At 39.4% G+C, this 70,334-nt stretch overlaps 6 protein-coding genes and 2 long non-coding RNA genes across 12 annotated transcripts; 3 read left to right on the forward strand and 5 right to left on the reverse strand.

Annotated features, from left to right (window-relative positions):
- Positions 1–3,149: 3,149 nt before the first annotated feature.
- On the reverse strand, positions 3,150–4,553 carry LOC117548269. Its single transcript, XR_004569312.1, has 3 exons — positions 4,513–4,553; positions 3,360–3,590; positions 3,150–3,247 (listed from the first exon to the last, which is right to left on the reverse strand). It is a non-coding gene; the product is annotated as an uncharacterized LOC117548269 (long non-coding RNA).
- A 9,774-nt stretch (positions 4,554–14,327) lies between these two features.
- On the reverse strand, positions 14,328–18,948 carry cenpx (centromere protein X). The gene is made up of 5 exons (XM_034219480.1): positions 18,860–18,948; positions 17,864–17,915; positions 17,724–17,777; positions 17,560–17,648; positions 14,328–16,995 (listed from the first exon to the last, which is right to left on the reverse strand). Exons 1-5 carry the CDS (start codon positions 18,941–18,943, stop codon positions 16,981–16,983), a joined length of 294 nt encoding a protein of 97 aa, XP_034075371.1. The 5' UTR covers positions 18,944–18,948; the 3' UTR covers positions 14,328–16,980.
- A 234-nt stretch (positions 18,949–19,182) lies between these two features.
- LOC117548267 (heterogeneous nuclear ribonucleoprotein A1) lies at positions 19,183–20,703 on the reverse strand. The gene is made up of 5 exons (XM_034219425.1): positions 20,570–20,703; positions 20,358–20,462; positions 20,164–20,259; positions 19,900–20,043; positions 19,183–19,745 (listed from the first exon to the last, which is right to left on the reverse strand). Exons 2-5 carry the CDS (start codon positions 20,430–20,432, stop codon positions 19,635–19,637), a joined length of 426 nt encoding a protein of 141 aa, XP_034075316.1. The 5' UTR covers positions 20,433–20,462; positions 20,570–20,703; the 3' UTR covers positions 19,183–19,634.
- A 366-nt stretch (positions 20,704–21,069) lies between these two features.
- LOC117548266 (transmembrane channel-like protein 6) lies at positions 21,070–30,281 on the reverse strand. 3 transcript variants are annotated; one of them, XM_034219423.1, is made up of 18 exons: positions 30,088–30,281; positions 29,302–29,564; positions 29,067–29,204; positions 28,886–28,985; positions 28,713–28,800; positions 28,381–28,638; positions 27,936–28,147; positions 27,715–27,859; positions 27,082–27,225; positions 24,968–25,122; positions 23,858–23,948; positions 23,594–23,691; positions 23,406–23,501; positions 23,234–23,309; positions 23,006–23,139; positions 22,229–22,405; positions 22,040–22,118; positions 21,070–21,584 (listed from the first exon to the last, which is right to left on the reverse strand). In XM_034219423.1, the coding sequence occupies exons 1-18, from the start codon at positions 30,147–30,149 to the stop codon at positions 21,504–21,506; spliced, it is 2,397 nt and encodes a 798-aa protein (XP_034075314.1). In that variant the 5' UTR covers positions 30,150–30,281; the 3' UTR covers positions 21,070–21,503. The 3 variants fall into 3 exon arrangements, 2 of the variants coding, with proteins under 2 accessions (XP_034075314.1, XP_034075315.1); XM_034219424.1 differs by lacking the exon at positions 22,040–22,118; XR_004569311.1 differs by lacking the exons at positions 21,070–21,584; positions 22,040–22,118 and having other exon boundaries at positions 22,235–22,405; positions 23,006–23,134.
- A 934-nt stretch (positions 30,282–31,215) lies between these two features.
- On the forward strand, positions 31,216–35,084 carry syngr2a (synaptogyrin 2a). Its single transcript, XM_034220419.1, has 4 exons — positions 31,216–31,453; positions 32,721–32,958; positions 33,474–33,613; positions 33,752–35,084. The coding sequence occupies exons 1-4, from the start codon at positions 31,355–31,357 to the stop codon at positions 33,950–33,952; spliced, it is 678 nt and encodes a 225-aa protein (XP_034076310.1). The 5' UTR covers positions 31,216–31,354; the 3' UTR covers positions 33,953–35,084.
- Positions 35,085–36,297: 1,213 nt separating this feature from the next.
- On the forward strand, positions 36,298–43,931 carry cant1a (calcium activated nucleotidase 1a). 3 transcript variants are annotated; one of them, XM_034220093.1, is made up of 4 exons: positions 36,298–36,449; positions 41,395–42,063; positions 42,738–42,941; positions 43,029–43,931. In XM_034220093.1, the coding sequence occupies exons 2-4, from the start codon at positions 41,418–41,420 to the stop codon at positions 43,397–43,399; spliced, it is 1,221 nt and encodes a 406-aa protein (XP_034075984.1). In that variant the 5' UTR covers positions 36,298–36,449; positions 41,395–41,417; the 3' UTR covers positions 43,400–43,931. The 3 variants fall into 3 exon arrangements, with proteins under 3 accessions (XP_034075984.1, XP_034075983.1, XP_034075985.1); XM_034220092.1 differs by lacking the exon at positions 36,298–36,449 and adding an exon at positions 37,728–37,879; XM_034220094.1 differs by lacking the exon at positions 36,298–36,449 and adding an exon at positions 38,789–38,946.
- A 34-nt stretch (positions 43,932–43,965) lies between these two features.
- Positions 43,966–48,052, forward strand: LOC117548688 (galectin-3-binding protein A-like). The gene is made up of 6 exons (XM_034220091.1): positions 43,966–44,220; positions 45,001–45,114; positions 45,327–45,533; positions 45,924–46,058; positions 46,403–46,694; positions 46,841–48,052. Exons 2-6 carry the CDS (start codon positions 45,024–45,026, stop codon positions 47,874–47,876), a joined length of 1,761 nt encoding a protein of 586 aa, XP_034075982.1. The 5' UTR covers positions 43,966–44,220; positions 45,001–45,023; the 3' UTR covers positions 47,877–48,052.
- A 6,123-nt stretch (positions 48,053–54,175) lies between these two features.
- LOC117548288 lies at positions 54,176–56,436 on the reverse strand. Its single transcript, XR_004569319.1, has 3 exons — positions 56,022–56,436; positions 54,662–54,800; positions 54,176–54,297 (listed from the first exon to the last, which is right to left on the reverse strand). It is a non-coding gene; the product is annotated as an uncharacterized LOC117548288 (long non-coding RNA).
- Positions 56,437–70,334: the final 13,898 nt, after the last annotated feature.

Here is a 70,334-nt window from a genome sequence, read left to right on the forward strand (position 1 = left end):
GTCATAGATTAAACCAACGCTGTTATTTTTTAAAGATTGCTTTCATATTTACATGATGTGGTTACACTTTGTATGGATTGGCACTATTTATAAGTTTCGTTATTTAACGATATTTTGAGGGGAAAGTGTGGTAGCACAAGCAGGCTATGTTGCTGTCACTGCCAGGACAGTCACGTCCGTAGTATAGTTGCGCTGCGCTGTCATGTTCTTCTATGGGACAGACAGAAAGCAGCGATTGCGTTATTGAATGGTAAATATATATATTAAAAAAACACACACACCCAAGTACTTTTTCAGCTGTAATTGCATTATTGCATACTTTTTATTGACAGTTTTGCATTTGGAGAGGCAGGGTGACAACGGAAAGCTTGGTAGCCTATTACTTAGATACGTTTTACATTTTTGGAGGGAAACGCTTGTGTTCATGTTAGCATGGGTAGCATGATCATGTTAAGACTATGAATATCATTTTACCACAACAGTGGATGAACAATTGATATATGTGTTTGAACAAGAACAACAGGAAGAACAAAGTAAAAGGGACGAACAAATGTGTGAACAAGTATTAAGAACAGTGTATGGAAAAAGTGATGTGATGTGGGATGTGTGTTAGAACAAAACAAAGTAAAATGAATGAGAAGGAGAACAAAGAGGGTTAGGGTTCAACAGAAAAAGATTAATTCAGCCAAAAAACACAATTTTGATTAATCTAAAGTGTAAAACAATCTTCAACACAGACCAAATTAGTGCCCTTGGACAACAAAACATATGGTGGGGCAAAGAAACAATAAATTAAATTGAGAGAGTGGGAGACTAAAAATGATTACTATGATAAATATTCAAACTATTTACAAAACTATTTACAGAAGCTCCTGTTGAACCAGCAACAAAAACAGGTTTGTCAACAATAACGAGGCCACTTTGCCAGGGGGAGGTGATCCAGCGACGAGACAATAAAGCAATTCATATTAGGTTCTGTTGAGACACTACAGAATATAAAACCTTCCAAGCCATGACCTCTGCCTGAAATCAGGACCACTCATGCCCCTTTCACACCAGCGCTTTTTGAGCTCCGGCTTGGAGCTTGCGGAAGTTTATGAAGAGTATTATGCGGAAGATGTGATGCAGCATATTTTTGGTATATTCATTTTAATCTCACCAATATATAAGAGGTGTATTGCATCATGTTATCCCTAAATATATGTGTGGGTATATACATTCCTGTGTATTAATAGTTGAAGGAACAAAATACATTTTTCCTCTTAAATATAGAGAGGTTTTTTATAGATTCCTGAAACAATGTTCCCTTTTTCTTTAAAGTAGATTAGCGCAATAGTCTTTTTCTTTCACTTTTACCCTTTTCATCAAAAGGGTGCTTTAGGCTATTTTTGAGGGGTAACATGCAGAATTACTTGTGAGTTCTGTTTTGAGTGAAAAGATTACCCTTTTGAGTGTTTTTCTTGGTTAACCATTAGATATAGTGGCTAAATTCTTCTTAAGTTAATTATGCGCATCCTGCAGGCCTTGAGAATTTAGTCACACAGTTAAGAGAGACAATGGTCCTTCTAGATTATGGGTGAGCTTACTTCGGGTGAATAAAAGTTCAGAGATGATTGGGGGGGTATGAAGACAGTTAGGCGTTGTTGGTGAGCTAGTTCTGAGGATGTCATGGGATAATGACTGTTATATTCCCAACAAGTATGGCTTTCATAAAGAAACACATGACTTGGGTGATAAGATGTGTTTTGTTGTAAAATGGGCCTGTTTGGTTTTCTGCTGGCCAGCGCTGGGTCACTGTGTCAAAGCATATTTTGCGTCTCCCAATGAGATGACCTGAAAAGATGACCAGCTGACCTAACCCCTCCTTCTTATTATTGTATATCTCCTGTCGATTCCTGGCGTTCGCTCTCTCTTCACATGCTGTCAGGACAGAAGGATCTCCGCAGCACGCGAACAGGGCAGAAGTGGGCCGGCTACTTCTTAAACATTACAATATAATTGTAGTATATTGTATTATATTGTATTGTAATGTATTATATTGCATTGCATTATTACCTTTGATAATTAAAACAGATTGTTTAAACTGGTATCTGGGTATTCTCTGTCTGATTTCCTTCCTGTTATGATTTTAAGCAGGACTCGTCAAAACGACACGCGGAGCCGAGTGGGGTTGTAAAAACCTCAAAACTCCTACAAGCTGGAGCCTGAAAAGCACCGGTTTTTCCTGTTCACACCGCAGCGGCGCCGGCTCTTAGCTCCGGAATCGGATTCACTTCCAGCTCCAAAAAATTGTCGGTCTAGAGGCAAGAGCTTCGGAGCTAAGAGGTGGCGTCGCTTACGTCTCTCTTACGTCGAGGCGTGCAGGAAACTAAACCCTCCTCCCCTGAACATGGGTCGACTGTCATGCCTGCCTACAAGCTGTAGTGCTTATAAACACACTTTATAAAGTCAGGCAACGCTTCGTGTGATTCTGTTTATTTGTACCTTACTTTGACCATCCGTTCACTGTTATTGATCATTGTGGAGAGAGGCAGACGTTTTGTATTATAGCAGCTATCGGATGGAATCAATACATGGGCTGCACAGGTTGTCGTGTCCGACTATCACAAGTAGAATCATAATAAAAATAGGCCGGTAAAATGTGCCTGTAGAAAACGGTTTATGCCACAATAGGATAGCAATAGCAAGTAGTCAGTTTAGCTTCGGTTGCTATGCTAACATCACCCATTTTATACCAGAGAAACTTTCATAACAGCGTTGTGATGCCAAACAGCGTCAATTCAGACTGACACACATTCAGGGGAACTGGGGATATATATCAGCTGCTTGTGTGAGTTGGACAGTGAATACTTTAGAGCGGCCGCTGCAGTGTGAGCTAACCGGGAGCTAACGGAGGAGAATAAACTCCCGTGGAAGAGCAGCCAACACTGCAGCGGTCGGTAAATGCTGCAGAAACACATTAATAAACAATGAACCACGGCACTCTGGAGCAAAGCATAAGGTTGGAGAAGTCGTTATTCAATTTAATCTGGCTTCGTGTGATTAAAAGCAACACGATCATCGACCCGACGCAGTTCCCCGTTGTTGTTGTTGTGAGCGCCGTAATGCCGTTGGGGAGCAAATCAGCGATGTAAACGATGACGTCATGACGCAGCAGCGGCAGCACCAGTCGGGTGCTGGGCGGTGTGAACAGAGCGGGAGCAGAAAAGGGAAACCGGAGCTGAACCAGAAAAGCTCCCGCTCGGAGCTAGAAAGGGAAAAGCGCTGGTGTGAAAGCCGCATCAGAGGAGAATGCAGCACATCAAACTGGAGTCAGGAGTGTGAATAACACATTTTGGCCAAAACAAATTGTTGCTTACCAATACAGTGACTGAACATTGGACACCAAAAAGTTTGACCTCATGTCGTCACGCAACACTGTTACTGCCCTACGTCATTTCAAGATGGAGGAGTATGATAAGGCCATCAGCTTCCTCCGGGACTCCATCCATCTGTTTCGGGGCCTGAAGATCGGTCCCAAGGGCAGCTGGAAACCAGTCCAGACAGGACTGGTGATGGCCACAACAACAATCCTAGAGGTCCAGCATGACCTGTTGAGACAAGGGCACACATTTGTTCTCACAAGCCGCTTCACTCAAGACTGCCTGGAAAACACATTTTCGTCCATTCGTCTGAGGAACTCTGTCCCAACACCTGTAGAGTTCCAATATGCTCTGCGTGCTGTCACTGTGGGTGAAAAAATAAAGTGCTAATTTTTTTTTTTTACGTGTTTATTTTGTTAAAAATAAACATTTTGGATGCATGAAGGAATGAAGGAAGGATGAGCCTAAAAGGCTCATCCTTCATTCACTGCTGTAGCCTATTCAGTAGGCTATTATTTGTTTAAGACTGAATAATACCTTTGAAGAACAATCATTAAACTAGTGTGTATATTACAATACAAAGGAATCTATCCTAGCATGCCATCAAGTATTAAAAAGTAGCGCTAGGCTAGTTGTACAGTACAGATGAGTTAACACGGAACAGTACCAAAAAAAACAAAGTACAGTCAACATGTCACATAATTAAATGTTAGTATATCCCAAAATTCAATGAAATATTAAATGAAATATTCATCACAAACGCCACCTCATTTCTACTAGTGCTAGCAGTTAAGTCATATCATACAGAAAAAGCCGACTAAGGATGGCTGACACGGTCAGGTTCAGCGGATAAAAACCAAAATAACAATAAAAACACATAATCAATCTAAATCCTGCTTGTTAGTTGCCCAGCATCATTGATATATAAGCTGCTAGCGATTCATTACTGAAATCTTACCTTCAAAGCTGACGAAGTCGCGCTAGCTAACTAGCAGGCAATGCTAGCTAAATTGGTTGTAACAACCAAGATAAAATATAGATAATTACGCTGTGCATATACAAATGAAGACCAGTATAAGCATCATAAAGGGCCTCTGATACAATATAGACAGTTGACAATTCAAAAGAGTTCGATATTTCAGCAACTTACCTCTGGAACTAATCGACGCGCCGTAATGTAAGTGAATGAGGTCCAACGCCCAAATGACAATATTTTGAACTATTTCGATGTCCATACCCCGGAAGTAGGCGCCGCCATTTTTTACAACGGAGGTCTATGGGAGTGTCGTAACTCTTATCTCTCTAGGGCTCTGGGTCAACCCATTACTTTAGTTAACATTTACTTGGTGCTATGATTTAAATGTACTTAACAAAATGAAGATACAAAATGACTCAAGTAACACATTAAATAATAGGAGAGATTTTGAGTAAAAGAACATTATTAGTAATTTCTTGTAGAATTTAAACATATAATCAAAGTATTATTTACTGAACCAAAAAGTCATTTTTTTCAGTGTACTTTTCCTCACTCACAGTGATACAACTCAAATTGTCCTATCTCCACTGAAACATAGCCCACGCAAGCCTCTGGGTTTTAGCCAAATACATAGAAATTGAAAGCCAACAAATGACAGAAAAATATGCATATTATTTAAAAGATAATGTATTTTCTAGTAGCATTTTGTTATCAAAACATGTCCCTCTTGTAAAAGCAGCAGAAGTAGGTTACATTTATATGTTTATTTTCCATTCTGTTTTATGTGCCCATTTGATAAAAAAGTTTAAAGGTAATCAGGGACGCGGGAAGTCAGTCAAAGGGGGGATGCTAGTAGCGGCGAAACTGTGACGCACTTACACTGTAGGTGCGCCACGTTTGGGGGTGAGGGTGCTAGTGGACCATCCATGAAGGTTATGGAATTAAAGAGTGTAAATTATTCAGGAACTGAGATTGTAGAGTTAATGCTTTAGATTCCATGCATGTTTACATCTTTCTAACCTGTTTGAGGTCTATAGCTCTTCCCGCTCTCTTACTCATAATGACTTCCAAGTTCCTCTGCAGTCTATGATGTCTCGAGTTTCCCTGTTTGTCTCAGAGACAGACAGGCGGGTTAGTTTGGGCTGGTCTGCCTTCTGAACAACAGCATCACTAGTCTGCGGCACTCTGCACAGAAGAAGCATCTTGTTTTTCCACTGGTGGTTTTTCCTAAGCCACAATGTTTGATGTGGGCTTCCCTTAATCACACAACATGCTCTCTAAACATGAACTACATTCATCTTCTGGACTCCTCCCCCCCTCCCTGGTTTGTCGCTGCTTTTGTTGGCTTATTGTGCAACAGAGTAGTGAGACAAGAGGAAGACAGTGGCCTTGATCTCAATGAAGTGATTTTGATCTGGCCAATCCAGCAATTAGGCTACTGAGGGAAGAGTGAACCTCTAATCCTGGATGGGACACACGTGTTCTTTGTAGTCCTAATGTCTCTCTTCCTCCTCTGTCCACATCACTATCTGATGGGATGCAGAGTAAGTATTAAACCAATGCCTCAGATGGAAGCCTACCATTAAGATAGAGATGCTGTGCTCTTTGAGGCTTAGGACTTTTAATTATAAGCTGTGGACCCGATGTAGTTGTGTTTCCTTCATTCTGCGGAATAGAGGCTTTGCTCTGCGCTGGCTGGAGACCTGGTGCCAGGCTCTGGAGTCAGCGTGTCACTGGCGAGTACTTTGTGGGTACGAGACAAGGCCTACTGACACTCTAAGCATGACTCTACAGGAGTCCCACATGGGGGCCAGGATAAAAGGCTTTTATCTTCCCTTCCCACCTTCCTCATGGATCTGACTGACATGGCAGTAGTTGGAAGATAGAACAAAAATATCCAGACCGGTTGTTAACATATCAGCCGTTGTTAAAGCTTCAAGGGCATCCAGTGAGATCAAAGCAAAGCATTCAGTCCAAAAGTGTTACATTGTCTTGGACAACAATCCATCAAGCCTCCAATTCAGCTGTCAGTGAATGAGGAAGTGGTCATGAACGCCAATGGAAGCCCTTTCACTGTCCCCTAATGGGCTTTGATGATCCAGCACAAAGAAAGTGTCATAATGGTCCCATACAATGTGTAATCTCATTTGTTTCCATTTGTTTATTATGGTCATTAAACAGAGAAAGACCAAACCCACACCTTTGTGTATTCAGTAAATGATGATGAATGTCTGACAAACGACTGCTACTAAGCAAGTTGGTGTGTTTTGTTTCTTTTCTGAGCCTTTTCTTTCTCCATCCTTCCCTGTTTCTTTATTTCCTCCTGTACATAGCAGCCCTTTTTCCTTTGCCTCTCCGGGGTACTGTTGTGAATATCTCCCATCCCCTCCAGGACTTCTTTATTTTTCAGTTTTGTTTTTCAGGCACTCTGCATTTACACCCAGCAGCCCTTTGATGTTGTTGCCTGGGTGCTTGTGGACAAAAGAGCCTCCATCAGCTGGATTTAAGGATGGGGCGTTGGGGGTTAAGGAGGGGGGTAGGGGGGGGATGAATAAAGAATCAAAGTAACTGGGATGGGGTTGGAGGCGGAGGACTCCATGTGAAACTGTGAACCATGTACCCCTCTTAAATATGGGCCAGGAGTTCACAGTTGTCATTGCTTTTCTTTCTTTGGTTCTGTTCCCTTTTGTGCTACATGTCATTGTCTTCACATGTCTATTTGTGGCCGTTTTGCCTTTGTTGGCACTGTATGTTTTTCATTCTGCAAGTCGACCAATGGAGCAAAAAGGCCCATATTTTACTCTTTCAAGTCGGGTGATAAACAAAAACCACTAGTTGCTGATGCACCTACTGAAATTGTACTTTGATCATCGCTGCGTGGCCTTTAGGTATCACACTGTTCAGTGGCACCTTGCTCTGTGGCAGTGTGTTTAAAACGTCTTCCACTATGTGCTTTCTGGCCGCCTAGCCATGGGCTGCTGATGTCACTGCAGCCCCTCACCCCCCCCCCCCCCCACAGTGGGGGAGAGACAGTCTGTGCTCCCTCAGCCCATCAAATCCCCGCAGGACCACTCTGGTCCACTGGAAGTGAATTCATGAAGCAGCCTTTGGTGGTGCCGACACAGCAGCCCTCTTTCAGCGAGGGCCTCATTAAACCTGACAACATCCCCTCAGCCCGGGCTTTATCCTTCAGCCAGCTTAATGCTAAATTGCAATTAAAGGCATCACCAAGGTGCAGGTATTAATGCGTTTGTGGAGCCCAAAAGCTTTGCATGATAAAATTACAGCTGAACAGCCATTGACAGTTTTCTTGGCTAATAGAGGAAACCCACACTTAAGCTCGGTCGCCCTGTGTAACCTTTAATCCACCATGTGAAAATTAACAGTGTCAAAGCCTATAGCCGATGTATAATATCTTTACAATAATAGAGTATCAAGAAAATGTGAAACAAATCCATGAACAACAACAGAAACACATGTTTTTTTAGAATAAACCCAAAGATTCATCTGAATCTGCAGCTCCTTTTGCCGCCTACTTTACTGTTTTGGTTCAATCTCATCTCTCTACATCCCACCTTTTTCAGCCTGAGCTGGCAGCTGTTTTCAATGGAAACATCTGTAAAAATACCAAACAGCAGACAGGCACATTTTGCAACTAGTTGGTGAACAATGTAGCAGCTTAAAATTCAGATATTAGCCTCAGCAGTTAGCAGAGAGTTAGTAATGGATTGGTAGTCTGAAACATAACTCCATATGAATGACAATGCTGCTCTAAAACTGCCGGAGGTTTAAATAAACACATTTGTGCATACAATTGTGCAATATAAACTCAATGTTAACCATGACAATATGTCAAAGTCGTGTTCACAACCTTTTCTCTTTTGGCGTGAGTTGCCAAAAAAGGTAAAGAGAATATCAAAGGATGTTTTCAGAAACTGTTGGAGATCTGTTTGTGATCTATACACACTTAAATTAAAACTCCTAGAATGGACCTCCTCATGTATGTCTTGGACAGTTTTAGTTGTTTGCAAGGTGGAAAATGCAGGTAATGCCGACAGACTGATCGCAGCCAGGTTGTTTTCCACTATAATTAACGGATCAAAGGATAATAATCTGTGTCACTTGTTTAACTCACTCCACATATACAGTGATCAGAGTCTGTTTAGATCACGTACCGGCCAGGCCTGCTCTCTGGATTACTTGTGGACATACATCTTCATTGTTATTTATTTGCTTGTGTGCAGTCACAAGCTGAGGGTAAAGAGCATGGGCTCCACATGCCGGAGAGGCTTCACTGTGTAAACCACCAGACTCAGGTTGCAAATGGATCCAATTGGGAATGGTCATAGCACAGATGAATGAAGACAGTGTAAACAGTCTGTGAACGATCAATATGGATGCAACTGTAACATCTGCCGCACTAGCTTCACTAGAGAGTGATTAGGCCATATGTATACTGTAGGCAGCACGGGAAACAGAGCCACAGCTTATTTTATTGCACACAGGTTTAACACAGCTGGTTTGAGAGGACAATAAGAGATTTCAGGGAAAGACAAGGCACAGGCTGCCTTTTACAGTATTTGGTAGTCGCGTAGTGTTTTGTCAAAGCGAACTCCTCTGTGAATCCCGTCCAGCAGATTTTATCATCAGCTTTTGATTCAGAGAAAGTGCAGAAACTGAAGACAGTTTGCTAGGATTTCACTCACTCTCTCAAGACTTCAAACACACAGTGAAATAACAAAGGAAGTCTGGCAATCAAACATGGGTTTGTTTGTCTATCTCTATCATTACCACATTTTGAGGTTTGTGCATTTTAAAAATCATGTCTACAGCCATATAATATAGACTTAAGTAGTTTACTCAGCTGTGGATGTACAAACTCCACTTCCCCTCCCAGCGTCTGAGATACAATGAAGAAGAAAAAATGCTCTGATGACTGGTGTTTTTACATTGTTGCGGAGTATCTGACCTTCCTTTTCTCATGTGACAATATTTCTTCAAATAAGAAAGATAAAGGAAGGGGATAGGGCCGCCGTCAGCATATACAAAGTTTCCTAACCTCAAAAGCAAAGTGCGTGTTACGTTCTGTCCTTCCTGTGCTTTCTCCACCTGGGTCAGCAGCTCAACACCCTGGGATACCCATTCATAAAATAGCCTGTGTGTAAACTTTTCCCATGACCTCAGTGGGATGGAAATGTATTTGATATTCGGCCTGAAACACCTGTATTAAAAACTGAACTATTATTTTATCCGGCTGTTCCTCACAAGCAGTTTTTACAGGCAAAGTTAGCAACAAAATATTAGATAATTTATGAATTAATAGGGAGTGCTTGTATATTTGCTCTATAGTATGGCAGTTTTGTTTAAAGGATTGATTTGTATACTTTTCATGTAATGTGCTATTTAGACATTATGGTGACTAAATAAGGAATTACTTAATTAAAAAACACACAATAAATCAGTCAACAAGTAGTGGCATGGCTAGGGTTTTTGACAAACGTGCGTCACACAGCTCAGGGAATTTTGTATTTGACAACTTTGACACCACTACTCTGAACCTTGTCTCTGTTGAATGGAATTTTTCTTGGAAAGAGAGTAAAGAAAATCAGCAGCTCACTTTAGAGACATATTTCAGCCAAATTGTCAATCCTACTGCTCCTATTTCTCTGCAGCTTTTTTTTGTGTGGATTATTTATGATTACTTTTCTTTTGTACATTTTAGTCTGTGTTCTGCTGTACCAATTGTAAATCAGTGTCCTCACCCCCACACAGCTCCACAGCTCAGCGATTGTGGTGTCAGTGCCAGGGGTGATAGCTCCCTGGTTAGCAGGATCAGTGGGTGGGGGGGAAATGGAAGAGGAACTAGAGGACACCTGGCCTTTTCTCTCTGGGCGCTCAGACATGTCATGGCTTTGCCTTTTGACCGAATCAGGATGCAGGATATTGCCCTCCCACTGATGAAGCTTTTCAGCCAGGATAGTGTATCAATACAACATCAAACAACACCCCCAGGATATCTGGTCGCAGTAGACTGTCCTGCTTCAACCCTGTGAGTCATTCTGATGCTTTTATATTTAACGGATGATTAGCTTTAAACCCAAATTAGGATCCTTCCCCCCAGGGTAATTTAACACCCTAAAGTGATTGATTTAAACCGTGATGAGAAGCATGGAGCTCTGTTAAAACATTGCTTTTGTAAAGTAATGTCACCATATTAAGACTACCTGAAAACCTTTAGATAACGTGAGAGTTAAAGATCAATATTAGGAGATGAAATGGAGGAACGGTTTAGCCATATAGTCAGACGTCATAAGTCAAATGAGTCTCTCTTTTCTTTGCCTGCTTCATGTCTCTCATTCTCTTTGTGTTATAGGCTGAACGATTGAGTGCTTTAAGAACATAGCGGTGATTTGTTTTATGTACAGAAAAGTAAGAGCACCGGCAGTCCCTTTGAATCCCCCTTCAAATTTATTGTTGTTTTTCCAGTAGAGGCGTTTTTTAAATTACGGCTCATTGTGAGTGGATCTGCTCCTTTGCTGTTTTTGGACAGGGGATTACATTTTATGTCTGGAAACAAGTATTAGAACATTTAAGGGAGAGATTTTATAGGGATAACGTATTTGTCTTGAAAGGTCAGAGATCATCTTGTGCCGGCACCTTGTTCTTCTGTATTTGATTATTATAAATTGTCCCAAAGCCAACTGTCCCCTACAGCAGTAACCATACATCATCCAAGCTTCTCCTGTGTGATGTGAAGCTTTGCATTAACTCTATCCCCGTGTTGCTCCTCCAGGCCATTGGTTTCCAACAGCTCTGGTTTATTTCCAGTTTTATGTTAAGGCAAGCTGGTAAATCACCTCTGCTGGTCGCCCTGTTTTCATGCCAGAGAAACAAAGAACCCAAATTGGCTCTTACAGAATAAGAGACACCTTGCAGCGAGGCACCCTGCCGTGTCTCCTATTGACCCTGAGGTTTTACCTTCCCTCCAGCAGAAACAGGTGCCCCTTCAAAGTCTGAGAGTGAGAAGCAGCATCGGTGCAACTCTTTTTCTTTTTTTTTAAATGAAACATTCATGTCAAAGATCAAATAAATTATAAAGGGCAGACCTCGAAATCTCAAAGGTTGTGGTTCAGGATTTGTTTGAAGTAAATCGCTGTCAAATAAATCGTACTAGTGGAGTTTGCTGCTAAAGATCTTGCATAATTCAAGCTGATTTCTTTAGAGTAGAGGACCAAAAAAACTACATCAACTGATCAATCATGTTTGCTATCCTCCTGCATAACGTTATTAAAGCCACTGGATCGAGTTAACAGCAGTAGTGTTGGAACTAGCTTCAAGGTTCAAGGTTCTTTATTTGTCATACGAACATAGCTACAGAGTAGTTATGTCGATGAAAATCTTAGGTCACAGGCTTCTCCAACAGTGCAACACAATAATACAGATAAACAGAAAAATAAAGTGCAAGTAAATATTAAAAAGTAAAACAATTTTTAAATAGTTTTAAAAAAGTGAAATAGTGCAATGAGAGTCTATATGCAAGCAGAATGATATATTAGATAAATAGATACATAATTACTAAGTAGCAGATGAATGTTATGGATGTTGTTTCAACAGTTCAGGTGTTTAACAGTCTTATTGCCTGTGGGATGAAACTGTCTCTGAATGTGGTGGTTTTTGCATTGCACATTTTAATGATTGCTCCTGATGTTTAGCATGGTACAATGTTTACAATGTAAACATTCATTACATTAGCTTGAACAAGATTGATGTTTTGGGATTTTATTGACATATTTGGATATTGATGATACATTCTAGATGGGTTGCTTATGTACATTTTGTACACATATTAATGTTTCCTAAAGGGGTTAATCCTACCCCTGATTTCCCCCATGGCCACCATAAGGTTCACATTTAAAGTTCTGAGTGAGATGTCTCTAAAAGTATTGGATGGATTGCTAAAATGTCTGGTACAAACGTTCATATTTGGAGAAACTTTAGTCCCTTCATTTTTTCAACTTGCCAATCACAATCACAAAAATGGATCGATTAAATTCTCGGACTTCTATTGACAATTCTATCAGCGTCAGTAGTTAGAAATGTACTAGACCATACATGTCTGTACAAAATTCCATGCCAATCCATCCCTTAGTTGAAGAGATATTTTGGTCTGGATCAAAGTTGTGAGCCGACCTAGTACAAGTGGAGTGATGAGTCCCATACCTGTAGCAGAGTGTGAGCCAATCCCTTTGCTTTGAACCTGTATCACAAGGGATTACCGTTTAGATTTGCACAACACAGCAGACAGGAAGCTGTTAAAGACGAAGACCAACACTGCATCCTGACCTCTGACCCCTACATCCTGACCTCTCCTTCAATCTGACATGAGCCCTTGTCTACATGAAAGTTGTCCTGTTGACTCACCAGGGCTAATTTAGAGTTCCGGTGCCCCCGACCACTGTGAGGGCAGACAGTCAACATGCCGGCCTTGTGGAGAACACTTGGAAGACAGACTTGTTTTCACCCAATACTCTTAACTCGTGTTTACTCTGGCACCTTGAGATTTGTGTTAATCAACAACAAACACAGAAAGAGACGATCAAATGCAAAGCTGTGCAGAAGCGAAAAACAAGCTTTTCCTCAATACTTCAAATTTGACATCAAAATGTAGTTGTAGTTTGCCCTTTTCACCAATTTTGTCCAAACAATATGTTTTGTGTTATTGCAGTTAATATTAGCCAGTTGCCAAGGGCTTCAAATCTCTGCTGATGAAGTCTTAAACCTAGTCTAACAAAAGCCAACCTCACACTGTGCCACCTGCCACAGCTAAAGTGATTTTGGTCATTACTTGCTCCTTTTTAAATATCACCAAACATCGGCCCTTTCATCGTTCTAAGTGCGTGACCTCCATGTTCACAGCTTCTCTAACCATGACTGACTGATCTTGTGAGGGTCAGTGCAGGACTAATTTTATACCACTGCTTTTAATGGGACCTAAAAATAGAGTGCTTCGCTGACCTCCTGTTCAGTCGGGTCTTGGCGGCTCATTTGAGGTCCACCTCCCCTCACACACACACACCCCTTTTGACGTCACCTTGAACAAACGGCTTCTTTATTTTTAGACGCTCCCGAAATTAATTGAATGGTCTTGTTTCGTTAAATTTGTGCAGTGTTACGTAAGGGGATTACTCGGTTGTTATCGCCTATGCCCTGACCATGGCCACCACACGGAGGAGGGAGGTAGAGACAGACTTGGGGTGGAAGAGGAGGGTAATGTAGTTAAGGTAGTAGGACAGGGCTCCAGAAATAACCCAGCTGCAGGCCTAATTGTACATCTCTCTCGCCCCCTCTTCAGCTGCATGCCAAGGTCTCTGACCTTATCATACACCTCACTGGTTCCGGAAGAATCCTTTCCGCCCCCTGCAGCTACCAAAGGCCCGGCCGATACACGGAGCACAGCAGCAGACCATCTCCAGCCTCAGACTAACAGCCAAGCGCCACAACCAGTTAGCAGTGATCCTAGCAGAGCGCCCAAGTGGCTCAAACTGCCAGGTATGTTCTAATCATCCCCGGTGTGGGCCCCGTGGCTCCTTAACAAAGCTTAGCCTTAGGACCTCAGGCCCCTCAGAGAGACCGGGGCCTCCAGGAAACCCTCATGTCACAGCAGTGTATACAGTCCACATGCTGCCTCTGTATTTGCATCCTCTCCACTCACGCAAGCTTTCTGTAAAAAAAAACATCACGCACACCAAACGCGACCATGCTTTGTTTGTGTTTTTCTGACAGCGCCATAAATGTTTGTTACTTTTCATGTGTGCGTGAGGAGCATCTAAGAGAAATTCACTCGCTCTGTGTCCCCTGCAGCATTCCTCCATGGTTAGAAAGCTCCAGGGGCCACAAGGGCCTCTTGTCTCTAATGCATCACAGCCCTAGATCAAGCACAACATGCATGCGAGCACATACATGCACACAAACTTCTGAGAACAGATGCATGCCATCAGATATTTATTATAGAAATACTCAAAAACAAATGTAATTAAAATGTTTGGGGTATAAATTACACAAATGGCGCCTGATGATCGTATTTGTCAGTTGGAGATTTCATGTCATATCCTGTCTTTCATTTAATTATTCTTGCTTGCGTGACAGAATATCTTGTTTTTATTTCCCTGACTTTTATAGCATAAGCCTTCGATCCTAAATGTAGCTCATGTGCATGTTTTTACAGCCATTATGATCACTCAACATAAACAGGACTTGAGTTTGGGCCAGAAAAGATAGGAGCCTTTACATGGCAGAAAGTTAGATATTTGGGAGAAGCTGTGTCACTCTAATAGAAAATAAGAACCACAGACGAATGAGTCGGGAATTAAGGAGTGAAATCTGACATAACCATCACTTAAAGGACTCTCAAGAACAGATGCAGACAACTCCACCCCAGACAAGCATCACCCTTAACCTTGATTACTGCAACTACATCCAATTGCATTTTTTTTTCATGGATTAAAAACCTACATATGACAAGTATTCCCATTTTAGTTTATCATCAAGAACAATCCTGCCAGTCAATGATGCTTCTATAAAATCAGTATTGATATTATTGGCTACAATAAGGCAGATGTCTTCAAGCGATATCCTCATTGTCCCATGCGCAGTGCTGTCCAAAGAAAAGCCAGAAGACAGATGGAGACAGATCAGTGTGCTTCTCCTGGGAAACACTTCTCACTCGAGCTTCTCCAAAGCGTCTGGACTGGCTGTCGACACTCCCTGCCTTTAATGTATGATCAAGAAAAATCTTTAACTCATTACTCTCTTCAATGCCCCTCCCCATTCTTGTCCTAACTGCTTTCGTATGTTTAATAATACTGCTTTCAGTTGTAATTTGTTCCACTAAGATGCATAAGGAGAAGAGTTATACAGTAGTGCCCTTCATTTACCAAGACTAAGACGTTCCAACAACCTGTATTGTGGATAAGAGAGATGACGGATCCACCTGGGTAATATGGAGAAAATTCAATGTCATATTTCTGATCAAATACTTCAATTTTAATATTACAACCATATTGGAAGGTTTACTGTTGGTGCTTTCACAAAATATTTAAACAATTACATTTGTTATAGTCTTTAGTTATGTGGATATAATGGCTAATTTGGTAAAAGCAAATAACTGTCTGGAAAAATCTGAAAATGACATCCATTTACTATGCTTTATGAATATATCCAAATGTAAGAGGATATTTATTCTCATATCAGGAAATCAACATGAAATAGATGTTTTTCCGAGCCGTAGATCCAATAGAATCAGTTTTTATTTAATCTACAAGGATTGATATTTATATTTCATCTCTAAAATGCTCCAGAAAGGCTTATAGCGACACATCTTGTACTTGTATTGCTTACTGTGGTTAAGTGGAAATGCAGTTGTTCCAGTAAGATCATTTGGTGTCATACTTCCTAATAAATAGTCATCTGGGTGAGCGTGTTGTCAAAGCGGTGGATCTGCATTTGTATATTGTGCCAAACTGTACCTGCTGCTGTGAATGAATGTAGTTATAAACCCAACAAATTATTTTTCTACTGTTTTTTTTGCGCTCATGGCATCATTAAAATAAACTTAACTCGGCCTAACACACCTTCATGAAGGCCTGCTGTGGAAGTTTCTCCTAACACAAATCCAGTCCGGGCCCTACTAAAAAGGTGCTGGGTCAAACTCCAGGTGCAGTGTCCTTGAGCACCTATCGGAGCCTGGACTCTTGACTTGAGCCGGAGTTGCTTCCAGCTGTATGTGAGCCATGTTTGTAAGCGTAGTGACTCACTCAAGAGCCACACAAATAAATAGTGTGAGGTGTTGTACAGCTATGCTGACTCATAGTGAAGACATGTTGGTCAAATACACCACGGGTGGAAAACCATCTGAGGCCCTTGGGTTAGAAAAGCCCACATTACCCTCTCCCTTGTAGGCCTGACTCCCCCCTCTGCTGTGGTGAAAGGAGAGAAAGCACCTCTACTACTTGCCTCTTTGTTTATTTACCTTCAGAATTACACCCTGCTCCTCTTGGACCATGTTCCAATGTGTTTTGTTATGTTTCCTTTCAAACAGAATATCTATGCGTGTGGTCTCTGGCCATGTTTAGCTAGCACGCACACATTCGTGCACGCACACTCCCATTCAACTTTCCCCCTGTGCCAGAGGTCCCCTTTGCCCTTCCCCCCACCTCTAACTAAACATCGCAGGACAGCAAAAGGGAACTTCAAAGTGGCCGGAGGGGGTACTCCTTTTTTCCTGGCACTTGTCATCATCTAAGGGACTGGCTGCTCCCCTTATTACTCTAATTGCTTCCAACTGCTCCGGGAGGCTTTGATGAAGGGCACTATGGAGCATGCTGGAAGCACCTGTTGTTGCAGAGGAGCACAGGTGGGTCTTATTGGTGGTGGCATGAAAGGGTGTGCACAGTACACGCTGCTTTCTATGTAAAATCACTCGACTCAAATACATACAGAATGAAAATCTTGATGTAATCTCAGATTTGAGTAATTATGAAATTGCAGTCGTACAAAGAAAAATAAACATGTAGAATTGAAGTTGTTGGATTTAAACAGGAACAAGCAGGCAACACTCTGGCTCCATCTTGTGGCATCACCGTGCTAGAAGTCCATCAGCTGTGTTGGAAAAGAGACAGAGATTAAACTGTGCATTGAAGCTATATGTCCAATTTCCAATTTTGAGTATATTGTATATGACCATCAGCTGCTACAATCAACTACTAGCAGTTTGAGCTGGTTTTGCACATTTATTTAACTTCTCTTTAAATCTGTAAAGACAGATCAATAGACAAACAAATATCACCAACCATTTTGATAATTTTAATGCATAAAGAATGTTTTATGGCAAAAATAACTAAATGTTACAAACCTCTAAAATACGGAGATTTTTTGCTTTCTGTTTCTATGTTGGATTTTGGAATGACAAATACATTTAAATAAATGATTCATCACTAATACAAATGTAGGTAGGGCCTATATTCATTCTTATAATTAGATTGAATCATACCGTATAATTTGAAAGACCGAGGTTTGTCACAGAAATGATTCAGAATTCAGTACGTCCAAATAAGAAAAATTATATAAAATGCCCTGCTGGTCTAATAAACAAAAACATTACACGGCACAAGTTTATGATTATAATGTATAGCTCTTGAACCCCAATTTGATCGAGCTACTCACCAGCTGAGGCAGGATCTTTTCAAAGTGCTCGATGTCCACTTGGTCACAGTCCTCAGAAGCAGCTTGTTTCTGTGATCTCACAGCAGCCTCTGGAAAGAGATACCACATTCAAGGCGTCATCATAACACAACCTGTGCACAAATGTACCCAACAAAACTTCTTACCTCGGACAAATACTTTGAGCATCTCTGCCACGAGCAGCACAGCATCCCCACTCACTGTAAGAGAGTGAGAGTTTTTGAGTTGTCAAGTCAATAATAAAAGTTTTTGGATATGTTATATCAAGACATTATATCCAACTCACGTCTGGTTTTGTCCTCCTTAAAGAAGCTTGACAAGAGTTTGCTTATTGTGTCCTGTAAATGAGGAGAATAGAGAACATTGGGACAAGAGAAGGGAGTAAATTGCCAAAATACTTGTCTTTCGGGAATGTTTATTCGTTTATTCCACTCATGGCAATTATTATAAAACATGTACACTTTAGGCAGTTTCTATAGCCCCTGATGTAAAGGAGGAGGGAGAATACATTTGTATTTTACCTGCCCCTTATTTGATCACAGCTGCTTACAAAGACTTACAGTAACGTGAAACCAAAATCACAATCAAAAGTCAACACAACGATCGACCATCAGCAAAACAGGTTACCTGACATCTTCACATTGTCTAATTATTCTTTCTTTATACCTTTTCTTTAGGTTTTCTTAAACCTAAAGATGTTCATACAGCCCTTTAAACCCCCTTGTGTGAATTTCCCCGTTGTACAGTTGGACCAATACAGTCTATGTGTGGGACTGATAAAGGATTTCTGATTTCTTTAAATTATGATCATCTATGTTTACAAATCAGATTAATACTAAAGTAAAGTGCGCACTGTCATTAACACAAACCAGGCATACATTTTTTAAATGTCCTACTTGGTTTTCTGAAAAACAAACAGAAAAGATATCGTGTAACTTGCTGCTGCGTTCTTCCTCATGCCAAACTACCTTTGAAAAAAACGGCATTTTAATGGGATAATACACCTAACACAGTGCCATCCCTGAATATTGACAACAGATACGATAGTTTTATATAACTTTGAACCGCTTTTCCATTCGGCATACATTTAACTAACTGAATATTATTTTAGCAAGGACTAAAGTTTAATCGTCTGAGAATAAGAAACAATGTATGAGCTCCGTGCACAGGGTCAGCCTGAATGCTTAATTAAATCAAACAGATGCGGCAAGTTCAAAACAATATTCGTTATTATGTAACCTCAGCAGGTGAAAACAGCCGTTGTCTAAACATATTCTTCTACCTTTTTGAATCCAATGTCTTCGTTCTTCTCCGCCATGTTTACTCCGCTGTGAGAAACTTGGCGCTCTGCGTAAGGATTGGTCATTGATCTCTGACGTCATTTGCCCCGCCCTCCGTAGACCGTAAACGAAATGTAATATTTGTATTTAATAATTTAAGCTTAGTTTGGATTGTATGATAGCTTTTCATACATGTATATATATATATTTTATAAATGGTTCTACATTATAATACATATATAAAAGATTAGTTATTATACAAGTTATATGTTTTCAATAGTCATTAGTATTTCATATTATCTGTAATACAAGAAAAAGACAAAACTGAAACTGTAAAACACATTTATTCAAGCGCAACAATGTTAATCAACCATTAGCGTAACTTTTAACTGTCTTTTGCAGAGAAATATAATTTATTAATTACTAATCATAATGCATTCATTGACAGTCTCTTTACACAGGGAGATCATATTCAAGCTATATTTGAACAATGCATACACCCTTGACAAACATGAAACAGAAAATTGAATACAACTATTATCACCCACGGTCTATAGTTATCATAAGACACAACATAGAATCAAAGCAGTATGTAGGCTATCAGAGCAACTCAGAACAAATAAAAAAAAAATCAAATGTGCAATATGTGTTTGTATCTAGCTGAGTATATGCTATCCTTGTGATGATTTTCTTTTTGTATCTAACTTCAGGCACAGACGGCTACAGACAGTTAAACAATAGAAAAACGTTCGTCCTACAAGTTGCATTGTATAGGTTTTACTCCATCTTGTTATCTAACCACTGAGCGTCTTCCAGGATGTAGCCCAAGCCCATTGATCGCCGTGGTCGAGGGAGCGTAACAGCCTTCTTCTCTGAATCCTCGTCCATCTGAAAGACAGATTTTTATAGTTGGCCAATGAGGACTCAGTCAGCAAATCGTCACTTTATAAATCAAATATTGCTCATCAACTCGTCTTTATATAAGATTTCTTTATGCCCGTAATAACATCAGGCATGAGACCAGCAGAGACAAAAGACTCACCTTTGGACTGACAACTCGTTTGACTTCGACATCGCCTCCAATGTAGTGAGGTCCAGCCCATTCTGCTCTGTCTGCTTCATCCTCTGTAGAAAACCTCACATAGGCCATTGAATTTTTTTCCTCCAAGTTTGGGTTCTTCTTAACCTTGGATTAAATTAAACAGGTGAGGGGTCGTTGTAAAAGTAAGTGACAATGTCCTAAATCTAAAACATAGTTAAGAATATACATCAACTATGTCACAAATTGTGTTTTATATGTCCATACCTCACACGCTGTGATGGTGCCCCATTCTCTAAAGTAAGCTCGTACATATGCTTCATTTAAGTAGGGAATCAGGTCTTTTACAAACACCCCGTGGTCCTGTAAAACAATAGGAAATCATTATCCTCATGGCATATTGCAGCAAATTAAAATTAAAATGTATTAATGTTCAATATGTTTTCAGAAAACATGTTTACCAGTGGATATGTTTGAGCCAAAGCCGCCATGTGTTTCTTTGGAAGGCTAATGTAAACTCTTTTTGGAGTCTTCATGTCCCTTTTATCTGGAGGGAAGGTGAGATTCTGGAAAAAAAGAACACAAAGTAAATACAATTAGAAATAAAAGCATTTCAAAAAGTACAAATGTGAACATTTTAGGAAATTAGAACATGAACATATAGAACCCTTACCCACCAGAAGTAATTCCTGAGATGTTCAGCAACCTACTCCTAGTCAGACAGCTCAAAGTCCCCTGCTGTGGAGTTGGAGTCCTTTTAAGTCACAGCAAGTTAATCTCTTGCCGGTTATTTTCTTGTGAATCCCACTAGAAGTTACCAAACTTGTTCAGCAGCCAGCTGGCGGAAACATTTTAACTCCATAATATGTTACAAGATAATGACATCACCAGAATGGGTCCATAGGGTTTGCAAACTGCATTCTAACATGCTTTAAAGGGTAAACACGAGATAAATCACTTTTTGTTACCAAAGCATTAGTCGCGTAAAGTTCATAGATCACTATTCCGATTGTTTTATTCTCCGCAAATATTTACTTAATATGTTGAATGTGTGTTTTGTTTTAGAAAATCTGTTAAATACTACAATAAAAATGGTGATTTGGAATGATCAGATATTTTAAAAATAAAAGGACAATTTCTATTATGTCAAAGTTGTCAAAAAACATATCAAGATGTGTTCAAACTAATTTATTTTTCATACAATATATTCAAAATCATTATGCATAAACTTCAACAGAATCTAACATAAAAGTATGTTTTAACATATATTATGCTAAATATCATATATAGTGCTAACAGCCGGTGTTAGTTCATGTTCTTCTATTAACCACTGCAAACATTGTGGAATATATTTGAAAATAGCACACATATTACTGGTTTGGCTTTTACTTGTGTTCTCATTGCTTGTACTTGAGTTTGGTTAACACCAGTGAGTTCATTTATTTCAAGTGATACAGAATGGTGTGAATGTTGTTTAGAAGTAAGAAAGTGGTCGCACAACTTCCTTTCCAGCTTGAACGTGAGGTCAGTAAAACAAAAAAAGCGTGCGAACCAGAACATGTTATGACACACCACAAGGAGGAAATACAGTATTGCGAATACCTTCCTTATCGGTTAGGGGAAACCAGACTACTCCGTTCATAAAGGGCTTGCAAATTGGTGATGAGGAACTTTTTGTCTTTACCCTCCTGCACACAAGAAAATACAGAAGATATATTCAGAACAATATTAAAATACTCTACATGTAACTTTGATTTTAAGGCATTCATGATAATGTCTAAACTACAGTATGATGGATTTCCATGAAGTTTAGTAGAGTCATTAATTGTGCCTGGACACTGAATAGTACCGACTTTGCTCATTTAACTTAATTCTTAGTCTTGAATACAACATGGACCATGCAGAAAAACATTCCCAAAGGAGAACGGATGATTTATACCAGATTTAGAACCATAATCAGGTCTTTATTGAAATGTAATCTATTGACATTCACGTCAGCTTCAGTTGTAAATTGTCTTATTAGCATTTTAATATGCTGGTAAACATCAACATGTTAGTATTGTCATTGTTTGTGTGTTACCATGGTAACCTTAGCGCCACTAGCACGACTGTAGCTCATTGACTTTAGTTTGATTATGCATACATTTTCAATTTGCTTTTGTAACCGACTGACGATCCTCCTTTGGCCATCGACAACTTGACTGTGAACGTATATCACTATTCTGAAAAAAATCGACATCAGAGGAGATTATCATTATTCAGACAAGTTTGCTGAAAATGATTTGAGAGGGCATGACACATGAAATATTGACATCATCTTGTCACCACTTACAGAAAGACTCCATTGACGAGGAACAAGAACAGTGGGTTCTCCACCAGAAAGTCGTAGGCCTTGCTGAGCCAGAACAGGAGCGTGTTGGAGCTCTCCAGCTGCTGGACCCACAGCTTGCCCGAGTGAAACATTGTGGTGAGATTCCTGAAAGGGCCACACTCTGTCGAGGGTTTAATCCTGTTGGCATCACACATGGATTCTTAATATACAGTGCAGTTTGCAAGTATGTGGACAATAACACATATCCATTTTGTTTAGGTTTCAAACTCAAGCACATTGGATGTAAAAGGTGTAATATTTAACATTTGCACATTAAAATGTCCCGTCGACTACAATTTACATATTTTTGTCTACTGAAATTATACCAGATGATTCCAACAATTCTCAAAACCTGGATAAACCTGTAGTTTTATATTAAGGTAACAATTAGTTTATTTATGTTTACCATAAATCCACATTTTATCCAGTTTAAAAAAAAAAAAAAAACGTTTTGTTATTGACTGTTTTAAACAGAATGAAGGATTTTAGTCACCACACATCTGGATCTATATTATCTGGCAATTTTTTTTGGAGAGGAGCAACGGACACCACCAAACTCAATGTTTTGTGATTGTGTTTGAACTAATGCTGGATAAGTATTTATTTTTACCATCATTATGTTCAAAGCCTGTTCAAAAACATGCATCCTTGAGGTTGGGTAATTCACACATGCCTTTCAGGAGGCAAACTGCTTGAGCATCACAGTCAATTAGAGTGGGGAGATTGTGTTACACTCACGTCCAAATTGTATAAGTGACGGACACAGCAGCGCCGAGATATGAGGGGAAGAACAAAAGAGAAACGAACAGTGTTGTCATCTGACTGGCTCTCCAGGGCTGTCTGGATGCCTGACAATTAAGCAATAAACTGCTCTGGGGAAGAAACCAGAAGAAGAATGTGAAGTTTGACATGCAAATCCATATCTGTACGACATGTACTGTATGAAATTACACCTGCTATACGAACCTTCTTCATGTAAAATAGCACAAAGAGTTTTAGGATCTGGACTGCAGGAAGCAGTGGAGCAAACAGCACCCCAAGCCTGGGAGAAATAAAGACCATTCATTTTTAATCAATCTTTTTTTGGTTAAGTATATCATGGGTTTTAAAAGATGTGGTGTACTGTTGTGTCCATTACCAGGTAAGGGTTTGTCCATATATGAGTTCCAGCACATTACGGGCAATGTCAAACACTGGCTTCCTGTTCCTTTTCAGCACTTGCTTGAAAAAGAGCCTAGAAGATGCATTCAGTGAAAAGTTGTAAAGCAAACAACAGGATGAAGTCACGTGAATTGAAGGTGAATTGAAGGTGAAGTACCAACTTGCCTCCACAGGAACTCTCCCAAGAAAGTGTATAGCACAGTGAAGACAAAGTCCATGAGGAGCAAACGATACAGTTCTTGTCCCACACAGTTCTCCCAACACTGAGGACAACAGAAATATTAATGTAAGAGTCACATTATTAGAAATAAAAAGGACAAACAGGAAATCACTTTTTGTTTCCCAATACTTTAAGAATGAAGAACTTTGCATAAGTCAGTGTCCCTCCAGAGCTATGATTATGACAAGGATGATAAGGATGCTTGTTACCTGTAAACCATGGTTTACTGGTTCCACAGCTATTCTCCCCAGCCAGCGGAAACATAGCACTCCAATAATACTGACTTTCAACATCAGGTTCCTGAGAAAACAATAAGCAGAATGTGCCTTGACCTGTTTCTATCTGTCTGCTTTGTGAATATGTATTTTAGTTTCGTTTTTATGTTTTTATATATGCTTTTATCATAATATAAGTATCTCTGTTGAATGTTGTTTTACTGATTGTATTTACCTGTTATTTGAAGTGAATTTTTGTTTTTAGGATGACTTTCAACATCTGTCCAGGGACTACAGATGAAAAATAGCCTGTTGGCTAACTCTGGCGCATTTACAGAAATGTCAATCAATGTGCACTGTCCCTGTCAAATAAATATAAGAAAAAAAAAAATTCTATTTGGCAACAACCATGCAAATAACTAGAAACTAAAGACAAAAGGGGAAATACAAGCCTTACAAGTTAAAGTGTGACTTAGATGCTGGGCCACTGCATGGATGTTGGACACTTTTAAGTAGTTTTTATGCACACACTATGTACAAATTACACACAAGTAATGTTGAAACTCCAGTGGGATATTTAGTGTACAGCAGTTTAATAAAAGTATGATAGAAGTTTTTTTTAAATAATTGTCCATGCTGTAATTTAACTTTTTTGTGACGAACTACAGAGACAATTTGTGCATTTCTATGTATTTTAAAACATGTCTGGTTGTGATTCATTTGCGTGGTATATTAAAGGAAATGCAATACAAAACTTGAAATGAATATTCTCACAGTAAAAACCAACGGATGGAGGATTCAAGCTGAATTGAAAGCTCCAGATTGAAAAAGACTAGTAAATGATGTAGTACTCTTTTTAACTTACTTTTTTTTTTAAACACACATTGAAGAGAACATTTAGTAGACATACTAAAAAGCAGTTTTGAGCACTGTGTAACACATGTATTTATCAGTAAATACCAAAACTGTTTCCTGCTTGTCCTATGTTTTTACAAGCATTACTTTGGTTCCAAATGCATGTGAATTATCTCTTAAAATATGTCTTGTCAATATGTAGGCCTATTGTTAATTGTGTATTTGTTTTTCCACAGTTCTTCTTCTCACCTGAAGATGGAGACATAGACGCTTACGCTGGGTGAGTCGTAATTCTCTACCCAGGTGCACAGGTTGAAGAGGCCGGGCAGTAAGAGGTTAATGGCCGACACCACTGCAGGCAGCACCAGCTCGGTGTCTTTGAAGGGACTCTGAGTGATACAAGCCTGTGAACGAATGGATAAATAACAGTGAGAGCTTTGGACAAACACATGGGCAGAGACTCAGAAATCCTTTATCCGTCCTGCAACGGGGACATTTACATGATTACAACAGCAGACAGATAAAGTGAGGGGAAACTAATTAAATGGCTAAGCATGCACACGTTATTAATAACACTATAAGTAAAAAACAAAAACAAAAAATAGCAGATATGTACACCATGGTAAAAGAAAAAAAAGCAGCGGTGCATTTGTTTTTAAGAAAAGTGACCATGAATTAAAGAGTTAGCTGGTACTGTATGCCAATTGTAAATAAACAGAGAAATACATAAATAGACGTGAACCTGCAGGAGGGTATATTTCACTTGTATGTACTGTATATTGCACACAGTTTTATATTTAAAAAAACAGAACTAACGTTGAATGGACCTTTTTCACATTAGTTTGACATTATTATCGAGCAATAATTGACTGACAGGTGGGTTGGGTATCGATTTCAACGATTACGGTTCTGCTTTTCGATTCCGGTTCTTGATTTTCGGTTCTTTGAGAGGATAAAAATAAGTACCATGCCAACTTCACTGGGATGAAAATATGTTTATGATTTAAAAAAAAAAAATCTGTATTCATACAGAGGAACCATAGAGAGCGTGCTGACCAGCGGCATCTCCATCTGGTCGAGAGACTGCAACGCCAAAGACTGGAAGTCTCTGCAGAGAGTGGTTAGGACAGCAGAGAAGATCATCGGAGTTTCTCTCCCTCCCATCAGAGACACCGCTCAGAAACGCTGCCTGACAAAAGCCCAGAACATTTTGAAAGACCCCACTCATCCTCACCATGCTCTGTTCTCCCTGCTGCCCTCCAGCAAGAGGTTCCGCAGCATTAAGAGCAAAACAGCAGATTCTGCAATAGCTTTTTCCCCCATGCCATCAGACTGCTGAACAGCAAGTAGACCAGTAACACAGAGATTACATTACGCTGTGTAAAGAGCACATATTTGTTATATAGTATGTCTATTTTATTTATATGTATAGTAAGTCTTTATATTTTAAAACGCACACTTTATCTTTAATGTTATCAGCACCACGTCACTATTATTTATTTATGTACAATTTTAGCAAGTTTTTATATTGTCCTGTTCCTGTAAGCCAGTACAACGAAATTTCGTTGTAATAGTACACTCTGTGTCTTGTTGAAATGACAATAAAGTATGTCTATGTCTATAAACAAATCACAAATACTGTTTGTCATTATTGAATAATAAAAAATCATCCCTGCATTGTTTTTGCATTCACAAGTTAATTCTAAGTGGTGCAATTTGAGAATGTACAATTGCCCCAGTCTCCTCTGATGTTACACAACCTGCCTGTGTGACACAAAGTCCAACCATACACAGTCCTGCAAGGCATAATGATATAGCTCCCTAACTGCTTCACTGTTTGTAAAAGTAAATAAATAGTATTTTCATTTAAAGAATGTGTGTTGTGTTCGCTACATTTCCAGCCCCGACCCCCGTCTAACAGTACAGAAAGACTTTAGTGTGTTTTGTGTCTGGCTTTGAGGGCAAACGTTGCAATGCATATTATTAGCACATTAAATCATAAGAAACCATGCGTGAAAAATAAAACTGCAGTTTGTCCTTTTTGATAACATGATGTCAGTGAAATACAACTTGTAATATTTCCCTCAGTATTTCACCAGTTGATCAAAGTCAGACTGTTTTTTGGGAACCACTATTTTAGACAATCTCCTTCTCATCAGTGCAGTTTTTGGTGATGACAGAGACATTGCAGTTTTATTGAACACCAGCAGAGAACATGTGTTAACTCTCTACCAGGAAAGCAAAAGGAGAAGTAAATAGATTGCGTGGGGAGGTGCTTTTTCATCAGAGTTATTTTTGTCATAGTCATGAGAGAATGCTATAGACGGGCACGCACAAGCACTTATTGGAACGTGTTCTCTAACCTCTGATAGGTAGTGGACTGCCATGGCACTCAGGACAATGCTGATAAGACATATAACCCATGCCAGCACGTGCACCATGAGGCGGCAGAGTCGCTGCGTGTAGCTCTTTGCATCCTCTCCACTGGTCAGCTCAGACATCAGCTCCTGTTGGAAAAGCAGGAGTTTAAGGTCCGGCTAGCAACGTTTAAAAGATCTTCACCATCTGTTAAAACCTGGAGAAGCTCTGCAGACGATTGTATTTAGAACAGGTTATTTAAAACATGCCTTCATTAGAAGTTGACCCTTGAGGTGTCACATTGAGTGTGACAAAGTTAACATCCAAAACTTCCTGTGTATGCAAAAACTGAGATGGTGTGACTGAGAATGTGAAATTGAACTCTACCATGTCAATTATAATCAAAACATATAATATGTTATTTTGAAATAGACCAATTTACATAATAAGTAATTTAACTTTTGGTACTTTAAGTATATTTAGACGGTAATACATTTGAACTTTTACTTGAGTAACATTTTGAATGCAGGAGTTTTACTTGTAACAGAGTATTACACTCTGGTACTTCTACTTTTACTCAAGTACAAGATCCGAGTACTTCTCCCACCTCTGCTTATTTCATATAAATTGTTTCTTACTTTGAGCTGAGTGCTGATTTTCTCAGATTGCAGTCTGACAGACGTGTTCTTGCTGACTTTAAACTCCCAGATACAGAAAATGTTTCCTGCCAGATTCCTGTTGGACTTGAGGACTTGAAAACTTCTCCCGAAGGACTTGGACATGCTGCAAGAGAACAACACAGCCATAAAATACACACCACAGAGTAAATGAGATAAAAGTAACTCTCTTGTTGCCCAACCTGTACACAAGGATGATGCAGATAATGAAGAAGGTGATGGCGATGGTAAATAAATATGCTGCAGGTATGCTGTATGGCACCATGTGGGGCTGGTGGGGGTCACAGATTGGCAGATCAGCTGTGTTAGTTGCATTGGAGTTAGCAGCCCGGCACGTTGTGAGGGTAGTGTTGGTGTAGAAGCCGTAAAACATCACACTCTGAGAGAGGTAACCCTGCCACAAAAAAAAAAAGGTAAATTAATTCAAGAGATGCTTCCCTGGACATCTTCAAGTCATCATTAAAATCTCACCTATTCACCATGGCCTTTGACCCCTAACCCATTCCACTCCTACTGGTATTTATTTCATGTTTTGTATTCGGGATTGTGGGAAACAGTATTTCGATCTCTCTGTCTGAACACACAAACTGAAAGATTGACAATAAAGTTGACTTTGATGTATCCTACCGTGCCTGTGAGCAACTCAAGGCCAGTGAAATTGTTGGAATGAGGGTCATGAGGAGGAGGGTTGACTGCTTGTGGAAAGACCAGGAACAGGCCGTTGATAGTGAAGAGGAAGAGGTTAAAGAGCAGGAGGGTCCGGAGAAACAGGAAGTAGGACAGCACCCCGGTTCCAAAACGTCCGCTAAGTATCTTCATCGGTGAATGCCACAGCTGGAGGGAGGTGAGGACGGAGAGGCAGCTGAACAGGCAGTGACTCCAAGTCTGAGGGGAGAAAAAACTAAAGTGAAGGACTGATACACACAAATAAAAGTGGTTTTATATAAGTTTGCACTCACCCTTGAAATGTACACGCCTAGACGCCTGTAGCATGCAATATTCCTGCTGATGAATGAACTCTCATCTACGTCCCTGAAAGCAAGTCGCCTGATTTAAAAAGAAAAAAAAGGAGAAAGAGTTGTCACAGTGGCTTCATTTGAACACAGTTGACAGTTCTCAGTGCCACATGTACCTGACTCTCATCTTATCTGCCAAGCTGAGCGGCGTGGCTCGCAGCTTTCGCATGGCCTCGCTCACTGAGAGGCTTCTGAGGTTGGACACCAACTGCTTTTCTGTAACCCAAAAGTAAGAAAGTTATTGAAGTTTCAGAGTTGCTACAGCCAACGCTGACTGTCAGTTTGGTTTTTGTTCACCTTCAGCACTTGTTTCCTCCATTTGTTCCTGAACAAAGTCAGCCAGGATTGGTTTGGAGTGGTGAGAAGAATCATGGGAGGAAGTCTGAGGTTGCTGAGATGAGTCTCTCGCATACTTGGGAATAACTGCATTTATCCCTGTGTGGACAAGAAGCAATCAATGGTTCACGACTTCACGTGTGTATATGAATATTGTCAACCCACAATAAGACACTGGAAGAAGATTACATCTCACCAGCAGTGCGACTGGGCATCGAGGAGAGCACCTTTAAAGTAGCAGCTGACCAGTGATGCCTCTGCAGAGACTTCCTCTGCCCTGTGTCAAGTGTCTCGTCTCTCATGTGGCCGCTTGCAGTGAATGGAAGATCTTCTCTATTTGCACCTGTGCATTCCCTAAAATCGCCCATCTGTAAGGACTCAGGACACCTCTGGGTGCTGGCAGCAGACTCTCTTATAAACCGGAAAGTGTCTTGACCGGGTTTGCTTCCTCCCATGTCCCTGAGGGAGAGGAAATAATGACCTTGATTACAGAAACATGTATACAGTATAAGACACGTTGCATCTGAAATGCATATTTTTTATCCGGAATTACCATGTAGAGATTCTTCATTTTGCTAAACAATTTTTCTACATCTTGCTGGAAAGATACTGAAAACTTTCAAGTGCCAGATTAAGAGCAAAAAGCCTCAAATATATCACTGAGTGCATGCAAAGATGCTTCAAACCTAAAGGCACTGAAAGCTGGGCCAATGAGGAATTGCTCTACAACTTTAGAGCAATTCTCAACGCACTAACATTAAGGAAAATCAAACTAAATATACTTTAGAAGTAAAACAATTTAATGAAGGACACTAAGACTTCCATTCATGTGTTAAGGTAACAGCTTTGTGTGCTTCTTAAGACAAAATAAAAAACAAAGTTGATCAACCTGATATAGCAAAAAGATGCAGAGGAGATTTCAGGTACAGCCAATAATTGCAAAGTAAAGCAATTCTGAAATTAAGGTTTAAAGAGGACTTACTCAAAGTCAGACTCAGAATCAGAATCAGAATCTGTTTGACTAATGTTCACACTGTATGCCATGGTCCTTGGTGATCGCTGTTGCAGCTACCAGCATCGAGTCTTCACCATCAGTTACAGAGACGACCACAGAGCAGTGTTGCACTCTATTCTTGACACACCCAACACGTCAAAACACATGTTACAGACTTCCTCTCTCTCGTTCTCTCTCTCAGCACAGCTGTGCCTAATTTACATTTGGTGCAAAGTGTATCTGCCTGAACCTGATGAAGTGCAATCAATCAAGCGTCTCTGACACGCCATGTGCAGGGTTCATAGGGAAATAGTACATACAAAGTAAATAATTACTTTTTATTTTTTAAGTGCCTTTTCGAAACACAAGTCACAAAGAAAATAATAATTTAAACAATAGATATTGAAGAAACCCTGAGAAAACAAAATATAAAAGACATAATTGAGCAGATATCAAAAACGCTTATTAAAACGTCCCTATTTATCCAATTATAATTGGAACAATTTGGATTGGTATTGTGGGGTTGATGTTTGACCTGAGTGTGTTGGAATCATGGGTGTGCACTGCCATCCAATGGATACACTGAGAAACTGCAACGCTACATTAAATTGGTCAAACACTCCAAAGTATTGGAATAAACTCAATTACTTTTTTATTCTGAGAGCCCAACTTTATGATGTAAACATGTCTGTCATCATATAGGAGAATCCACCCACACCTGCTTTAATTTAAATACATTGCAGTGCATTAACACTTATTAATATTTAGATGATATTATTATTTATTCATATGCAGTGAGTATGAATACTATTAACATAGCACTCATTTTCATAGTAAGCCTGTCTGCCTTTGCTGTTGCATTTTGGGGGCATTCCAGTGATGTTTACTATCAACTTTGCGCCCTGTAAAATAAGCGGCTCTGCAACCTACTTGGCATGTTTTATCTCGAGTACCCTCATGCATCGTCCCATTTGTATATTATAAACTAATTCCTCCTCGAGTTACATAGACACTTTTAAGGTTATTTTTCACCTAATAATTCAAGTTAAAACACCACGAAAATCAAGACCGTAATTATAACTCCACTCCGAAGCTGCTGTTTACGAGGAGCACTTGAACACATCAGAGCAGGGGCGGTGTTTGAAAAGTTTTCAGGAAGCTGTTCTCACAAAACGAAACTGCCCTAACTTTGACAGGAACACTTTCCAGCTCGTCTTTTTTATCGCTTGAAGGATACTTTTTGTTGGATAAAAAAATGCAGAGCAGCGCTTACGGGGCGTCGTTGGCTGGTGGTGCTTTTGATGTAGTACATTTTGTAAAACAGCCTCAACCCATATTGCGATGCCTGAGCTGGGTGAGTGACTCCACGGAAAAGTTAGCATCAAAGTTAGCCAGCTGTCACATCAATGTAACAGATGTGGGCTGCCAGGGTCGACACAATCAAAACAAAATGCTTCGTGTTAGCCTTACAAGCTGCTAACAGTGGATATGAAGTGGACTTTTTGCTTACATCATAAATAATAGTTAGAGAAAGTAACACAATTGATGATTTTCTGCACCACTTGTTGACATAAGCTAATGTTAGCTAGCATGGCCAGTGCTGTGGATTTGTGTTGCTTATTCTGCTCTGAAAAGTGGACATGGTTGAGATTAAACCCACAGAGGATGTGGCTCCTTTTTTCGGGCGTGTTTTTCAGTGTGAAATCATGGATTTAAACGTGTACAGCGTCATCTGTTGCCCTGCAGAGTAGTTTTTATATCCGTAAAACTTCATAGGTCGATTAAAATCTTAGCCATGTTGTAATAATAATACTTTTTATTAACATCACACTCTTTACTACACTTGTGCTTTACAACAAGACAACAGGCAACAGACAACAAGTCACAACAATGTAAATGCATTACTAGAAATACACTTTATAGAGGTTTTTAAAGAAGATACAGAGTTTGCTGCCCTTGTCTTTTTGAGTAAATAGGCAAATTCAATTTTCCCTGACAGCAAAGTCATTGTCACCCTTGTGTTGACTCTAGATTAGTGCAAAAGACAGAAGAAAATCAGTTAAAGATCTCTCAGAGGGGTAGGACAGGGGGGTAGGACAGGGGGGTAGGACAGGGGGTAGGACAGGGGGGTAGGACAGGGGGGTCATAAGGCAAACAAGGGTCATAAATATCATCAGTAAGATGTTTTTAATTAGTTGAAAAACTGGTACAATGTATGATCAGTACTGTTGACTTGATCAAATATCTTGTTTTGTCTGACAAATAGTCAAATTATTATATGAGATCTCAACAATTATTAAACATAGAAAAAGCATGAGAATCTTGAAACAGCGATTATCTACTTTGTTTAACTATTACTTATTCACCTAAATGGTTGCTGAACAAGGATCACTCTCAAAAGATATGTTACATTTTCTTATGCCATGTTTAATGTTTAAAATAGAATACGCTTCCTTATCTGAACTGGCTTAACAGATGTTATATTATAACTTTTGATGGTGAATTCTTTCTTGTAATGGGCATCATGTGATGAGTCACACGGCTGCTTCACTTGAACGTGCATATTTCACACACCCCCCCCCCGGCTCCTATCTTTAACCCTGTGTGTCTCTTCTTTGCAGTTATTCTCCATCGTGGTCTTTGCAACCATCACAGCAGAAGGCTACATCAACCAAACAAAGGATCAAGATGCCAAATGCATATTCAATGCAAATGACAGCGCCTGCAGCTACGGCGTGGGCATCGGAGTCCTGGCCTTCATGGCTTGTGTTGTCTTCCTCATAGTGGACGCCTACTTCCCACAGATAAGCAACGCCAAAGAGAGAAAAGTCATTGTTTTAGGAGATCTGGTCTTCTCAGGTGAGAGTCATGTTTCTCTCTAGACTGCTTGCACACAATACAGGAACCATGCCTAAAAACAGGAAGTGCAGCCTAATTGAGGTTAATTTAGTTTCATATTTCCTCCTAATCCGGACTATTTATTTCTCTGCTTTCATCAGAATCAGAAACAGGTTTATTACCAGGTAGGTTCACACATACGAGGAATTTGACTTGGTGTCGTGGTACATACATAAAAGTAAAACAAGAATTAAAAACACAGGTAGAGAACTAGAAAAATATTTAAAAAATAGTAAAATATGACAGTATTTACATTGGAATGGAATAAAATATGGAATAAAAATCGGCAGTAATACACAAAACAAAACAAACAGATATCGACATTGATATTGTGTGCATTAATGTAATGCATAGAGTCTGCATTGTGGCTGAGGTAAGTGTCAGTGGGGGGGGGGGGCGGGGCTTGTTTATGAGGCTGGTAGCGGAGGGGAAGGAACTGTTCAGGTTGCGAAAAATCATTTTCATCCTTTTTACAGGGGTTTGGGCGTTCCTATGGTTCATCTGCTTCTGTTTCCTGGCCAACCAGTGGTCTAAAACCCCCGACTCCACTGAGGCTGTTGCTGGGGACGCCGCCCGGGCCATCGTGACCTTCTCCTTCTTCTCCATCATCACCTGGGTGAGCCTTTCATCCCCTCCGAGTGTGACCAGCTTTTGACTGACAACATCCTATAATAACACACCACTCAGCTGGAGGAAAATGTGCCAGAGAGTAGTGTAAAAGCTCCCTTTCCTAACTCTTAACTTCTCCCAACAGGGTCTCTTGTGCTTCTTTGCGCTTGAAAGGTATCGCCAAGGCGTCAATGAGTTTGAGCAGGAGTACAGAGACCCAGCCAATGACCAAAGTACTCCATACCCGCCGTCTCCGTACGCCAGCAGCGGCCCCACGGGCTACCAGCAGTCGCCTTTCTCCAACAACCAGGAGCAGCCGGGGGAGTACCAACCTCCAGCCTACTGAAGGACTGAGACTCAAACGCATGAATCAGAACAGGAGAGTTTGCTTTTTAAATAAACATGTGTGCCACCGGTTTCATTTACAACTCAGACTGTTCTCTGCACTCCCACTTACTTCCCTGCAGAACTTGTTTGCACATGTTTGGGTGCACTGAAGTGTTTTTTTTAGTTAATCTCATTGTTGTAACATGTGTGGTTTGTGCCACACAGAGCAGGTGGAACTATAGTACTTTTTTTGATAGGAGAATGTTTTGGCAAGAGAGAGTGATAGTGCGGTTGTTGTCTTTGTACCAAACCAACCAGTTTTGACAGTGCCCCCTTTTGCTTAGCTTATGAGTCCAAAGTGTCAAAGCAATAATTAGCCAACAGGTTAGGATTTACTCTGTTGCCAGGACATTTGCTTTGCATTCTTTAGATGGACAATATAGTTTTTTAGTTTAATGAATATGTTACTGATTAGAACATATATTTTCTTCATTTACACAAGTTCAACAACAGTAGATTAGTGTAACACTTTTGTACATTTTGATCTTTGACCTCAAAACAAGCCCATGTTACTAAATCAATGGGTGCAATGAAAACTCTGTAACTAGTGTAGTCATGTTTTTTTCCTTTCTTAAAAATCAACCACTGTAAAATGGCTTTTATGCACTGAAAATCACTTCTGTTAGGCAGTTGATTGCTCATTTTTTATCTTAGATTGTTCATTTTAATGTTAATTCTGCCACAATTACTATTTAGTATAAGGGTGTTTTGTTTATATATGAAGGTTGCCAATACATTGAATTGCATCAGCTATCTCTAGAAGTGTAATGTGCCTTCCTTGAGTTCACTTACAGTTTAAAAGAAAACCCTTTCACAAATGTTTAGCCAAAATGTGGTTTCAGGAATTCAGTGATGTTTTGCTTATTTGATATATTTATTATCTAATTTAATCTTTTCAATCAGAGAACATGACAATCAGACCATTCTTTTTTTTAATCACTTTTCCTCTTGCTTTTTCTAAACTGCAGTTGTGCCTTTGCATGTGTTGCAGTTTCACTGTTGTGCTCACGGCTTTACAATACTTCCCTGTTAAAGTGCCTTTATACAGAATTCTGTATCACACGCAGAATAAAAAAAGTTTTTGCTTTGAACCTCTGCGTCAGCTCTTAATGTATGTCCTCTTCTTGAGAAAGACCCGGATTCTGTGTAGGGCTGTGCTCCTTGGGCAAATATTTGAATAGTGATAGTGTTTGAGAATGTGGAGGAACGGTGGACAGTGTGCAATGCCTATATCAATGTAAAGAGTAAAAGATATGTGTTTCAAAAGAAAATGTAAAAACAAAAAAGGTGTATTCTCACATTATATATAACCATATGGTTTTCAAAGTATAAGGTGGGACTTCAAAAAAGATTCATAGGAAGATCAGTGATTAGAAATAAAGAAAATACATTTTATTTAAATAAGTAAGCCAAGACACTGTACTGAGAGTATATGTGAAGAACCTGAATCAATGTTTCTTATAACACCAAATATTGTCAAACCTTTGTTTAACGATTGGAGAAAAAAAAGATGTGTGTCTAAGTTCTTTTTTATGTATTGTGGAAACCAGATAGTTCACATGTTTTTCCGGCATAACTCGGTTAGTGATGGAACAATATGATAATTGAAACTGTCTCAGTCAAATCCATACAGCTGTAGTATCAGAGGTGGGAAGTAACTAAGTACATTTATTCAAGTAGCATATTTAAGTGCAATTTTGAGATACTTGTACTTTACTTGAGTATTTCAATGTTATGCTACTTTGTACTCCACTACAATTTAGAGGTACACTGTGTAGTCCACTACATTAATTTAATATACAGTACCTTTAGTTACTTTACATATTTGCATACATTATGTGAAATAATCAACACTTTAATAAGACTTTAGTTACACCTGGAGTAAATTCACAATCTACCCTGCAGTATACAAAGTAATTAAAACTACCAGCTTTGATAACACTTTAATGCATCAATAATAATAATCAAAACATAGATTATATATGATTGTGAATTGGACCAATCTGCATAATGAGTGCTTTTACTTTTGGTACTTTTGATGCTCATACTTTTCTACTTTTACTCGAGTAACATTTTGAATGCAGGACTTTTAATTTAAACGGAGTACTCCTACACTCTGGTACGTCTAATTTCACTCAAGTACAAGATATGAGTACTTCTCCCACCTCTGTGTAGTATGTCCATTTGCACATATTTTATTTTTAAAGGATTAAGTTGACGACGCGTGGTTCTCAAATTTCCAACAGTACGTGAAGCCACCGCTTGACAAACCCTCTTCCACCCACCGCGCGCATGCAGTGCACGCTGTCGTCGTCATCAGTGCATACAGGAAGTAATGAACGGCTGTCGGATAAACGGGACACGGAGGAAAAGGCAGCCGAGGAAAAAAGATTTAGAATAATGACATCTGAGCTACAACCACCGGCGGACTGCGAGCTGAACATCTAACACCCGTGGTGAGTAGAAGACATGAGGAGAGGGGGGGGGGGTGTATCTGAACGCAGCCATTTGTGATGGCATCTGTGTTAACCTCTGCGCTGCTGGCAGGACAGGGTCATGAGCTGATAACTAACAAACACACACACAGATAAGAAGTCGCTGTGTGAGGGAGATGAGGGAGACAACCTGCTGCATCCCTTAACAACATAACTCTACTAACAAACTGTTGATCTTTTATTTAGACTACTTTGCACCTAGGGTCCCTGGTGTCTCAAAACCAAATAAGATATACTTTAAATACGACTATTGTGGTTACCTTTATTATCCAGATACTTCTGAATGTATAAATGCAACATAAAATCAACTTGTTACCCTAATGCACATCTGTTTGGGGGCGCCTTGACATCCAGAGGATTGGGAATCTACCCTACAGCAATAAGTGAACTTTTATGGGCCTCACATATTCTCTCTGTGTCCTTGATCTGTTCCCTTTGAAGCACACCTCCCCAGATGTCATCCTTTTGGGCAGCACAAAGCAGAGATACTCACATTTGTTACATCAAGGAACCACCTGTACTTGTGCATACTGTGACAGCTCTTCTGTATTTTAAATGATGTCATGCTATTGTGCAAAATGACTATGAGAACAACTTTGATAAGCTCAGACATGTTCAAAAATGTATACTTAAATAGAGCTGAAACATTATTTTATTAATCAATAAATTGATCAAAATAAGATTAACTGGCATTCCTTTTGATAATCATTTACTTTAAAACATTTTAAGAATAACTGCAACTGATTGTTTTCATTATCCTATAAATGTAGCCAAAATAATCTGAAAATATTGGGATGGTTTCACAATCATTGAAAAGCAACCAAGTCATCTTTCTAGCTCTATTTTCAAGCAAAAATGCCCCCAAAAACATCCAACTGCTACTATATCCTTAGGTGTTTGCACTGTCACTGCTGATGAAGTCGCCAGGTTCTTCTCGTTTATCCAGTTAAATAAATATGTATCTAGTCATTATTAAATGGATGGCTTTCTCAGAACAAACAGTTTGGCAACATCTCTGAGTTGATTAATTTCTAATGTGTCGTGTTGTGTATTTTGTCACATCTCCTAACCCCACATTTTGTATTACGCCTTTCCTTTAACTGTGCAACATTCAGTTAAGAACGTTTTTTCTAACCTCTGGTACCTACGGCTACGATGAATGATAACTTCATGTATTGTGTTGGCGCCCTGAAAGGTTTGCCCCTTTGGACTGGAGCATAATCCAGGTCTAGTTAAAGTCCACCAGCATCGTAACAATCCTTAGTCATGGTTGAACTGCAAATAATCAGTGATCAGAAAGAGCACAAGACCGATTGTGGAGGTCTGCTTTAAGGAGAGAGAAGTCATCCTAATGACTCAGGGTCGGCTTTCAAGCAGCAGGAGACGGAGGGGTAAGCCTTTAATTAATTTGTTTCAGTCAAGGTTATTTCTGGGAGAATTTCAGATAGGATAGTTTCTTGCCTCAGAGTGCGAGACCTGATGTCGCTGCTATAATGGGCTGCTGTTTGGCTCGGGAGGCCCCTTATGAAAGGGTCTTTCACCTCCCGTGCTCCTTTCGAAGAAACGCAACCATTTTTAGGCCACAGGAGTGCAAAGCTCCTGAGGTCGAGTTAAGAGGACCCTGGAATTTGTTTGGGATTAATTACACACATTCTGTATTTGACTATTCCTGGTGGGGACCCCCGAGACACGTCACACTGGTCTGTTGGGAGTTTAAGCAAATATCAGTGTATGAAATATAGTTTGCTCTACCTCTGTAATGTCACAAAATGTATTTTATCCACGTTCAGGTGTAAACCTAAGTATCAGCACTACTTCTCAACTTAAACTCAAAGAAAACTAAGCAGCACTACTTCAATTTACTATTATTTGAAGATGTTTATCTTTGGATTGATTCTTCTTCATTGATCAACTAATCACAGACAGCATGAAAATAGTCCCTTAGATCTTCCTGGATCATTCATCTCTACTCTCTACGCTTTGCCACTCAAACTATGTTTCTCCTCTATGCTTTATTTTCACGTGTCTAAGATGTCAAACAGAAAGAGTTGTGGCATTATTAGAGATGTTTCCTTGAAAGACGACTTGGATAAGTTATTGCTTGTCAAAATGGTTAGTAAATAACGTTTTAAGTGCTTGGGAAAGTGGTATGTGTGACATCTGGTGGCTTATTGTGTAAATGCTGATTTACCTGCCCACAGCCACTTCCCTTTTATATTCACTGAGGCTCCTCCCATTCTCCACGTTAACACATTCCCCAAGTGGCCAGTGGCCACCTGATATTAACATAACCGGTGCTGCTTCCTGCTTCTTGTGTAATGTTTAACCCGGCATACATTCATTTGTGTGAGCTGTCACCAGATATATCATTTATCTTACCAGAGTTTAAAATATAGATCTGAAGGATTTCTCTGGAACTAAGGATTTGATTGGCAAACGAGCAAAGCATTCTTCTTATGTGAGTAGAGTAGATTAGATTGATGAATCATGTATGTCTCGTTGTAGGCTCAGCCAGAGGTGAGGTTTGAAAAAAAATGTTTGGTCTTCAGATCAATTATTAGTATGTTTTCTTTAGTCACTGATGATTTGTTACAAATGTAGGTGTCATACCATTTTATTTTATTCAACCTTTGTTTAACCAGATAAAAAGCATTGAGATAAAAATCTCATTTACAATGCTGACCTGGCCAAGAAGGCAGCAAGGTTACACATAACACTGCAAGAGCAGCTGGTGGTAAGGACCTCAGACAACTTCAATTTAAAAGAGGCTATTGGGACAAGTGCCGTCAGTTTGAGGCGTGATTGAAGGTTATTCCAAGACCATCATAAAAAAGACTCTTTTTTTCCAGCCCCAGTCCGCACAGCTGGTACCTGGAACCGTATCCAGGCACTGGTTCTGCGGTTATAAGAGTTACAAACTGGAACAAATATGGCACATATATACAGTGGAAGCTAACCTAAAATGGCTTTATACATTAATAAAAACCAATGCTGCATCCTACGCATACTAAGTGAGGACCATCCAGTTAGGCTATACAGTTTGCAATGAGTCCTATAGGGTGCATTTGATGTAAATGTAATGTAAAGGAACAATTAGATCAGGGGTGTCCAAACCTTTTTCACCGAGGGCCACATACAGACAAATCTACGAAGGGCTGGGCTGCTCACTAGAGGTGAGGTTGATTACATCATAAGTTAGAAGTTAGCCAAATCAATCAAATGTAGGTAAATGATGCCTTGTACTTGAATATGCTTTAAGAATAAACTGCCTACATCACAGATGTGGGTTTGGTTTAGGTATTTCATTCAAGAGCAAGGCAGGTTTAACAAGTATTTCCTGACTACTGCAACAACTTTACATCCAGTGGTACACATACAGCTGAAGTTACTTGCTCCTGATACAATATTATCCTGGGTAACCTGAATTGTGACCTATATTTGAAGATAAATAACCATATTAACCAATTCAATTTTCAAAGAACAAATAACATTCTTCCTTTGCAAATTTAAAATGTAATTCATAAGCAACAAACACACCAATGCTCAATGTAATGCAGTCCTACACAGCCCTACTAGTGTCCTATATGACCAGTAGTTTTGGTTGCACAATGTTAGCCAATGTTGGATGGATATCTCTAAGTTTACTGACTTTATGACTATTCTCCACTGTTGCTATTGTTATTTTATGTTTACCATTATTCCATTATTTGGGATATGAGTGGCCTCTGTTCAGAAAATGTAACGAGTCTCTCTTTGAGGTAAAGGGGAATTGAAAGTTCAACCATATTCTTCTTCAGTGATTACAAGGAAAGCACACCATTTAAACAGAGAAACACACACACACACACACACACACACACACCTTATGTAATTGCTGTGTTTTGTGCTTTTGCTGTCGCTAAGTGGCCAAAACAATCAGTTATTGCAGGTTTGAGGTACATATGACATTGCAAAACCATTGAGTAAAGTTGAAGAAGGGGAAGAAGATGAATCACAGCTGAGCCGATGTTGTAAAAAGTATCGTACGGTCAGTTTCCACTACAGTGGTGTGGCCTTAGGTTGAGGGTCAGATGGAGGTCAGTCCAAAGTAGTTCAGCCTCACAGCTACTATCTTATTTACATTAGAGGAATACAGGAATGTTAACACTTGTAACACAATTTATCAAACTGTTTCTAAAAACAGTCCGATAAAAAAACACTCTCAAAACAGTATTGGTGTTTTTTATTTTTTATGTTTTAAACAAACACGATAATTTTCAAGATGTGTTTACTAGTGTGCTTTGGAGGTGCTGGTAGACATGTTACTTTTTGACAGGCTATGTTTCAATCTTACATTTCCATTACAAAAATAGGAGACCATAATTTTGTTGTACTCTTGGCCATAATACAACTAATTATATTTAGCAAATATGTCCAAGCATTACTTTATATTTTGTGTCTATGTTCATGGCTTCAAGAAAAGGAATCCTGGGGACCCCTCTGACTTGGTGACACACACACACACACACACACACACACACACGCACACGCACACGCACACGCACACGCACACGCACACGCACACACACACACACACACACAAAGGGAGAGGGAGAATATTATTTAAATAATGCATTTACATGGACATTAGAACTTGAGATAAAGTTATCCTATTTGCATATTCAAAACTGTGATTTTGACTATGGATGTATGCGTGAATGGATGGACAACAAAATGTACCTGTTTAAGTATCTATGGTAGGAGTATAATATAAGCTATTATAGACTAGTATAAACGGAAAATCATCACTGCATCCACCAGTCAATCAATAAATAAGTGAACACAGATGAGGCCCTGTCTTTTTATTTTTGCTGTCCTGCTTTGTGTTGTACAAGTGGACTTACATTCTCTCTGTATTTTCCTTCAGGTCGATCCAGGCCTCCGTCCCCCATGCCTGCTCCCCCAGGCTTCACACGACTGGAGCAGGATGAGCCTATGAACCCGCTGCGTATCTCTGTCGGAGGCCTCCCTATGTTGGCGTCCATGGCCAACACCACTGACCCTCGTTTCCGCCTTAAGTGGCGGCCCATCGTGGTGGTGGTGTTCTCCCTGGGCCTGCTCCTGCTGCTCTTCATGCACCTTAGCGCGGGCTTGCGACCCCGGTCCTACGACTCCCACAGTTGGAAGAGCGGTCACAGTGACACACAGCAGTCCAATGTCGGTTACAATGACACCTACCCTCTCAGTCCGCCTGAGCACACGCCGCAGGGCACTCGCTACCGCATTGGGGTCATTGCCGACCTAGACACAAGCTCTCGTAGTGACAAGAAGCTGACTTGGTTCAGCTACATGCGGCGGGGACATCTGTTGGTGTCCCAAAGTGGCGACAAGGTAGCAGTTGAGTGGGATACGGACAAGGTGGTGCTGGAGAGCCACCTGTCGGAGAAAGGGCGGGGTATGGAGCTGTCCGAGCTGGTGGTGTTCAACGGGAAGCTCTACAGCGTCGACGACAGGACGGGGGTCGTCTACCGCATTGACGGTGACAATATCGTGCCGTGGGTCATCTTACCTGACGGCGATGGCAGCGTTGCCAAAGGTCAGCATTACCCTCCTCTGATGCTGTTAAACGATATTTTACATTACTATTTCCATTTCATGCTTTTTTATAATTCAACTCCACTTCAGCGAGACTAAGTCGCTACTTTTTACCCCACTGCATTTTTGTCAAGGCTCTTCAATTAGTAGTTGTCTACAAGTTGTGAATAGCCAGATATTTTCAGAGGATTTCATTTGAACAGCTCTCTGTAGCCCAAAGAGGTAAACTAATCCATTATTGCACAAAACTTAAGCAATAATTGAGTAAAATCATCTCACGATTCCTCAGATTTATGTGTTGACCCTCTGAAGGGGCTAGAGACGTAGTTTGGATACCACTTTACTAGCACCACCTCAACCAGCTACAATGGCAAAAAGGCTACAATGTCAGTCTTACTACTCCAACAATATGTATATTATTTATATTATTAACACTGAACCCTAACAGCAGCTGCTTTTTCCGGATAATAAGAGCTTTCATTTGTACTTAAAGTATATTACATTACATTACATTGCATTTAGCTGACGCTTTTATCCAAAGCGACTTACAATAAGTATATATTCCACTGGTTTTTATTTTGTGCTTTACCTTAAAAATGATCTTGAATGCAGGGCTTTTGTTTTTAATCGAGTGTTTCTATGTTTAATTGCTACTTGTTTTATTTCTCCTGAAAGGGTTCAAAGCGGAGTGGCTGGCGGTGAAGGACAAGCACCTGTACGTCGGTGGTCTGGGGAAAGAGTGGACCACCACTGAAGGCGTGTTTGTCAATAACAACCCAGAGTGGGTGAAAGTAGTGGGCTTCAGAGGGGACGTACAACATGAGAACTGGGTTCCCAAGTACCAATCTCTCAAGTCTGCTGCAGGGATAGAGCCTCCAGGTGAGGATGTCAATCAGATCTCACTCTCTATTCCTTTGTGTATTTGTCTTTGTTGACACTATACCGTATATCTCTAAATCTTCACAGGATATCTCATCCACGAGTCAGCAGCGTGGAGCGACACCCTGCAGCGCTGGTTCTTCCTCCCTCGCCGCGCCAGCAAGGAGCGCTACGAGGAGACGGCAGACGAGCGCCGCGCCTCGAACCTCGCTCTCAGCTGCTCGCCAGATTTCAAAGACATCATTGTAAGTCGGGTGGGTCCGCTCAACCCCACTCACGGATTTTCCTCCTTCAAGTTTGTCCCGAATACCGACGACCAGATCATTGTCGCTCTCAAGTCAGAGGAAGACGCGGAAAAGGTTGCCACGTACATCATGGCCTTCACGCTTGACGGACGCATCCTTCTACCCGAAACCAAGATCGGGGATGTAAAATACGAGGGGGTGGAGTTCATATAGACTGAGATACCTGCCACTGCACTGTTCTATTTTGTTTACAATCCAGTCACTGTTGACGTTACTGTACTCGTCGGTCCTCGTTGAGGCACAACTCCAACCTTAAAGGAGCGTCTTCAGTACAAACAGACAAACTATGGGCTGAGATTGTAAAATATGGTTTTGGGTTTTGAGAAATTGCCAATCAACACAAACAATGCCAGCATGTCTTGAGATGGATGATCTTTTTCCCAAGACAAATGTGGTTCCTCAACAGTACTGTAGCCTTCGTATAATGAATGTACAAAATATTGATTTATTAGACCCTGATTTATTTTCCATGCACATAATGTACACTCTCAAAGGGTCGACGGTGTTTGCCCTTTGCTCCATGATAAATATCATTGTGTACACCCGTCATGTTATTTCCAATGAAATAACTAAAGGCCTGCTTTTATTCTTCATGAACCTCAACATGATTTGAAGGACGTTTTGTTGAAAAATGAATTATGTAATGTTTTTGTTGGGATGACTTGAGTAAAAACCTTGATTCTTATTTTCTGAGTCTAGTTTTAGTTACACGTGTGGGCTTGGTTAAACAAAGAAGTCCCACAAGAAGTTAGACATTGTTCTCAAACAAGTTGAAACTGGTCCAAAAACTGTTATGCAATGCAACAGCCCAGACTGTCTGCTTTAATGTGAAACGATACTTTGGGAACACAGCGGGAAAGGAGAAGTGAAACCTGTTTTTGGCAGGACTTAAAAAGAAGTGAAATTGGTGTAACAGACGCCAGACGAGAGAAGCACATTTTGGGACAACATCACTTCATAACGAGGGACAAAAGGTAAATAAGTCTATTATATTCAGAATCAGAATACCTTTATTCCTCGCTCGAGGTGAAATGTACAATAGTTACAGCAAAGAGCCAAAGACAACTTAATTAAAAGAGTTAGCAATTTTTTCTAGTAAAGTTGGACCTTTTCATTTGTGATGCACACATTTTATGCAAGTTAAAAGTGGGGGGCGGGGTACAGGTGCTATTTTCACTCTTTGAACAGTAAATAGATTGATAGGGGAGAGTGGGGTAAGTTGAGCCACTTTTTAGTTATGCTGTCCTCTAAGCCAGGAGAAATGACACATAGTAAAAATGAAAACACACCTATAATTCAGGATGTCTCCTATCAATGGCAATGATAATAATTAATATTTGATCAAGGGCAGTGTAAATATTACTTCTTTAAAATTATTGTGGCTCAACTTGCCCCAGTGTAGGGGTAAGTTGATCCAGGTCAGAGGGTAAATTGAACCACTGTTCAAACCTGGGCATACCTATTCAAACCTGTTTACTTACCAGACCACAAAGAGTATCTCTCTTTCACAGGCAATGAGAAATGGGTAGAGCTTGCATAATTTCTGGTCACTTGATTACAACTATAAGAAGTTGCCTGGTTACAGGGGGTGGTTCAATTTACCCACTGGCTCAATTTACCCCCTTCTCCCCTATGCACAAAAAACGACACTACAGTTTCACTCTTGGAGCTTTGGGTTAAGGGTTATTAAGTTAAAATCTTAAATTGTGAAGTACAGTAGAGCATATTTATTTGACTGTCATCCTCTATGTCAGAGTCCCACACTGGCGGTTTGAAAATGCTCGCACATCGAAACGGTTTCAGTCTGTGGCTTCTGGTGCTTCTCTGTGTCTCTGGAAGTGCAATGAGATTGAGCATGTTCGGTGACGGTGAGTATATGAACGTAGCTTATAGCTCCTTTGTGTAAAAACTATTTAAATGCTTTTACTTTTGCCTGGAAACATACTTTATTAGTTTTAAATGCAGAACTGTAAACTGTTTAACATCATTAGAAATATATGTTGTGCCCTTCACCCTCAACACAGACTGTAGGTCATCCAAATGTTTGTATAGCCTCTCTGCCTCGGTTAATATTCTACAGAAAGCAGGAGAAATCCCGCGCCACGGGAGGGTGATGTGAGGCTGTTTGGAGGCGGTGTCTCGGAGGGCCGTGTGGAAATCTATCATGATGGGAAATGGGGAACGGTGTGTGACGACGGCTGGGACATGGCTGAGGCCCACGTGGTGTGTCGTCAGCTCCACTTCCCCGGAGCTAACGTTGTTGTCTTTGGGGAAAACTATGGAAAAGGTGACCTCTACTTCCTGTTATCCGCCACCAGAGGGCGGTGAAGTGATTGTAATGAGTGGGGAGATGTGATACCACCACACATTCAGAACATGTCACTTACAGCTCTGGAAAAAAGGAAGAAACCACTGCAGCATTATCAGTTTATCTGGTTTTACTATTTATAGGTATGTGTTTGAGTAAAATGTTGTTGTTTTTTATTCTATAAACGACTGACAACATTTCTCTGTGTTGGAATTCAAAAGACACTGGAATGGAATGGCTACATAATGGCTTATGTAGAGATTGAGATTTCAGAAACATTTGTAGTGGTCTCTTAATTTTTATCAGAGCTGTATAATTTGTTACTGCTAGACCAATTAACAATGTATTTCCTTTCATTTTACTTCATAGTGTCTGGACCTATTTGGCTTGATGACTTGTCATGTCAAGGCACAGAGAGCTATCTGTCAAAATGTGCTTTCACAAGCTGGGGAGCAACTGACTGCTCCCACAAAGAGGACGTTGGAGTTATTTGTGAAACAAGCAGTATGTATCTAAACTCTATCAAATGTGCATGCAGTAAAATGTTTTTGGATAGTCCACTTGAAAATAGTTAATAGAGTATTTTTATTTTTAAATGTAGCAGCGTTATTAGTTGAGATTCAACAATGATGCATTGCTTTGTTTAACAGATTATCTATAGAGTATAGGTTGAGTGACTAGATCAAGTATATGTAGCAACCTTTTTTCCAAACACAGATATTCAGATAAAAATCAGGTGCTGGACAAAATAATATGTAAGAGACAGGAAAAGTATAGTCTGCAAACTTGATCAAAGTTTCTCAAGTGTTACTTTATTAAATATTCATTCCAGTTGTTTGTGGTTCCAGACTCAAACCTGACGAAAAGTGATTCTCTTCACTCGCTGGACCGCAGCATCAGTCTCTCTGATGAGCGCGGCCAAATCTTTGACAGCAGTAACGGCTGTGACTTCCTGATCTTAGTCCAGAGTACTTCTGAAAACGTACAGGACGACGGGACCCAGGAGGTGGTTGAGACACCGATATGTGCACACAAACATATACTTTCACAATTCCCGCTCTTCAATGCTTCGGAGGGTATCAATAACATCACGGTGAACGTCAGCCAGTCTTGCCAACCTCATGTCACCACCTTCATCAGGTATGCTGAAATTACTATGGCTTGTATTGATTCAAGATACAAAACTCATATTGATATCACTAATTAGTTTTGTTAGCATGTAACAAAAAGCACAATGAACGGAATACATCTTTAAGAGTCTATTAAATATTCTACAATCTCTATAGGTACATTTACACCCGCAAGGCGGATATTGCCTTCTCATCCCTGCAGTGCCTCCACTGGTTAGCTTACACGTTTGGGGTAGAGGAGCTGATGGAGGACACAGGTCGGCTGTTCTCTAAAATCCTACCAGAGGATGCCTCGTTCCAAACCCAGGTGTCCCTTTACAAATATGCAGTGGAGACTGGGGACTTTGTCCTGGAGGAGAACTGTCTTCAGTATCTGGCCTGGAACTATCAAAATCTGACCATGTCCCCTGCTTGGACCCACATCTCCATTCAGCTCCTTGGATCCCTTCTGCTCCGCTCAGACTTGGTGGTGCCAGATGAATACGTTCTACTTCAAACTGTGGAGAGCTGGATCGAAGAGAAGGGCAACTTGACCCCTTTGGACACCCAGCATGACCTGTTGAGTCGCATTCGTTTCCCTATGATCCCCGCTGAAGCACTGTATGACCTGGAGTTCAACTCTTCTCTCTACAGTTCTCATAAGAATTTGTATCAGGAAAACCTCTTAGAAGCATACCAGTTTAATGTGCTGCTCTTCAGCAATCTCAAGTCCAACCCAAAGTTCAGCACAGACAATGATCATTACCAGACAAGGATCTACACCGCTCAGCCCTGGAGCACTGTAATAACTGCTGCAATAACTCCATTGATGACTAGGTATAACAATCATTACCAATACAATCAATTCCAAACCCAGCTTAACGTACCTATCCACAACAGCCTGATCTTCAAGAACAACCGGATCAGTTGGGGGGTTAATATCTTGAGAAACCAACAAGAATGTTCAAACCAAGGCTTGAGGTGCAGCTCATTCCCTGTGGCAAGGCTGTATCCCCAAGAACACCCCCAGAACCAACACATCCTGTTTCGTAACCGGCTGCTGCTGATGTGCCAAGGCAAGTACATCTGTCAGATTCAGGACTTCAAGGACAACATGGCTTACATCAGTGTGAATGAGACCCAGGGTCTCACCTTTCCCTGTCCTGATGACCAGTTCTCCTACCACTTTGTAGTGAGACCAGGGTATGTCTGATCCAAGGCTGATCAATTTGTCATCTTTTTCTTCAATATAGAATAATGAAGCTACGAATACTGTGATTTTTCCCTAATTACTCTCTGTTGATTATATACACTTAGCTGTGCTTTATTTCAAGTATCCTTTCCTGATTATTTTTTAAATGGCAAATAAATAAAGTGATCTCTATATCAGTTGGGTGTGTCTGCACTTTGTTTTTCACAAAAGCAAGGGAAAATATAAATCCTAACAGGAGGAGTTTATCCAGATGTGAGACACAATAAATTACACATTTTAATATAAATGTTAAATAAAATCAGCAGCCAATTACCTACCTTAGCAGATATATGGAAAACGGGGGGAAAAAGCTCACCATGCTTTTATCAATGATGACAAATTTGAGACTAGAAGTTTCCTGGAGTCTCAAATGGCAACTGTTCCCAACCAAAACATATATACATCTGCCCCATAACTCCCCAAATTATGAAATAGTTTATTTTACGTTGAATGATCAAACAAACTATACAACAATGTATTTGATAGGTGAACTTTAGAGTCAGTGTACCTCTTTCCTGTTTCCAGTCTTTGTAGCTTTATGTGATTAATATTTCATGATTTGATTTCTATTTGGGATTTCTTTGGGTCAAGGTTCACTTAAATAATTTGTTTTCATTCATAACAATCACCAATTAAAAATTCAATTAGATTTAGTAATAAATGTTGGTGCTAATTTCATGACCTACTGCACTCTCTGGATTTGTTCTATTTGGAGAATTTGTATCAACTGATTAAAAAAAGATAAACATAGACATTTTTAAAAGACATATCTTTCAAATGGTTGTACCTTGCTGAAACAAGGTAAATGTAGTTATCCTCAGTAAAAAATAAAATCATATAAAACATTTAAAGGCCATTTTTATCATCCCCCTTCTACGAAACAGAATGAAACAACACACTTTGAACCAGTTGCCTTCATCTTACACCATCAGGTAAGGCACTGGTTGTGAAAGGGGTTTGTGTTTACTTGGCTTTCATTACGGATGATATACATGTCCTTTATATGAATCATGGACACTTCCCAAGCAATTCAGTGCTCACCACTTACCAGATGATCCCTGAGTCTTCACACACACACACAGTCACAAACACACAGTCACACACAGTCACACTTTGACAACATGCCAGGACAGGTGTGTTAGACAGCCACAATTAATAATACACAGTGACTCATGGGTTTCTGAGAAGTGTAACTGACTTGCCACACTAACGCATGACATGACCAAAGAAGATTGATCATTTGATCATTTTATGATCAATGTGTATATTTAAAGGTGACTATGTTACGTGCGCTCCTGGTAAAGGGTTGTACAAGCATAGTAACGGTTCAGCTGGATGGAGGAGAGGGTGCTGCATAGAGTGATTCATTCACAATGTCATTCCAGATTATTTAGCTTGTAGTAACATCTGGATGCAATTTGATTATTGTGTCATTCAACCAACAAATAATTGCTTATGACCTACTTTGTTTTTTTAGGTCTGCCCCAGGCATTTGATATTTTTGGTTTTATGAACAATGATTCATGTATTCTTATTGAAACACTCAAACCCAAATGCCCTACCAAACATTTCCAATTTCACCTTTTGTTATAGAAAACCTGTTAGACCCCAAGCCTGTTTATCAGGTATCAGGCTCGAAAATGACATTTCTAGAACAAATGACCATAACTACACTTCTAAAAGGGGGAAATTAATAATCTATTTTCTCTAAGTAATGATAAACCTGTGAGTTGGATGTAAAAAAGTCAGAATCAATATAGATGTTTTTTATTTAAAAGAAAATTCAGATTGAACATAGTAAAAAAACTGTAAATTATAGTGTCCGTCCAAAAATTCTTTTTTACTTATAGTGAAAACTACCCTTGGATGATGGGTTAGTAGACTAAAAGCTTTAGGAATCCAAAGTACAACATATAATAAGTACCCTGTATCAAGATTGATGCAAAACAAGTGACATTTGACCTTTTTAGAGAGGTTTAGCATAAAAAACTCCACCTCTGTGGTGATTTGGGTGGAAATTAGCGTTTTTACCGTTTCTCTGGAACCCATTGGTCGATTGTCGTGATTGACATCTCTTTCTGACCGTTAGAGCCAATAGAATCGAAGGGGAGTTTTCACATAGACACTAACGTTAACACAAAAAGGTGGGGGCTTTGCGCATATAGTTTTGCATGAGTGAAGCTATCTCTCGCTCTGACATCTGGAAACGAAAAAGCAAAGTTTATTGCTTATGGATTATCAGAAATCATTTAAAAGGGACACAGACACATTGGATTAACCTATGGATTAACTTCAGCAGCGTTTTTATCGTTTTAATTCCATTGAAGACCAGTTTTGACCAGACAACGGCCAAGGTAGGCCATGTTAGCGGTTTTAGTTACCTAGCGCCACATGTTTTGATGTCTGTTCTTGTTATTACCTCCTCTTATCATAGTGATAATGTATGTACCAAACGATTCTGTGTCATCTCACGATGTGAATTGATGGGTTGGATGTGCAGAAAATATAAATAATAAGGGTTTTATGAGTGAGTTTCTGTGCAGTAATCTGTTAGCATTTTTCGCTCGTTGCTAATTCAGAGGCTTTCAGTTAGCATTGTGGGGTTTGCAAGGGAAACTTCTGTGTAGCTATGCAGTGGGAGTCACCGACTCAGGAAGGAGACACGGTAGGAGCAGTAGCTTTGATGTCAAACACTGATGGTTTATTTGGAGTTAACGGCCGGAGAGATTCACATCACAAGTCCAAGAGCCAGAGGTTCTGACTTCACGGTAGAGTTGCCACGTTAATTCTAAAGAACTCTACCTCAGACCCATGTATTTAACTAGTTCTGAGAGCATCATCAAACTGCTACATAACAAGATGAAATCATAACACCTCTATCAGCTGACGCCAACAGGCAGGAACAGGGAGACAGAACACTGAGAGCACAGCAGCCAAGGTTACGAGGTGCGTGTGCTCAGTCAGGACAGTTTGAACTGATAAACTGGGTCAAAGTTATGGGCCTTGGAAAATATTTCCACAACAGGGTTTTTAAAAAAAAAGATCAGTTAGCTGAGTTTCTTCCCGTTACATCCCAGGTAAAAAAAAATGGTATGCTTAAATTATACTTTTAGAAGAATGTACTAAGTACACTTTTAGATAAATGTGCTATTTTGGTCACATTCAAGTATACTAAAGTGTACTCAAGTAGTACTGGAGTACTAATTAATCATTAGTTGAGTATACTTGAAGTGTAAATAGTGTGCTAAATTGGCACAACTTTTTGTAAACTTTAAGTGTACTAAAGTACACCAGTTAAAATCATGATTTATGTGCATTCGAAACACACTTTAAGCACAATTGTATTATATCACCAGTGTGTTGGAAATATACTTAAAAGGGCATTCATGTGCATTCGAAACATGCTTTAAGTATATTGTATTGTGTTGGAAATATACTTAAAAGGGCATTCAGCTCAATTCATAGTAATTCATAAGTGTGTTTTCAACATACTATTATCATACTTATTCAAGCACACATGTTATATTTCCAATTAACTTCAAATGCACTTTCTGACTGTATTTAATACTTTTAAATTGTGCTATCATGTTAATAAAAATGTATTTATAGTAAGGTTCTATCACAATTTAAGCACCATAAATCCATGTATTTTAAGTATAATGTTATTATACTATAATGTAGAGTAGAAGTGTATGGTATCACTGCTTATACTACAGAATAGAAGTGTATTTTACAATAATGTTACCACTGCAAGTACTGGGTTATGTGTTACAGAAGCATAATTACAATACATCACTATTATACTTCATACACTTTAAGCTACTTCCGGATACCACTTAAGTACACACCAAGTGTGCTATTCTGTTTCATGACAAATTGCACTTCAATTATGAGAAAAACATAATTTTAATGACATAAAAACAACAACAAACCAAAAAACGTGTTTATACTAAATGTAACAATTAACAAAACATGATGGCTAAACTGACTAACTAACTTGCAAAGTCTATATAAACTAAATGGTGACCATCAGTGAGGAGTAACGTTGCTTGTATATCTCTCGTTGTTGCATTTCCTCCGCAGCAGGGCCCGGATCGCACTCACCTCGGTGCCCGGACATTTTTCTCTCACGGTGTCTTACAAAACAGGAAGGAAGCATGGGATTTAATACTTGATAATATAAACAATATATTAGATTGAAATCCATTCATAATTATAACATTAATACAGAATATCTGTACCTATAATGGCATTGACTTTCTCCGGGTCAAGGGTCTCTGCGGTTTTCCCCTTCCCAGTAAGGGTAGACTTCGCCAGGGTCTCTTTCCCAAAGATTAGCGTTGCTAGTTCCTGGGCAAAGAGAGACATCCTTCTGTTGCCTAATCTGTGGAAGAGGCGTGTGGAGACCTGGACGGAGGAGTTGCCTAGGAACATCTGTAAAAACAAAGAGGCGGATTAAAATAAGATAAATTACAAACATTGTACCTGTACCATCAAATGAACTTGAATGCTTTGCTATATTTTAAACACACTAGAGATATAATATAATAGTCATGCAAGTGTATTTCTAATGGCAACAAAACATATTTGTAATGGTAAATGGACTGTACTTGTAGAGCGCTTTATCTGGTCAGCAGACTACTCAAAGCGCTTTTACACCACATATCACATTCACACACATTCATACACTGATGGCGGAAGATAAACCATCAGAGGTAACACATTCACTCACATCCACACACCAATGCACAGCATTCTGAGCAATTTGGGGTTAGGTGTCTTGCTCAGGGACACAACAGCGCATGGCTGCCGGTGGCGGGGTGGGGATCGAACCACCGACCTTCCGATTGGTAGCTGACCTGCTCTACCACAGCCTTCCCCCGTAATCAAGTCAAGGTGTACTCAAACAGTACTCGAGTACACTTCTGTATATTATATGGGGCAGCTCTCGTCTTGGCTTCAAGGGTGTGAAAATACAATTCCATTGATCCGCAGTGATTAATTTTGTATAGAACAATAGCAATAGAGTATCATTACTAGGGTTGGGAACCGAAACTCGGTTCCAGATGAGAACCGATAAGAAAATGCCGGGTACCGGGTACCCATACAAAATACACAATTTCGGTTCTGCTTAACGGTTCCTAAACGCGGTAGACCCTGTATTCCAGCGGGTCCGTCTGCACCGCGGTGCTGCGGTGACCCGGTGGAATACAGGGCGGACCTGGAGAATCACAGAACGGCCGGTCGTCAGCGGGCCGTTGACGGCCGGCTCGGTACGCTGACGGCCGGCACCGCCCTTCATTTTTTTAAACGGCATCATATAAATTGCGCTGACAGGCGACAGAGGTCCACAGTTGCCCCGCAGCGATGCTCCCCCGCCCCTCCCGTAGACATTTCACGAGCTCAGTCACTTCATAACACCAAAGATAGGTCGCGGTAAACACTCTGAAGTGAGGCTCCACTACACTAAAAAATAAAAATAAAAGGCAAAGTGTAATGCCTGTTAATAGCTTGCCACAGGCATAGCTCAGTTAAAATAAAGCACAGCTATTGTGCAATACATTTGTATTGCATGTATATTTTTTAGTAACAATTTCAGTTAAAGCTTTTAAGAATAAATATATTTTTGTTATCTAAACGTTTGACCTCTTTATTTTACAATTTTGGAATCGAAACGGGGAATCGATAAGAACCGGAATCGATAAGCAGAACCGGAATCGAAATCGGAATCGATAAATTTCAAACGATACCCATCCCTAATCATTACTATGTAGGTCATACCAAGTCATTACTGCCAGTATTGCGGCCAGTCACCATGGCCACTACTGGAACAAGATCCTGATGAGGACGACCCTGAAATGTTGTCCAGTGCTGTCTTCATGGTAGCCACCAATCTTGGCATCTCTAAAAAGTGGGTATAAAAAAGTATCCAGGTGTAAATAACAAATTCAGACATAAAATAGTGTCAGCCGCAAAATACTATGTTCCATGATTGACCATGGTGCATTCCAACAGTCCTGATTTTCTGAAATGACGCTCTTTCTTTTGCATTTGTTTACTGTTGTATAAATGCAATAGATAGTTTATTTTCAAATGTGTAACATGTGGGAAGTCGGGTCAGGTCTCAAAATAAATGTGGGAATTTCATGAATTTTACTTACATGGGAAACACTGCACATCAATTTAAAAAAAACAGTTAAATATTTAGACCTACAAATGGTTGCTTTTTGATCGGCTCAAACCGGTCAATCGAGGTGACATCAGAATCTGAAGAGTGTTGAGGTGATTCAGATGTCACCTCTTCTGAGGGCTTGGAGGTTCTCTCAGCCTGTAGGGATCTATTGAGCTGTTCGCCCATGGCAGTTACCATCTGTGAACCAGACTGACAACATAAATCATGTTTGAGTGTGCCTTGGAAAATTACCACCCAAACACCAGGCTTAACGCTTGTAACTTAAAACAACATTTCACCCACATTACATTTCCTCATATTAAGACTACACTTTTCCATTAATCCACAGACGTTGCATGTATTTAAAAAGAGCATTTGGTAATTGTAGGATGAAAATGTAGTGGCCTCAAAATACAAAAAAGCATGCGTTATAACAAAAAGCCATAGCTGTCAATATCATTCAAGGTGAAACGGAAAATTATTTGTCATTATTTATAACAATAAACAAAATCAGTCAATGTCATTCCATTCAATCACAAACTATCAATCATCAAAACACACCAATCAAACTTACTGCCTTTCCTTGGTTTGTTTTTTGTACAGCCTCCTTCACATTTTTGACTGTACATGTCTTTCTTCTGCTGCCTCTTTTCTGGGACTCGGCTACCCTCGGATGAAAGCATCCCGCTTTTGAACCACTTCTTGGTAGACTTCTGTGAACAAGATCCAGTTCATTCTGACATTACAAAATGTAAGCACTTTGAAGCACTTTTTCGTGCACTATTGTTCACACTGATACACACACCATATACAGGGTAAAATGTAAATGATAGTGCCCATCCAAAAAACAACCATTATTTAAAGTGAAAACCACCCTTGAATGATGGGATAGTAGACTAAAAGCTTTAGGAATCCAAACTATAACATATAATATGTACCCTGTATCAAGATTGATGCAAAACAAGTTCAATTGTACCTTTTTAGAGAGGTTTAGAAGGGAAAAAAAACACTTCTGGGGTCATTTGGGTGGATTTCACCTATCTCTGGCCCCCCTTGTTCGATTTTGATGATTGACATCTCTTTTTAAGTTAGAGCTAATATAATCGAGGGGACGTTCTTAAAATCCATCTAAACAAGACCCATTGGTGAATGAGTGCTGCACCCCTGAACCGGAAGCTGCGATACGCTCTGGCTGCTATCATTAGCAGCTAATATGAAATATCCGGTTTTTACATAAAAATGGAATGAAGTATTATCAGTAATACTTTCTAAATGACACAGACACATAGGACTAACCTTCAGCCGCGTTTTTATCGTTTTATAATATAAAATAATAAGTAATAAGGCTATTTTTTACCGTGAGTTCTGGGCTAAATTTGTTAGCATGTTTTCGCTCAGGGCTAATTTAGATGCTTCTTGTGATACTTGTGCTTTGATTCGGTAAAAATGGTTCATATCTTCAGTTAGCTGAGTTTATAACCGTTTACTGAGTATGACACAATAATAGGTTTTAAAATATTAAGAAGCCTTGAGAGTGAAAAAACACCCCGCAGGACCCAGATTATGGTTACCGCCGCGTTATTAGCTTCAGTGCAAGGTGAGCACATTCAGTGCCTGCAGGAGCTCACAAGTCCTTATTTGCATATGTGAAAATAACAATTAAGATATTATCTAAGAGATAAATATCCCACACCCCTAATTTGAACATATGTTAACGTTATCATTTACCACCACCTTATACACATTTTTACTGAATAGAGCTTCATAATTGGACTCAAGCTAACGTTAGCTAGCAAGCTAGTTAGCTAGACAATAAAGCAACTATTTCTACTAGCACTTAAGTTATCAGTTACATTTCTAGAGAGACTATAACCAAAGTTAGCTAACGTTATAAAGATTTTTTCAGAATCATTTAATTTGTATTTGTAACTTACCTCCTACGAACAGCAATTTGGCTGCAACTGGCTTCGACCCCTTTTGCGGTCGACGTTTGGCAGGCCAAATCACCTCTATCCAGCCTTGCTCCAAATCGAGGTCTTCCCTGCAGGTAACTGTAACTTTTGCAGCCCTGTTTACATCCTTTATGATAGATGTATGTTCTACTCTAACCGACCCGTCTGGGAAATAGAACAGTCCAAATGTTGGTAGGTCCAGCAGAGACATGTTGAATTGTTGTAGTCTGGCTGCTCAATTTCAAACAATAACCGTCCGTCCACCGATGCACTTGGCTCCACCACAGTTGGCGCGCAAACTGCTACATTGTGATTGGGCGTCGTGAGTGACCTGCATCACGTGATGCAGGTCCAGTATTATTCGGTTTCAGCCGTTACTTTATAGCCCTTGGTCTGGTTTAACTCTAGCTAGTTGTTGGAGCTAATGACTAACAATTATATATTATAAATATGCCACCAGTACAGTCATTGTGCATTATTACATGATGGTAATAGTCCAGACCTATACACTTCCCAGAGGTGTAAACAAAGTACACTATTCACAAGTGTTATAAAATAAACACTTACAAACAAAGTACACTGAAGTACAGTTTAAAATGAACTAACATTAAAGTGCACTGTTTGTAAGTATACTTATGTACACTTCTAATGGAGTGAAACTCAAGTCTACTTAAATAAAGCATACTAATAGTGTATTACAAATGACTTGCAAATATTGAACTTTTCAAAAGTAAACTAACGTACCACCGTAAGTATTTGCAAGTTAATATACTTTTTAAAAGTAGGCTACAAATTAAGAAAAACGTATATTAAAGTGCACTTTTTATAAGAGTACTTAAATACATTTCTAATGAAGTGTATTTAAGTACTTGTTATTAAAGCATGCTAATAGTGTATTACAAAATAGTAAAAAAAGAATTGTACTTTCGATAAGTATGAATACTATAAGTATTTGCGATGTAGTACGTATAGCGAAAGTGTACTTACTTGCAATTCACAATACACTTAGTTTCAAGTACACTTTTAATAAGCACACTGAAATACCACTTTAAGTATTTCAGAAATAGTATATTTATATTTAGTACATTAAAATTGAACTAAATGACATCTATTTTGAATTATACTTTTTAAAAGTACATTTTAAACATACTTTCAATTAAGCACAAAAAGTAGAAGTATACTTGTATACACTTTTGTATACTTACATTATATTTCTAATACACTAAAGTATACTATTTTTTTTTACCTGGGATGGACATAAAACATTCATAGTTTATTACATCTTAAGAAGCCCTCAGACACTTTTGCTTGCAGATGTTGTGATTTCGGCCCCTTCGGCGGGTCCCTGGGGTTTAAGAGGTTATAGAAACCGTGATTCATGTGATGACACGCAATGAAACGTAAAACTCTTAATATTGTGTCATTTTAGCATTATATTTTCTGATCCTAAAGTTGCAGTAATATTTATTTTCATATCAAATAAGATAGATATACTTTTTGATCCCAAATTTGGAAACATCTCCGTTGCAGCAGCATGTAAAACAAAGTATTGCACATAAATTAGAAATAAAAAAAGAGTAGAAAATAAACAATTATACATATAAAAATCTCAGAATAGAAGGTAAAACATAACAAAAAAAGTGAAAATACATTTTTTTACCCTATGTGCCCCCAAATAATTATTACCTAACTTCAGTTCATCTCAAATGTACAAATCGGTTTATTATCACTAATTTATTTTTAGGCCTGCCACTTTACTGTTTTTATTAAATCCACCAGCCTTTTCACGGCAGCAGAAAACTGCAAAAAAGCTCTGATAAACCAAAAAATACGTTGCCTAAATGATAGACACACAAATTAAGCAAGTAGCTGTTAAACATTGTGGCCATGGAGAATCTAAAGCCGGATATTTTACTCGGGAGATTGTGAATAGAGCTAAGACTAAGATTTGTCAGGGGAATGGTAATTTGCCTCACAAATCCACAGGAATATGTGAATATGCACATGTCCTGCAAAAACATTTTGAGATGGGATGAGGTGATAATCTGTCAAATAAATAAATGGATGCTGCTTTAACTGCAATCAACAAGAATGTTCTTCTAACTGGGTCAGTTTCACTACAATCTTTTGAACCTAAGGCAGATATGAGGAAATGGATGGAGGTTTAAACACTTGCACAACACCAGCTTGCTCACCAGTCGTAGCGATGCCCCAGACATTCTAGTCATTCACTTCGAGGAAATTACTACAATAATTAAGTGAGTTAATTAAGTAAGTGAAAGTTTCTGTGATTTCATGAAGCACTGAGACATTTCCAGCTAAACCCACTGAAGACATTGTATGTAATGATGCTTTATGGATACGACAAGCCAACTCATGGTGACTAACTCATTGTGACGCCAAACTGTAGACAGTGCAGGGCATTTGACCCCACAGTCAATTATGTTTCTTTTGTTTTCAAGCAGATGTTTTTCTACTAACTCTGAGGTGAATGTGTCCACACTGATTTGTTCTCTCACATTGCCACCAATAAAATGTGAATAGCTGTACTGATGCATGGAAAATGATGGGAATTACCCCAGGGTCGAGGCTGGGTCACATCAAAACAAAACGGTTACGGGGAGAGGGCGTACATTCAGATAGTGGAGAAGTTACATTTTGGTCAGATAATGTGGGATGTGTGCAGGCAACAGGGCAGGGGAGGTGGGAGTCAAAGGATGTGGGTCACTGCCACAGCACCCACCAGTTCCCGCAATGAGACCCTATTTTTCCGTCTTGCCGGGCACTTCCTTTTAAGGGTATTTCTGGCCTTGCAAGTCTATAATTTAAACCATGGAGGTTCAGGCCATTCCTGAGCCCCTTTTGGAGTTTATAGTGGGTAAAGTACACATTTGGTTAACTAAAAATAAATGAAAGCTTATTTCAACTAATTTGGTAATAGATGTGTCACTTCCTGTAATGAGTCTTGGGCCGTTTCTCAATCTCGAGGATTCTGGCTTCCAAGCCAATATTTCAAGGATGCTACGTCATCGAGTGCCGCCGAAGGACTGTTCCAATCTCCAGCATACTTGGAATTCCACCGAGGCCGCGTCCTTGGTTTGGGGGAAATTTCGAGGCTGCACATGGGTCGACTTCACGTCCATAAAATCCCCACAATGCTTTACGCACAGACCAATTTCAAAAACCCTTGCGGAGAATTGCTGAACCGACGCAGCACACATTTAAATGTAAGCATAGTGGCGTAGAACATGTGTTGGTAAATATGTTACTTTGTTACATACTTTGTTTGTTATCACCAAAAATGTGTTCTGTGAAAGTAAAGCAAGTTCATAATTAGATGTCCTCCTACAAAAAACGACCATATAGGTCGATTGTTGCTCTAGTGGTCGTGTAAGAAACAACATGCTCCTGTCGATTGCAAACGCTCCGGAGGGTCGTTTATTCACAAATAACCCTCTCTGGAAAATCCTAAATTGTGGAATAGTTTGGCCATTAAAATGCTTTTTTATTAGATTTCTAGCGATAAGTGTAGCCTACATTGTACTTTTATAATCTACGTCCAGTGGATGTGTAGGATCTACAGTTTGATAGATATACGAAGATGATTTGAGGTCTCGCCAGGAGAACGTGTACTGTAGCCTATATGGGGCAGCTTCCATGTAAAGTTAGCGTGGGTGAAAACAGTATTTCCGGTGTCGAAGTTTTCATAATAAAAACGGAAGTATTCCCCACACTGTCAAATGATTACACAGTGATATCTCCATTACTCATCCACTAAAAAACATCAGTTTATCCTTGTTAATTACACAATATTGATTGGTTTAAATTGTGTAGCCTACAATGCTTTTGTGTTTTTAACCTTTGATTCGGAGAAACAAATTGTTTTTTCGGAGTTTAGACACTACAGAGTTTCCGAAGACACTACACTACCTAGAATCCCCAGCTCTCGTTTGGGACTACAACATCCGCCTTGCTTTACAAACCCCGTGATTAGTCCTCAAGCTCTGTGATTGGATGTTGGAGTGGCAGTGCGACAAGGTTACGCCGAGTGTCAAACAGCTCTTTGAAATGGAATGGAACCAGGTGTGGAAGCAAACAAGAGACAGAAATATTTGAATTTTATCAGACACCGAATTTATAGCATTGAAAATAATTACTTTGAAAATCATGTATCTGAATTTCTTTTGCTCCAAATTTACCTATGTGAAATAGAAATGTAAAAATTCAAGTTAAAAAAATTCGAATGTTCAAATTCAGATCCCAAAAATTCAAGTGAAAAAAATTCGACATCAAATATTTTGGTGTTTAAAATTCGATGTCAAAAAATTCGGTGTATAACATTCGACGTAAAAAATTGCGATGCAGCATCATCCGGGCTACTTAGACAGGATAAGCAATCGAGCCCGAATGCAATCAAACCGACTTCTGGCCTATCAGAGCCAAGCGGCGAACCCCGGGACAGTGCGGTGAGGCGGAGCCCAATGCTGCAAACTGTAGGGGATGGATGGATGCAGATGGGAGCAATTCCCGTAGACCCTATGTTAAAATGTCCAACTTAACATCAGAAAATGAACATGTTTCTAGCCTGGATCCACAAAAACATATTCTGTATATAGTTAGATTCCCCCTTCATGACAACGGGACTGCTGCCCCTAGCTCCTCTGTCTCACTGCTAGCTCCGTTAGCTCCATTGGCTCCGTGATGCTACAGCGGCTCAGCTCATGAGGAGAACACTACTTGAACTCGACCGTGTTTGTTGTGTTGGCTCCTGGTGGACTATTCGTCATGCAAATATAGGATTTATCTGCGGTTAAAACAGACCGTCCATGAATGCCGTTTCTTCGGTAGGTCAACCCTGCTTACTTTATGTTATGTTACTGGTGTTTTTATTAAGCTAACGTTAATAAATGTTTAGAGTTGGGTTAGCATTTGAGCAATCGTAGCTCCATCTGTGCTAACGATGCTATGCGTAGCATCCAAGAGTGTAAAACATTAAGTGGGATGCTACTGTATACCAAAAGGCTTCTGTGCGAGGTTGCTAAAATAAGGTCATCCTTGTACGCTAGATAGTTAGTTTGCTAGTTAGGTTACTGTATGCATTGTTAAGATTCATTTCAATTCGCTATGCTCTACTATAGCATAAAATAGACTAGCTAACGTCAACGTATTGTTGAAGAGAGGCTTAGTGTATATTAAATCAACCTCATAATAAAATGTGTGTATCTTTCAAATATGAACGTCACATTTCAAGATGGCCCAGAAATAACGCTCCCTTAGATATTGTAATATGGTTTGTTGAACTGGAATTAGTTATTGCAGCTAACCGCCTATCCGACTAACGACCCAAACATTGTTGTTTTTAATATTATTACCAATGCCTCTTTTCATTTTATTATCATCACACTTGAGAAACAGCCTCATCGTGGCTGTAGAACGGAACATGTAACTTAATGCCTGCATTTAAGGACGATGAATAGCGTAATGCCTTAGTGACAAGGAAATGATTTGTTTAAATATTAGATATGACGTTATCTGTGACTTCAGTGAAAATTAAGCTTATCCATTGCATTGCATTTGTTAAATAGGTTTGTGTCTTACCCCTACGTGTGTGATACATATGAATATGGCATATGAAAACAGATTCATTTGACTTGACTCAAAAAAAAAACTCATCCAAAGTAACAGTAACATAAAAAGGACCTACACAATAATACTCAATCAAACTGATACAGTATAAGGACTGTGATATCCAGCAATTTCTTAAGTATAACAATAAGATTATGACCTGTTTTTAAAAGAAGATAAAAAGTTGTTTGCATGTAAAGAAGTCTGTAAACCACGCATGTAACTTTACAGCTGTTTGTTCAAAGTGTCCTTAAGGTGATCCAGACAGGCTGGACCAGAGGAGGAGAGACAGATCTGGACTCCTAACAGCAGAGAACTTCAGCACGGATTCCAAGGTACACCTTTTTCATACTTTACAAAGAATGCATAAAGTAATGACTCTAATACACTGATATACATGCCATTAAACATGACTAAATACTAGATCACCTACACATCAGTGATGTTGAGTGTACTTTCTTAGCAAAAGGTTACATTTACATTTTACCAAGCAACATCACTTTTTTGTTCAACTGTCACATTTCAATGTATTTAAGGCAAATATTATTGAACATAGTGAGAGCTGCGACCCTTTGTCTCTGCATATTGACTGTAAAACATGTTAAAAGTGATTCTTTCAGTGAGATAACCGAACAGAACAAGCTTCTACAGTTGCACTAAGTTTTGATAACAGTTAAATATTATTTTAATAATAAATTTATTTCAATGTTGATGAATTTAAAACGGTTTATTCATAATCTGATTATCTTTGTAGTACACTGTTGGATTTAAAAAACACATTCAAATAAAAAAATCATTATATTTATAGCCCCTGAACAAACAAACACACCTCTATCTTAAATAACACACTTACTCTGCAATAATGTTTTTTGATATTTCTGTTAGGAAAGGACATGCCTGAGGGACAGGACTGCTTGCTTCACCGTTTTCTCTTTCTCCGTGGGTCCAGAAGAACATCCAAGAGGGAAAGGAAAAGCTGATGATGAGATTTAAGAGCAGTACAGGACATTCACTAATGGCGCATTTCCACTGCAGCGGGTAGCCCCGTTTAAGCGTCCTTAACCGTCCTCAAGCGGCCAGGCCAGTTTTTGGTGGCCTTTCCATATAGCCTAGTACCGGCTAGCGGGTACTTTTTCCCTCTTTTTCCGGCCCCATAAAATCGTGGTTCTATCAGACCAGGGCCAGGGCTGAACTAGTGACGTCAACACTCTCGACTGCTGATTGGTCAGAGAGAATCGTCACAAGATCGCGCGCGAGTTCATCCCTAGCGTTGCATATATATTTAGAAGCAAGCTTGCAGCATTTTCATAAACAGCATTTTGTAAACGGATGAGCTACAAAAATGGCTACGTCTAATAAGAAAAGCACACCGTGGTCGACCGAGGAGGTGACGACGTTCCTACATCTCATTGGGGATGATCAAATCCAGCGGGAGCTCGACGGAACAACTCGAAATGTGAACAAAAACAAAGCCGATCGCCCCGCCTACACTGCGTTGCTACCCCAGGTCCTAAACTGTAATGGAAATGCGCCACGGCCAGCGAGGCAGCCCGAGGCCTGAGCGAGGACGCTTAGGGACGCTTAAACGGGGCTACCCCGTTGCAGTGGAAATGCGCCATAAGAGACACTTATATTGTAACACAAAGACCTACACACTGAATAGTTTTGTAGTCTAACAGGAACTTCATTTGTGTGTTGTTTGTTTGTGTTTTACGTTGCACCTCAGAGACAGTGTGATTATTGTCAAGCCTATAAAGTTTGGCAAAAAAAAAAAGTCAGCTGATCAAATGCATTTGCCTCACTTTATGAGCTTCACATCACTTGTGCCTTGTACTGCCGAGTTTGCAATGCCACAAATAAATGGGGCCAATCTTCAGTCAGATGTGAATGTGTAATCTAACATTTTCAGTAAGAATAACGGACAAAAGGAGTGCAAATACAATTTATTGAAATGTGAACTAAAAGTTATCAAGCATGAACCATCATCTTTTTAAAAAAAATAAAAACGAAACATTATACATAAGTTACACTAAATGTTAATCTGTTTATTGACAGGCTAGGCCTGTGCAGGTGGTAACAGCTATGCCCAGCATGGGCTAGGTTCTGTAGGTGCAGCTGGTGCAGGTCCTCCTCCCTCAGGCCTGGTCCTCCTCCCTCAGGCCTGGTCCTCCTCGCAGGGAAAGACCCTCAGCCCTCTCTGGCCAAACCAACAGACAGGACGTTCATAAAGCTGAGGTCTCCCCCAAGGTCTCTAATCATCCATCCTGTGAATATGAGAGGGGAACAAATAGTGTAATAGATGCTTTGGACAATAAGAAATATAAAGTTAACTGTTGAGTTGCTCAGTTTTTTAGATTTACAGGGTTTAATAATACAAACAAAAGGAGAGGCACCGTAAAATAAAGATTGGTCTTTCAATAAATTGTGTTGATTTTGTCTTTTGAATTCTTTGTCTAAAGTCAAGTAGCTAGAACTGTTACTTAGTGCTGGGGGGAAACGATTATTTTGAAAACGATTAATCGGGCGATTATTTGATCGATTAGTCGACTAATCTAACGATTATTTTTCTGTTGTTCAATTCATAAAAAACGTAATGTAAAAAAAAAAAATGTCACGATACTGTGTCTCAGGGGATCTTAATATTTAAGAACCTATTAATGTGTTATACCAGATTAACGGAAATAATCTCAGCTAACTGACGATACAAACCATGTTTACCAAAACAAAACACAAGTCTCATAAGAAGCATCTAAATGACCCCTGAGCGAAAAATGCTAACGGACATTGGCACAGAACTCAAGATAAAAGTACCCTTATTACTTATCGTAGCTGCACATACAATATATCCGATTAAAACTGAGACTCCACAGATTATGTAGGTACATAGTATCATCATTGAGTGATCCAGACTCGCGACAGGGGAAGCAAATACAGTCATCACAACACGTACCTTCACAGAGCTTCTAGGGAGATCGTCTCACCGCCGTAGCTGTCAATCTGATCAAAAGACGTGTTCAATGGCATTAAAATGAGAAAAAACGCGGCTGAATCTGTTAATCCATAGGTTTTTAACGTCTATGTATAAAAAAATGATTGAATTTATAATCCATAAATCCATTTGTATGTAAAAATCGGAGAGCAAATGCTAGCTGCTAATGGTAGCCACCACAGCTAGCTGCTGCTTCCGGTCTAGGCTATGTCTCAGTGAGATATAAATATATAAATATCTTTGCGTTTTGGACTAACTTTAAAATATTCCCATGCTTTTGAAGACCTAGGGCGAGATGTTTTCGTTTGAGGGCTTCGTGCGCAATCCTGTGAGGAGGAGGTGGTAGCCGTTTCAGTCTCCATTGTGTTTGAAGTGCGATTGCGAACTGCTTGTTGCTTTGGGTGACCGACGTGTGTGTAGCGACGCGTCGACGCGGAAATATGTCGTCGACGATATTTTGAAGCTACAGCACTGCTGTTACTTATAGTTTGAATGATACAGTCTGGTTATAATGTTTGGAGGAGGCATCATAGGTGAGAGCACCATTTGTTGTGTTCCATCCACAACAAATGCACACAGATTGATGTGTGTGTATTTATTGATCTACTATTTCTTGAATCATTACTGTCAGAGATTTTGTTTTATTAACATGTTTTTAAAACATTATCTCTTTTCCACTACACTATCTTGAATATTTTAGTTTTTACATCTCTACATTTATCTAACAGCTTTAACATTGTAAAGGTGTCACTTTGGACTCTGGGTAATTATGACGGCATGTCCTACTATTTTGAGAGTTTGAACAAACCAGACCTTCACCTATTAATGTAGAAAATAGTCAGCACATTAAACCATTATGAAAGTAATCATTAGTTAGCTCATTGTTCAAAATGAGCTCCAACTACAACAGTTAAGTCAACTCGTGCATCGGTAATAACAATAAAACAAATGATATAATAGTATAACTTGTGTCGACTTTAAATACTTTAACAACACTTTCCTAATTATACGAGCATACTTTTACTAAAGTAACATTAACATGTTTAAATGCAGGGCTTTTGTAAGAGAGTATTTGTATAGTGTTGCATGGTCTACTTGACTTATTTAACCGAAGTGATCTAACGTTACTTCGCAAACCGTCACCCCCCCCCCACACACACACACACACACAAAAGGACACGGTAACGTTGTGATTCACTTCAATTAATGATAACTACGGAGCTTGCTAACAGCAAGGCACAAGGCTACTTCACTCATTTAGCTAGCTAATTTAAGATACAAATGCTGTCGAGCCCTCACTGCTTGTAAAATAAAGAGCACAAACTGACTACTTACCCGAGCGGCGAGCCCCGCTGTTCTCCGTCATTTTTCTCCCGGGTTGTTGTGATCACATGACTGACAAAGCCGTGCTCTGATAGACCAGAAGTCGGTTTGATTGCATTCGGGCTCGATTGCTTATCCTGTCTGAGTAGCCCGGATGATGCTGCATCGCAATTTTGGACATCGAATTTTATACACCGAATTTTTTGACGTCGAATTTTTTAACACCGAAATTATGCATTCGAATTTTTTTCACATCAATTTTTGGAATCTGAATTTGAACATTCGAATTTTTTTAACTTCCATTTTTACATTTTTATTTCACATAGGTAAATTCAGAGCAAACAAATTCAGATCCATGATTTTCAAAGTAATTATTTTCAATGCTATAAATTCGGTGTCTGATAAAATTCAAATACTTCTGTCTCTTGTTTGCTTCCATACTTCCATACTATCCAAAACTGGACTTGGACGGGTCCAGCCCATCCCTCCCCCCCCCAGAATTACACATGCTGGATATTGTGTGTTTCGCAACATGTTCTATGGCACATCTCTACTGGGAATTGTAATTTTAAAAGACGTTTTCGTATTTCCCACAATTAGAAGTTGCCAGTATTAAACTGTATACATCCCTGGAGGTTTAGGGGATACGAAACACATTGGTGTTATCAAATTTAAAACATATAATTAATACATGGGTGAAAATTGCTTGTGTCCATAATGGGCAGCATTAATATACCCACATGACAGCTAAGGTCAGAATAGCTTTATTTAACAGCTGGTCTTATGTCTGACCCTCCTGTTGTTAATTGATAAGCCTGAAACATGCACGTGTCAAGGTTCAGATGCACATTTAGCAAATATGGCAGTAGCCATCGATCATCTTAAGATAAGATACTTTATTGATCCCAAGTTGGGAAATGTTTTTGTTACAGCAGCATATACTTTGTTCTACTCCACTACAATTCAGAGGTTAACCTGGTATTTTTACTCTACTACATTTATTTTTGTTACTTTGCAGATTCTGATTAATGATGTGAAATATAAACAACCCTTAAATCAGACTTTAGTTACACCTGAGTACAATTCAGCCTTATCAGTTTGTCTGTTTTGCACATCCTCCTGTTAATATCTTTGGACGTCCTCCACTAAACTGTTTTATTGTAGAGATCACTACAGTATCTTCTTTATATTCTCTATTCTATATTTCTATCATTGACCCCTATTTTGTATGTAGGCTACTCTTAATATTTAAATGTTTTCATCAAATATAACTTATTCAACAACTAAATTCAATAACGTGCTTTAACCACTAGGAGGTGCGGTTTAAAAAACCAGTGGTCTAGTTAATAAAACATAATAATATCAAACATAATATGACTATTCACTTTATTGTGAAATTAAAACAGAACGGTAAAGGAAAATACAGTTTCAGTCTCTCGATTTGAAGCTTATGCATTGTACCATGAACTTGTATAGACCTGTAACAGTCAACTGCATGAGGAGTTGGAAAGATAGTTCAGAAAATCAGTAATATCTTTACAAAAAAGTCCCTTTCAATCAGCTGTGCACCGTTATGGTGTAAATACAGACTATCTACTAATTGAATCAAATATAAAAGTCAGCCGAATTAGTGTTGATACTGCAAGGAGACGTATTGTGTGAAAAGAAATGGAAGATGTTGTTTAATTGTTGATATATTTATGGTCCACGTCACGTATTCAGTTTTGGCGGCATCTCTTCCAGTTTGTCAAAAGGTCTTCTGATCAGGGCTCTATAAATAAATATCTACGGCAGATATGTAATATTTAATGCAGCCGAGCCGTGTATTACAATGCCGTTATGTGATGACTTCCAAAGAGAAAAGCAAGAACACTCGGAATAAAGTGTTATTTAAAAAAAAAAAAAAAAAGTTTTCCGATTTCATATCACATAAACACCATATCCCGACGTGCATTGCGGCGTGATTTTAGCCTATCAAAACCTCTGAAAAAAGAAATGTGTCTCTCAGAATCGAAAGAGAAAAACCTATGGGAAAAACACAAAAGCATTGTACACAATTTAAACCAATTAATGTCGTATAATTAACTATGATAAACTGATGGTTTTGAGTGGATGAGTACTGCATCATTGGTTTTATTATGAAAACGTCGAGACCGGAAATGCTGTTTTCAACCCGTAACTTTACATGGAGGCTGCCGCATATACACGTTCTCCTGACGAAACCTCAAATCATCTTCGTAATATCTATCAAACTATAGATCCTACATATTGACTGGACGTGGATTCTAAAAGTACAATACATACTTCTCGCTAGAAATCTAATCAAAAAGCGTTTTAATGGCCAAACTATCCTACAATTTAGGATTTTACAGAGAGGGTTATTTGTGAATAAACGACCCTCTGTAACGTTTGCATTCAACGGGAGCACAAGAGGCCGACAACTTTAAAACGTAATTATAGGTCGTATTAAGCGCTTGAACAAACGACATATTTGGTCGTAATAAGGGCTTGAACAATCGACCCATTTGGTCGTATGAGTTGGAGGACTTGTTGTTAGATAGACATCGTGAGGTATTTATTTTTGGTACAGTTTATGTTGAAACCGTTAGAGAGAGTGGCACACTTGTTAGCCTGTTCCATTGTTCTTCGTTTTCCGAAGCCGTGGCTTGGAAGCTTACTTGCTTCGTTTCTGAAGGAAGTGACTTGTAAGTACGCGACTACCAAGTCAGCATCCTCGCGATTGAGAAACGGCCTTGGTCTCTGATCCACACCCTGCAGTTGTGTTGTCGTCCATGTGTTCATTAACTTCCCCTTTGATTAAGAGTCATGCTTCTAACAATTTGGTAATGTTCCTTATCTCCAAAGATAGGGAAAATAAAAGTATGAATTGTCCTTAAACACGCCGAGTACATGAGTCATTACAAGTTGGTTTTACTATGTTCCTACTTCCTAGGTGCTCCGACTGTCTCCATGCCTGGTTTACACAAACATTAAGTAACAGAACTGAGGAAAAGCAACCAAGCAAAAATGCTCAACTATGGAAAAGAGTGAAAATATTTGCCAGAGTGATATGATGGCAGTGAAGCAGCCACAGCAGATATTCACACATACTCTCTCTCAATTCAATTCAATTTAATTCATTTCAAATGTTTACATATTATTGATATATATATATATATATATATATATATACAGTGATACAATTACACTTCAACACACGTGTGTGAGTGTTTCTTTGGGTGCGTGGGTGTGTGTCTCATTCACAGTCCCTCAGGTTGTGTCATGACATGTCATGACATGACCCTCTCTCCCTCCATTAATTATCATCAGCTCTAATCATCACACACACAATGCCCTCACTTTGATTTCTTATTTCTAGCCAGAATCAACACGGGAGGACCCAAAACCCAGATCTTTTTCCTAACTTTCCAACAGAGGGGCCATCAAGTTATGCTCATAAGTAAGAGATGATAAACAACTAAAGAATTAGACTTTAACTCTTGAATAATGTTTCTTTCACAGAAGAGTGGAGGGATTTAAGTAGCCTACGTTTAGGGGAATCACCCCCAGATTGAATATTTTAAGTTTAAGGGGATGATTCTTCTCCCCACTCCTCCTTCACTCCTGTTTCTCTTGGTAGTTCCTGAAACTGACTGTGCATTCATTCTCACTGAATGAAAAAAACACATATAACTGGGTTATAGGCATGGGCTGATGATGACCCTGGACCCACATCAGTATTATTTAAGAAGTGAATTTTAATTAGCTTGAAAGGTTTCAATGCCTGTAATCATCTTTAAAGTGACAATTTAAAAAAATGTGCAGCTCCCATTGGCTTAACATTAGCTTTATACAGTTTCCACTCATTGTTTAGCTTTCCAGTCCACATCTTACTGTGGTCTTTCAATCTCTCATAGCGCCATTTTCGGCCCAATTTCTCCATAAATAAACTCTAAAAACCCACAGTATGCTACCTGCTCAGCAACAATCAGCACACAGACAGATTTAGCAACAAGCTAAAGTAAACACTTAGCAGCTAAAGAGATAAATGTTTCCCTCTGAACTTGGTAGAGGCCCTAAACAGACTGTAGATTGTAAATGTGCCACTACACATGAATGACAATGTTGTTTCATACTAGATTTGTAAGAATTAAAGTGTTAAAAAGTTCACCACATCATCTGAAAGTCTGACCTTATGTAATTGCTCTGTTTACTGAGCTTTTGCTGTTGCTAAGTGGCGAAAACAATCAGTTATTGCAGGTTTGAGGTACATATGACATTGCAAAACCATTGAGTAAAGTTGAAGAAGGGGAAGAAGATTGTAAAAAGTATTGTAAGGTCACAGTTACCACTACAGT

Source organism: Gymnodraco acuticeps, unplaced genomic scaffold, assembly GCF_902827175.1.
Source record: "Gymnodraco acuticeps unplaced genomic scaffold, fGymAcu1.1, whole genome shotgun sequence".
Lineage (NCBI taxonomy): Eukaryota > Metazoa > Chordata > Actinopteri > Perciformes > Bathydraconidae > Gymnodraco > Gymnodraco acuticeps.

Coding starts and splice junctions, on each gene's coding strand:
- LOC117548266 (XM_034219423.1), bottom strand. CDS start 30,149: ATGGCATACAGTGTGAACATTAGTCAAACAGATTCTGATTCTGATTCT. Junction 28,986..29,066: donor GGAGGAAACAAGTGCTGAAG/GTGAACAAAAAC, acceptor TTTGGGTTACAG/AAAAGCAGTTGGTGTCCAAC. Junction 27,226..27,714: donor AAATCAGCACTCAGCTCAAA/GTAAGAAACAAT, acceptor CTTTTCCAACAG/GAGCTGATGTCTGAGCTGAC.
- syngr2a (XM_034220419.1), top strand. CDS start 31,355: ATGCAGAGCAGCGCTTACGGGGCGTCGTTGGCTGGTGGTGCTTTTGAT. Junction 32,959..33,473: donor AGGAGATCTGGTCTTCTCAG/GTGAGAGTCATG, acceptor TCCTTTTTACAG/GGGTTTGGGCGTTCCTATGG. Junction 33,614..33,751: donor TCTTCTCCATCATCACCTGG/GTGAGCCTTTCA, acceptor TTCTCCCAACAG/GGTCTCTTGTGCTTCTTTGC.
- cant1a (XM_034220092.1), top strand. CDS start 37,840: ATGACTCAGGGTCGGCTTTCAAGCAGCAGGAGACGGAGGG. Junction 37,880..41,394: donor AAGCAGCAGGAGACGGAGGG/GTAAGCCTTTAA, acceptor ATTTTCCTTCAG/GTCGATCCAGGCCTCCGTCC. Junction 42,064..42,737: donor CGATGGCAGCGTTGCCAAAG/GTCAGCATTACC, acceptor TTCTCCTGAAAG/GGTTCAAAGCGGAGTGGCTG.
- LOC117548688 (XM_034220091.1), top strand. CDS start 45,024: ATGCTCGCACATCGAAACGGTTTCAGTCTGTGGCTTCTGGTGCTTCTC. Junction 46,059..46,402: donor AGTTATTTGTGAAACAAGCA/GTATGTATCTAA, acceptor TTGTGGTTCCAG/ACTCAAACCTGACGAAAAGT. Junction 46,695..46,840: donor CATGTCACCACCTTCATCAG/GTATGCTGAAAT, acceptor CAATCTCTATAG/GTACATTTACACCCGCAAGG.
- cenpx (XM_034219480.1), bottom strand. CDS start 18,943: ATGACCAATCCTTACGCAGAGCGCCAAGTTTCTCACAGCGGAGTAAAC. Junction 17,778..17,863: donor TAAGGAGGACAAAACCAGAC/GTGAGTTGGATA, acceptor ACTCTCTTACAG/TGAGTGGGGATGCTGTGCTG. Junction 17,649..17,723: donor GCTCAAAGTATTTGTCCGAG/GTAAGAAGTTTT, acceptor ATCTCTTTCCAG/AGGCTGCTGTGAGATCACAG.
- LOC117548267 (XM_034219425.1), bottom strand. CDS start 20,432: ATGAAGACTCCAAAAAGAGTTTACATTAGCCTTCCAAAGAAACACATG. Junction 20,044..20,163: donor GCACCATCACAGCGTGTGAG/GTATGGACATAT, acceptor ATTTAATCCAAG/GTTAAGAAGAACCCAAACTT. Junction 19,746..19,899: donor AACGAGTTGTCAGTCCAAAG/GTGAGTCTTTTG, acceptor TCTGTCTTTCAG/ATGGACGAGGATTCAGAGAA.